Source organism: Capsicum annuum, chromosome 1, assembly GCF_002878395.1.
Source record: "Capsicum annuum cultivar UCD-10X-F1 chromosome 1, UCD10Xv1.1, whole genome shotgun sequence".
NCBI lineage: Eukaryota > Viridiplantae > Streptophyta > Magnoliopsida > Solanales > Solanaceae > Capsicum > Capsicum annuum.
This window is the reverse complement of record NC_061111.1, coordinates 36,859,272-36,931,360: the sequence shown is the minus strand read 5'-3', so window position 1 is coordinate 36,931,360 and position 72,089 is coordinate 36,859,272.

The window sequence follows — 72,089 nt, the reverse complement described above, 5'->3', positions numbered from 1 at the left end:
AGGAAGGTCAATTTTGTAGGCATTATCATTGATTCTTTCAAGTACTTGAAATGGACCATCACCCCTCAGCATCAACTTGGTTTTCCTTTGTGAAGGAAAATGGTCTTTTCTAAGGTGCACCTAAACCCAATCACCCGATTCAAGAATAAGGTTTCTTTTCCCCTTATTTGCTCTCTTAGCAATCTCTTGATTTTTCTTTTCAAGCTTTTTCCACACTTTTTTCATGGCTTCAACCTTCTTGCTTCCGTCTAAGCTAATCATAAGATCACTTGGCAAAGGAGTTAAATCCAAAGGAGTGAGGGGGTTGATTCCGTATACACACTCAAAGGGAGTCATTCCCGTACTTGAGTGCATAACCCGATTGTATGCAAATTCCACCAAAGGTAGGTGGTCCTCCCATGAAGTCATTTTGCCTTTAACCATTGTTCATAACATAGAACCCAAAGTCCTATTAACAACCTTGGTTTGGGCATCGTTTTGTGGGTGGCAAGATGTAGAGAATAGTAATCTAGTACCAAGCCTACCCCACATTGACTTTCAAAGTGACTAAGGAACTTAGAGTCCCTATCACTTACAATGGTCCTCGGAACACCATACAATTTGACAATATTTTCAACAAATAAAGATTCCACACTTGATGCAACTTCACTTTTTGAACAAGGAATGAAGTGTGCCATCTTAGAAAACTGATCACCCACAACAAAAATGCTATTCGTACCTCGTCTAGTCCTCGGTAATCCTAACACAAGATCCATAGATATATCAAGACAAGGAAATAAAGGAGTGGGAAGTGGGGTATAAAACCCATGAGGGAGGAGTCGAGACTTGGCTCCCTTGCAATCTAAACATTGGCTGCAAATCCTAGCTATATCCTTGTGCATTCTAGGCCAATAGAATTTCTCTTCCAATATCTCGAGGGTCTTGTCAATCCCAAAATGACCCATTAGACCGCTATCATATTCTTTCCTCACAAACAACACTTTCCAAGAGCTAGAAAGTACACACAATTGTCTACCTTTAAACAAGTAACCATCAAATTTGGCATAGGGATTTGAACCCCTATCCAAAACCCACTTGTCCCTACCCAATTCTTCACATTCCCTAAAGATAGGAGCAAAGTGAGGGTCCTCAGGATACAATGCCTTTAGGCTCTCGAAACCCATTAACTTTGAGGACAAAGTGGACACAAGTACATGTTTTCTAGACAAGGCATCGACAACTACATTGTCCTTACCCTTCTTGTATTTAATAACATAAGGAAAAGTTTCAAAAAATTCAATCCATTTGGCATGCCGCCAGTTAAGATTGTCTTATGACTATAGATGCTTCAAGGATTCATGATCCGTTCGGATCACGAATTATTTAGGTGATAAATAATGTTGCCAAGTGGCCAAGGCTCTAATCAAGGCATACAACTCTAAATCATACGTAGAGAGTTTAGAGTTGCTCCTTTGAGCTTTTCGCTAAAGTATGCAATAGGCTTTAATTCTTGCATTAAAATCGCGCCTATGCCAACTTTGCTAGCATCACATTTGACCTCAAAAGTCTTATCAAAATTTGGCAATTGTAGCAAAGGGGCTGAGATGAGCATAGCTTTCAAGTCCTCGAAGCCTTTAACTTGTTCATCTCCCCACTTGAAAGGCCGATCTTTTTTAATCACTTCGGTCAAGGGGGCGGCAATGATGCTAAATCCTTTGACAAAACATCTATAAAAACTAGCCAGCTCGTGGAAGCTTCTCACTTCTCCTACAGTTTTGGGAGTTTTTCAATTTTTAATAGCGTCAATCTTAGATTCATCCACTTTGACCCCTTTTGAGCTCACCACAAACCCAAGAAATATAACCTCATGGACACCAAAAGAACACTTTTCTAGATTAACATATAACTTCTTCTTTTGGAGGACATCAAACACACATTGCAAATGTTTTACATGCTCATCTAAGGACTTATTATACCACAACACATCATCAAAGTAAACAACAATGAACTTTCCAATAAATGACTTTATCACATGATTCATTAGCCTAATGAAAGTACTTGGAGCATTTGTTAGGCTGAATGGCATGACCATCCATTCGTAGAGACTAAATTTAGTCTTAAAGGTGGTTTCCCATTCAACATCCAGTTGCATACTGATTTGGTGATAGCCACTCCTCAAATCAATTTTAGAAAACAAACATGAACCACTCAATTCATCAAGTATATCATCTAGCATAGGAATAGGGTGACGATATTTTACCATTATCTTATTGATAGCTCGGCAAATACGCCAAGTCCCTTCTTTCTTGGGAACTAGTAGCACCAGAACCGCACAAGGAATCATGCTCTCCTTGATATACCCTTTGTTGAAAAGTTCCTCAACTTGGAATTGCAATTTCTCAGTATCCGTCAGATTACTTCTATAAGCCGGTTTGTTTGTTGGGCAATTATGAGCCCAGCACAAAATCAATTTGGTGCTCAATGCCACGAAGTAGAGGCAATCTTTTCGGCAATTCCTTTGGGAAAACATACTCATAATCCTACAAAATATAAGAAATAGAAGGAGAAATAGAAACATTAGCGGGGTTAGTTTTAAAACAATGAGCCAAGAGGAGCATCGGAGTGTCCTCATCATAATCCACAAATAGTTCCTTCCCTCCTAGCCATCATCACCATGCTCCCATGCCCCATAGAATTTAGGGACCCCTTGACTTCCCCTACTTTCTCACTCTCGGATTCCCCTCTTTTCCCCTCACTCTTGGCCTTCTTTCCCTTTTTCCTCAATTCTAACATCTTTTGGTGTAATTCATTCACTTGGGAAGGCAATAAGGGATGAAGAGCAACCTTTCGGCTATCCTACTCAAGTGTATACCGATTGGACCTTCCATCATGTTTGGTCGACATATTGTATTGTCAAGGCCTTCCTAACTACAAGTGACAAGCTTGAATAGGTATCACATCACAAAGTACCTCATCATGGTAGTTGGCAACCTTAAAATGTATCACACATTGCCTTTTGACCTTTAACTCACCACATTCATTCAATTATTGCAACTTGTAAGGACTAGTGTGAGGTGTAGTCGGTAATTTCAAGAAGTTCACCATTGGAACACTAACTATATTCGCACAACTTCCATTATCTATCACCATAGTGCACACACTTCCCTTCACAAGACATTTAGTATGGAATAAACTCTCCTATTGGCTAGGATCATCTATCGCCTTACTAATCATGGCACACCTCACTACAAAGTTTAGAGCCATGCACTCCCCTTCTTGTGGATAAGCATCCTCACAATCATCATTATCATCATGTGGCTCTCTCTCAGCTGTCTCTCCATCTTGAGGCTCAGCCTCACTCTCATCACCCTTAATACCCACTTCTTCTCCAAGAAAATACAACCTACCTACCCTTAGGATTACATTGTGTCAGTTAGGGCATTCATTGGCTTTATGACCCCAACCTTGGAACTTGAAGCATTGGAATCCTTTAGGATTAGGATACTTGTGAATTTCTCGCCTTGGAGGGATTTTTTGGGCTGTTTTGGGCTCGGGCAGCCTAGTAGTGGCGGGTTGGTCCTTGTTTTTGGGTCAACCTGAAGAGGATTGAACCATATCCTTGCCCCTCAGCCAACCCAAGGTTGACTGTCCCTTTTCTTTGAACGACAACCTCTCTCTAAGTTTCCTTTCAATCTCAAGAGTCGCTTGGAAAATACCTTCGATAGTATCAAACTTGTGAAGTGTCAAATGAGTAGAGATATCTTTGTTCAACCCACACTTGAACCAAATGATGTCATGACTAATGTGTTCTCCACAATGATCAAGCTTCAATATAAGTTGTTGAAACTCATCATAATATGCCATCACACTTTAATTCCCTTGCTGCAAGTTGTACAATCTAGCAAGAAGCTCATGTCGATAACTCCCGGGAAGGTACCGTTGTCTCATTAGGTACCTCAACCAAAACCAAGGTGGTGGTTGCCCATTAATCAACTCATTGACAAACCTTTTGACATATTCCCACCATGTGTTAGCATAACCTTCAAAGTGAGCTATGGCGTAACAACTCTTCTTCTCCTCTGAGATATCATTCACTTAGAACACTTTATCGTATGCCGATTCCCAAGCAAGATACACCTCAGGGTCACTTTCACCCTTAAATATAGGTAGGCTCAATTTGATGGTATTAATGCCTACGTCTCTCTCTTGGTGTTGGTTTCCCCTTTCTCCATACCCTCGATATCTCCTTGGATCCACACGTCCTCCTCTCATCTCCTCCTCTCTCATGTAAGCATCATCAAAGGCTCCATACCCTTCATAATCCTCTTTACCATATTCCTCAAAGTGGACAGGATAGTTTTGGACGTTTGAAACTTGATTTGGAGGAATTGTATTTTGTGGAGGTGGTGGTCTTTAGTTTAGTGGATCTTGGAAAGGAGGGTTTGGATTTAGTGGAAGTATTGGGCATCCAAGTCCTTCTTGCGAAACTTGAGGATTTTGGGAATGGGTTGTTCTATTGGAGTCTCGGGTTGGGGGTTATGGGTGGTTTGGCTGGTGGCATTTAGTGGAGCTAGGGAAGGATTCGGTAATTGAGGCCATGTTTCAGTAGTAACGGTAGCGGGGCAATTTCTATCAGGTCCACTTGACGAAACATGTCGAGGAGTAGAAGGGAGAGAGTTTATTTGACTCTCTACTTATTCTAACCTCTCACTAGTAGTCGTCACTTCCCCGTTTATGGCTCCTACCTCCGTAATCAACCTTTCTAGAGTTCGGGTCATAGCCTCAAGAGTAACCCTTATATTCTCCATTTCATTAGATTCCATGGTTTGAGACGTGGTTCCCTCCATTGTCAAGGTATCACCTACACAAACAACAAATAATTTAGTTTAAAATCCCTCTCCTCACTCACACTCTTTCGGTTCACTCACACTCGAGTTCCACAAGTGTTGTAGATTTGCTAGTAACCCGTGAATCCTTAAGGTATGAGTATGATTTTGTCCAGAATGGATTCTTGTTGGAAACTCACAGAATTCTCGTCAGACTAGAGCCAAGAGTTACAACGTATTCAAATGACAAAAGCACACAAACAAACGTTGACACGAACACTAAGTTTTAAAGGACTAATTAACAAGCTAGTAGGAATGTACTAGGTCGTCAATTAGTGTTTGAACCAATAAACGAAACTAAGAAACAATAAAATGAAACTAAGAAATCTAAAATCTGTGCTCAAAATGTTGCATGAACAGTAATTTAGTGATGTGGCAGTCCACTATTGGCCTCGATTTTGTCAAAATTTTACTCTCCAATTTCAAGTCTTGACCAATCTACAATTTGGAAATGGTGGAATTGGTTAATGGAGGGGAATTTGATCTTGAAGCTTCTTTTTTTTCAAGGTCAAAACAAGACTTGACCCTTTTGGTACTTTCTCCTTGAAACAATGTCCTTAAATCAAGGAAACTAGGTGAAAAGTGGTTGTCAAGTCGTTTGAGTGATGTGATCAAGTCTTTTATCAACAAATACTACAACTTGGTGTTTCACCTTTTGTGGATCTAATGTTCACTTTTTTTTAAACAAAGACAAAAAGGGTGAAGAACAACAAGAACACAATAACAACACTAAGAACAACCAAAAACAACCAACGGCCAAAACAGTCCACCACAACAACAATGTTCAAAAATGGACAGCTAAGTTCAAGTTCCCAATAATAACATCAATTTTTTTAGAGCTCAAATCTAGATCGACTCAAAGTGTTAGTGAAAAAGAGAGATAACATTAGAAACAACACTTAATACAAGTAAAAATGTTGGCCAGGACACAACAAGAATACAATTTTCGGCCAAGAACACAACAACAGACAGATTTGACTGTTTCTAGAATTTTTCAGTTTTCAGATTTCTTTTTTTGTAGTTTTCAAGTCCCAAGCCCAAGATTGATCTTGTTAGAACAAAATTAAGATGGCACTGATAGCAAATGATTCAATTTCAAACTTACCACAAGGAATCTAGAGAACAAAAAGAACAACATCACTAGAGAATCAAAGGCCTCACTCTGCTTTTCTAGGTTTTCAAGGAAACAACAACAATTTTCAACAAGATAGATAAATAACACAAGATTGCAATAACTATAGTGAATCAAAAGAGCCCCACACGGCTTCACTATATCAAGACACAACAACAAGATTACAAAATGATGGAGAGTAGTTTGACACAAAATATCCGAAAATCTAAGAACCCTAACATGAAGATTAGGACCCTAATACTAAAAGATATTTACACCAAATTCTTACTTGAATCAAGAGGAACTCATGATCCTCAAGACCCCAAGTTCTAGCCAAAGAACAACAAAAGTATTACTACACTTTGTTGTCTAGTTTTGGGTTCACTCTCAAGAACAAGAGAGAGAAGTTCTCAAATATTACAAGACTTGTGCAGTGAAAATATCAGTAATGAACTAAGTCCAAGAAATATCCCTAATATTGTCTATTTATAGTACTCCACAAAATAAAGGGAAAATGACCATTCTAGCCTTTGTCTTGTGTGGCTTTGGAGTGTAATTAAAAAAAGTGTTACTACACTTTTTGGAGTGTAATAAACTTACACTTCAAAGCCCCTCTTCATACTTCAAAACATAAAATCCATTAGATGAATTAATTATACACTCACACCGACCATTTGCATGAACATGACTTGAAGTTTTTGTAACCCCCGAGCTTGGCTACGTGTGAATGATCTTGAGCTAGTTGTATTTGTATCAATTTTCCTTCAACATCCACAAAAATGCATATCATATCTAACAAGAATGCTTAAGTTCTTGCAAAATTTCACTACTTTAAGTATCGAAAGTTCCATGAAACTATGTCACATAAACACTCAACTTAGAACGTTTGCATTTCCTAAGACAAGTAACACACATTAAAAAAACATAATGCTTAAGGAAACCCAAGGTACCTACGACAATTAATTCAGTTTAGTTCCAACTATCCACCCCCTTCCCTGCACAACTTTCAAAATCTTTATGTGTATGCAAGTAGAACAATAACATGACACTAAAGGAATCAAGTGGTGACATCAGATTAACAATAAATAACCACACATGTATGCAATTGTTATTACCCAAACAAATAGGTAGTTAATAATACAACACATTTACCCTTACAGCAAGAAAGTCCCAGCTTTTACAGTATCATAATGAATGTCAATGAAGAGACTACATAAAAACATTCATGCTCACACAGAAGTTCAAATAATGTGTATGAAATCCATAGGCTTGCCCTTATTTTTTATGCCTTAGATTTTTAGATTGTTGGACTGAGATCACTGTAGGATTCTTCTTGATTCGTAATGGTGGATTGGAGGTAGGTATACATATGGAAAATAGTGCCTCACCCTTCTTGACACTACTCTTAAATCTTTGACTCCACTACTTAACCATACTTCTTTTATTCTCCCTTTTTCTCCTTTATTTATTTTCTAATTAGGTATGGTTTTCTTCAGTCATTACATTTATTACTTCTTTTTCTCTTTTTTTACACACTTTTACACTACACCCAACTCTACTTTCTTTTCTTCTATTTAACATCTCCTTCATACACTATTTTTAACTATGCACCCCTATGATATCCACCCTCAACTTAGGCGATTTGCTTGAGTTGAGGTACACAATGTTCAAGGAGGGACTAGATACACAATGTTGAGTTTAGGTAGTGGAGAAATTTCTATCATGTCCACTCAAATTAGGGATCAAGGGATACTTATTCTCATTTGGTTGGCCTATTAGGCTAAGAGTTGACTTATTCAAACCTAGCCTATGATAGTATCCTAACCAAATATCCTAAAATCAAGGCAAGACTAATTGTGCAAGTTCTGGATTAAACACACAAGGAGAACTATTTAACCATGTCACACACACATGACACTTCGTTATATTATAAACTACTACCAATCTGGTTCATGCAATGCAAAGTTGTGGTTATTTTATTCCTAATACTAATGCTATAACAAGATTTGATGATGGTCATAAAATATCTTTTCAACACACAATTTAGAAATTTTTTTAGGAGGAACGTCATTTTTTCAAACACAATAATTTGACTGCACCAAGGTTTCTTATTTTTCTCCTAGTAAAAAACACATAACACATAATGAACGTCATAATAACCTAAAGATGTCAGATCTACTATAATAACACTCTTTGGGTAAAAGAGACATGGCAAAAAAAAACCCTGAGAGGACATATAAACCCACAAAGTAGCCCACCCTCAACTTATGAGAATGCACGATCCCTAATGCATTAGGACAAAATAAAATAAGACATTAGGATCATACCTGTGGAACCCTAGGCGTGCGAGTCTAATGTCAATCATAATATCTATAATAAAAACAAATGAAAAAATAACAAGAAACCTTGTGTTACCTCCTAAGAAATACTAGATTTAATGTCCAACATGATAAGGGGCCCTTGGTTACTCAAACTTCATCAAGGTATCCATAGGGTTAGATTCTAGGGTCGTCAAAACTATTTATAACCAAAACAGCCCTTATGTTAGTTTGCTGCTTTATAGATCTAGAAACATTGAATATGACTTCATCACTATTCAGCCTAAACTTTAGCTCACCCCTTTCCTATCCACCAAGGCTCTATCAGTGGATCAAAATAATCTCCCTAAATTATGGGCATATCAAAATCAATATTACATTCTAAGATAACAAAGTTGGCAGGAAAAATGAAATCATCTACCTTGACCAATGCATCAAGTAATATGCCGACAAGCTTCTTAACTATACGATCTGCCATAAATAACTATATTATCATTGGTTCTGGAGGATTCAAGACCTATTGTTTAAATGCTGCTAGTGTAATCCAGTTAATGGTTTTACCAAAGTCACAAAAATCCCTAACAAGTCAAGATAATCCAATCATGTCAGGAATTATGAAGGCACCTAGGTCACCCTTCTTTTGCATAAGAAATAGCGATGTAATTTCACTATAATCGTGCAAAAACCATCAACATCGTCATAACTGATAGTTCTTTTTATTGTCACCAAATCCTTTATAATTTTTTCATACCCAGACATCTGTTCTAGAGCTTTAAGAAATGGGATGTTCATAGTTAACTCCTACAGCATAGAAATAAACCCTACTTTCTGGCTCAACCCTAAAATATCTGCCTTAATTTCTTTAAGGCAATTCTCATGGATCTCTAAACCTTTCATAAGATTTAAAAAAACGACATGCGTTCTTGAACTTCCAGACTCAACATTATAGTTCCCTACTGGAATATAAAGGCCACTCTTATCTTTGTAATTATCTTTCCCCCTCCAGTCACCATTACGCTCTTTACTTCTATCCTTATATCTTTTTACATTATAGTTCCAAACTTGATTCATTTTCTTAAGTTCCAAGTGTCTTGATTAGACCCTTGGTCCTTGGCTCAAGAACTTTTCATCTCTTTATCTAAATACTTCACTTCTTCTACAAAATCAGATTCTGCTTCTATTGTTGCAAACTACTTCGTATGTAGTTCAATCTTAGTTTACTGCTATTTTATGTCTTGACTACTATCTCATCCAATGATCTCTACTCATTAGAAGCACCGATGGCATAAGTGCTATTTATGTTACTCCCAAGTATGCCACCCTTGGTTGGTTTTAATGATCTAGTCTAAGATTTTGAATCTCAATCCCAGCAAAGACCCATAAACGCTCCACCTATAAAGTATCGGCTACATCCTTAATATTTGCATTCAAGGATCTATAGAATATCTCAATAAACTTTCTCCTTGTGATTTTATTATTTGGAACATTCATCAGCTTCTTCTTGAACCTTAACCATGTCTCATATATTGCCTCTAATTGGTTCAACATACCCTAAATACTCTTCTTTTTCATCATACATTAGAAAGTACTGCTGAATGGTATGTTTACCTCTATTTCTTCTAATTCTATCTATGTCAAGTGTTTCTCAACAATATTCCTCATTCTGTCTAGCCCTTTTATCTATAGCTTCATACTTGACAGCTGCTTGCCTAGAATTTTCCTTGGCTACTAAACGAGCCATGACTTGATCTGTTATTTTGAGAGAACCATATTAAGGTGACCGATTTAATGCTGATGAGTCATCATGAACCCCCTCTTGTAGTTCTCCTTGATCATAAGCTTCTCCTCTCTTTATTTTATGATTCTGTCATAAGGTTCTTTCAAGCTCATGATTAAATAAAATCAGGGGATTGCCTTTACTCAGAGTACTAGGCATACACCAGTATACCCTAGAAATAATAAAAAGCTAGAAATTGACAAATGAAACCAACAACTTCAATATACTCAAGCAATAATTCATAACCATAGTCCCAAACAGTGGCATCAAAATTTGATGTTGCCCAAATTACACCTCAAAAAAAGTAAAAAGCTATCGCTGAATCAAATAAAGAACCAACCAGGTTGGGGTCAATCCCATAAGGAATAGATGGAAAGTTTATTAAGATCTTACTAATTTAATTTGAAATTGTGAAAATAAAAATCGGGGTTTGGTAAAAATCAGAGTAATAGTAAAGATTGTTTGGCAAATAGGGTTGTGATCGATATGAGACAAGCACTAGGATTTTGTTCCCTCTGACTTAATATTCTATAAACTATTTGTGCTTGTCAATCTATCTCAATGCGTTGCATACAAAATCTAACAAGTTATGTAAAACTTAACTATTTCTCTACCTTGGTTTGTGTAACACCTGCATTCTTAAGCTAGAAATCGAACCATCATTTCTATGTGTAAACTTTAATCCCATGCTTTATCTTTGAATAAAGGTGTAATGATCTTTATACTAGTGTGTGAAGTGCTTTTGAGGTGAAATTATGTCATAGGAATCACTTAGAGCAAAGTTGAGCTAAGATCCTTTGATTCGGCTAAATTTTGGTATTTGATTTTACAAGGGCCAACTTTGAACGTGTATAAATTATGATAGATGTGGAATTTTTAGCTCAAGACCTAATAAATTATAGATAAGTGAATGAAGTTTCCATCAATATCAATTAAATGATACCAAAGAAAAAAGTAATGATCATTTTCGTTAGAACAATAAGCTACCACGATAGCACCGCAATGCGGGACTAAGTTACCGTGTCTAACTCCGCAATGTGGGGTAATCTTTTCCAGCATCTATAAATATAAGACCAAAGGGAATCTTAGGAATTTCCCCTTGCCCCTAAACACCCAAGTGACTGATTAAAGCACCAAAAGGGCATTATTTTCCCACTTTTCATCATCAAAACCATATGTAAACCCTTCCCTTCCCAAGAACAAAAATCTAAACCATTTTCTCCAAGAATCAAAGAATTCAAGCTTCCAAGTTCAATAATCTTCAAGAAAACATCAGGAATAGGGTTTCTTTTACAAGTTCACCATTCAAGTCCCAATATTCAAGCTTTCTTCCTAAAGAATTCAAGGGTTCAAGTTGTAATTTTAAGTTTCTTCAAGAATTCACTCAATTAAGGTATGTAGGTGTTCATCCATGGGTACCTTTCACTCATGGAGCCCAAAAACCTTAATTTGACTAAAAATATGAGTTTTCCCCTTTCATAAAGTTGTACATGTTCAAGATGAGTTTAAATCATGCCTTTTCTTAGTAATTTGATTCAATTCATGCCCAAGGATGATTTCATTAAAAGTTAGATTATCTCATGCTTCAAGTTTTGATTTCCCATGTCATATTCATGTGAATTTCATATTAAACCCCTATTTTATGAATTTAGCCAGTAATCATGTTGATTTCTCATGTTTAACAAATTTCCATGTTCAAGTTTATGATTTTCATATGTTTGATGAAGTGTCTATGTTTAGGTCTTTGAACCATCATGCCATACTATAGTTTTAAAGGTTTTTATCATATTTATGGTCATTCAATGCTGGTGGGTTATGAACACCCAATACCTATGTGTTTTAAATGACTTTAGATTTTTAAGTAATGATTCAATTAAACTATGAATGTTACTATTTACCTAGGTGATATAATCAGGATAAGCACTATCAGAAATAATGTTCAATTGAATTTAGTTTAGTTTAGTACCAGTATCAGTTCAGTACCAATGTCAGTTCAGTTGGGAGTAGGATTTAGCATCAAGCGAACCCAGGGATGAAGGCTCACCTTCAAGTAGAGGGTGTGACCCTTAGTAGTTGTTTTTAAGTCCCAGAACTATGTAGCTAGCATAGGTTTGAGATGTCTTCCTGCCAATTGATGGTTGACACATATATCACCAGAGTACCTATTAGTATAGGGTGACTCCTTAGTCCTTCGAGACACCAATTTAGTGGAACCACACAGCCAGTGTTAGTACCCATGGCATGGTACCGATACCCTTCCAACTGGGTCTATAGGTTGGACCCTGATTAGCTTAGATTAGGGCATATCAGTTACAAAATACCTCCCATATTTTCAGTCAGTACTCATTCTATATAAGTCAGGTTTGCTTGACCAAGTAATCAGATTTTTAGTTATCAGATATCAGTTATTTAGTTATTCAAATTATTTTAGTGCATGCTTTACTTGGTCTTGTATTCTTATGTAAAACATGATTAGTATTCATTTATCATTTAATCGGTATACAATTATCAATTAATCAGTATACAAATACTAGCTAATAAGTATCTAGATATCAGTTAATTAGTATTTAGATACCAGTTATTTAATACTCATATATAAGTTACTTAGTATACATACATTAGTCATCCATTCACTTAGATTTCAGTCGTTTATTCACATAGGCATCAGTTATTCAGTTAATCAGACATGTGTAGTACATGCTATGTTGGTTTTGTATAGTTATTAGTTTAGGATTAGTATAGGTGTATATTTATACCCTTGAGTTATGTTAGTTTCCACCATTTAGTTTCAGACCCAGTATTCATACATCATCCTCCGTACAAATTTTATAGCATAGTCAGCCTTAGAAGAGAATTTCTTATAGAATTTATGTTTTTATCGCTTTCTAGCTTTAGATAAACTTATTCTACAAAATTAAAGACTTAAGAAAGTAAGTTTCATGATTCACCAGCTTATCAGATCATGTTTGTTACTCATATTTTAAGATACTTCAACTTTCAGTTTATTTTAGTCTCTTGATGAGTCTACTTGTACTTACATGCATGTTTTAGGATTATGTTCCTAATCAGTTTTACTTATTGCATTCAACCCCACTTCCTAGTTTATTCTAGAAGTACTAATCCACATATATGTCTCTGTGTTACATTATCTCATAATGTAGGTACCAGTTGTAGCCTACATGACATAACCAGTTTCTAGCTTCTAGCATGCAGGTGATGAGTTCTCTGGTTTAGGGGACTCCAATCAGTAGTAGTTCATGTATTTTTCTTTGATTATTTATATGTATTGATTTATGTTAGTTGGAGGCATGTCCCAACTATTTACAGTCAGTATAGTAGAGACTTTATAGATAGTCAGTCATAGTCATGGAATATAATTCACATTCTTTTTTTTTAAAGATTTTATCAGATTGTAAACTTTATCAATTATATACTTGTTCATATTTCCTTATGATCATGTTTCTGCTCATTAAAAAATTTAGTTTTAGACAATTTAATTTAGTTTCTCAAGTAGTAAGCCAAGTTCATGGGTTGGCTTTGGACCACTTGTGGTTCCAAGAATCATGTTAAGACTAGGGAGTAGTCTTGGGTCATGATAGTTTGGGTGAGTTTCACTCATCTCCACGCGATCTCAGAGCATCACATTACTAATCCTTATTTTATGAAATCAAATTAACTATCTCCTCTCAGTCTTAAGTTAACTAAAAAAAGGTTGATAGCTTTAAATTAATGTTGTTATCTTTTTTTCCTAATCTCTACCTCTCTTTCAAGAAAGTATCAAATATAGGTGACGTAACACCCCATATTTTGAGCTAGAAATCAAATTATCCTTCCTATGTTCATAAACTCCAATCCTATGATTTACTTTTGAATACCTATGTCATTATCCTTATCCTAGTGTGTGAAGTGCTTTCTAGGTGAAAAATGTTCATACGAATTACTTAAAACACAGTTGAGCTAAGAGCCTTTGATTCAGCCAAATCTTTGTATTCAATTCTACAAGAGTCTACTTTGAACATGTATAACTTTTGATATACCTGAAAATTTTCAGCTCAATACCCACCAAATGATATATAATTGATTCAGCTTTCCAACGATACCAATTTTGCTTAAGTTCGATACCCGAGCAAAAAGGTATAGCTATTTTTATGAAAGGCAGTGAGGGTGAGTGATAATCCCGCACCGCTCAGGTTATTGTACTGGGATAGTGTGGGTGCCATGGGCTCTACTCCCACGGACTAAATGGGGTGCCACCTTGTCTATTTTCATGATGTTTCCAACTTCTTAATGGTCAAGGGGCACTTTGGTACTTTATACTCAATCTTAAATGTCCAAGGGATGATTTATAGCATCCAAAAGGGCATTATTTTCCCATCTTCCTCAAAATCCCTCACATAAAAATCCTTCCATTTTCCCCCATGAACAAAGTTCAAGGTTTTCTAACAGGAACACAATGAATTCACACTTCAATTTCAATATTCCTTCAATAAATCTAAGAGTTTAAGCTTACAAGTTTAATAATTCTTCAAGAAATATCAAGAATAGAGTTTCTTTCACACGTTAATCATTCAAGTTCCAAGATTCAAGTTTTCTTCACAATTCAAGTCTATTAAAGTAAGTGGGGTTATGAACAAGGGCTTTGTTTCACCCTTGTGCCCAAATTGCATGTTTTAAAGATTTTATTTAAGTGTTATGAAGTAGGGTTCATACCAAAGTATGTATATTCTTAAAGCATGTGAGTTTTATGAGATTTGAATCTTAAGTATATCAAGAAGGGCTTATATTTATATTTTTAACATACATTATTTATATTATGAATGAGATTTCACTATCTTGACTTGTTATTGTTGAAGTATTTCAAGATTGTTTTTAAGCCCTAAGTTTAAGTGTTGAGATTTTAAGAAGATTGTGTTCTTAATTATTCTTTGATAAGCTTATATCAAGATTTTAAGCAAGAATTGATCTTTTGATCCTAATCTAAGATAAGGAATCGACATTATTCATACAATTTATGATTTAAAGCAAAGAAAAGCATAATTGGTTTTTATTATAAGCTCTTATGCTATTTTAAGGTGGATTTCCTAAATAAAGAGCATATAAGTAAGATGGGAGTAGTATTTAGCATCGAGTTGGGTATAAGACCAAGGTCACATGCCCCAGAACTAAGTGCCACCATAGGATTAAGTCCCAATATTGGTTCAACATAGTGATCACTTTAGCTTAGGTTCTATTCCAATGGCAAGGGTAGGATAACCCTACCAATATAGGTGCGAGACGTTGGACTCCATAATAGATCACATGGTTTATATAAGTTAGAAGAACCTCCCAAAATAAAGAGTAACAGTACAACTTTTAAAACTAAGTGTTATGGCTCACAAAGTTTTTATAGTATGTTTTATTATTCAAGATTTATGATTTTCAGCTTTCAGTTATTCAAGCTCAAGGTGAGTCATTTACACTTAGCATGCATTATTTGAAAGTTTATATGAATATTCAACTATTGTTTTATTTATGCATTTTCTAGAAGTACTGAATCATATACATGTCTATGTGCTACATTGTCTCATAATATAGGTACCAGTTGTATCAGACACATCATAATCAAGCACTATGCCATATCCAGTCAGCAGGTGATGAGTCCTTTTTATTTGAGGTCTCAAGTCAATCATAGTTTGAGTAGAATCTTATTTTCTTTCTTCAGTCTTATTGATTTGAGATAGCTGGAGGTCATGTCCAGGATACCTATAGTCAATACTCGTAGAGGCTTCATAGATTGTTAGTAGAGTTGATGTATTTGATTTTCGTTTTGTTTTGTATAGCTAGAGTTGTAATCAATTTTAATAGTTTTGTTTTGAATATTTTTACCTAAAGACTTTTCTTCTGCTTATTTCTTTAAGATTTATGTACTTTATTCAATTGCTTATGAGTTGTGATAGTACAAGGGTTAGCTTGGGATCACATGGTTCTAAGCATCATGTGATATCCAGGGGTAGTCTCGGGGTGTTACAAACTTGGTATAAGAGCATAGATTTTAGGTGTCCTAGGGTGTCTTTAAAGCCGTGTCTAGTAGAGTTTTGAAGAATAGTACAAAGATGTTGGTATTTTCTTCAAGAGGCTCCAGGGCATTTAAGAAATGTCTCCTTTCTTTCATATCTAGATCATGTAGTAAAGTTGTTCTCTCAGAAACTTTTGCTGATTCATGTGTGATTCCATACTTCTCCATCTATGACTTTCTGAGATAACATGAGTACTAGATTCCAATTCCTTAAAGATGATGATCTCAAATTTACTATTAGTAACTTTAGAAGTCACACAAGGGTCTTGAGAGAAGCTCGATAGTGTGTTATATGTTCTTTAAGTCAAAAACTTATGTACTAATCCATATGAGTTGTATGGATATGATAGCATATGGTGTGTATTTAGATTCATTATTAACCCCTTTAATCCAGGTGGTGCTCATGAGAGGAGATAGTATAAACCTAGATTGTTAAATAGAGTTTGCATTCTAGAGATATTGCAACCTAGAGTGTTCTGATTTATATGTAGTAGAAGCATCTTATAGTTGGAAGTTTGGGTTTAGAAATGTAGTGACAAGAAAGGTGGTAATGACAATTTATCGGTTGTATATAGATAAACTTTTTCATATGACCGAGTTAGTAGTGAGGTGATATATCCTCATGGGTTAGTTTAGTGAAAGGTAGAGAAGGAGTTATTGATGGTAGTTATTGTGTTAAAAAAGTATAGGTTATTGATGAAATATTTGGTGAACGAGTATTGTGAATTTAGGCTTCTCTTGAGGTTGCAAGAAGTTTAGTTGAAACTTATAGAGCTATGAAAGAAATTTAAGTGTATAGATGGGTGAATAGTAGTGATTTGTAGATGGAGGATTTGCTAATGGATCAAAATAAGATAGGCCACGTGATCATGATCAATTATTATTATTATGAGGTTCTAGTGGACTAGTGTTTCTTGATGCTCTATTATATAGCTTCCAAGTGAGAATAGTATGTGAGGTTGGATTGTAAATCATGTTTAGCAATAGACGTTAAGTTTGAACAGTGGATGATCATTAAGGTGTACATAATGATTGCTTGGTTAGTGATACTAGTTATATGGAAGTGATCTAGTAGGCTTGAATAGTGTATGCAAGAGTTTAAATTGATTTATTCATAATTAAGTATGATTTTTTAGGTATGATATAAAGGTGTTCCTCAGGTAATATGGGGTTTAAATTATTTTCTAAGATTATTAAGTGTCATGTGTGGTTAGATAATGCCTATGAGTTTCTAAGTTTGAATTTGGGTAGTCATATAGTATATGGTATTCTTAATGGCTATGTTAAGGAGATAGGGATAGAAGATTCTGAGCCTTTTGGTGTGATTTGAGTTAGTGAGATAGATTATGTGTTTAGTAAGGCAGGTATGTTTGTCGAGTTAATATAGTGAAAGTCTATGATGATGACTATTGAAGCTAAATAAAGTTAAGGGTGGTACGTACTAAGAGAGTGACCAAAAATAAAGTTAGTATTGTTTGTATATATTTTACACAAGTGAGTGAACATTCATGTGTAGATCGTTAAGGCAAGGAAATTATGGTTCAGTTTTGAGGATATAGAGTAGACCCATAAGCTTTGATCCAAGGGGGAGATGGTAGAGTGAAGGAACCAAATCAATTTTTATGAATTAGATTGTGATATATGTCAATAAGAGTTATGATAAGATAGTCATCCCTTCTTACTCTAGAGTGTTCCTTGGATTTCAGTCATTATCACCCCAAATTCAGGTCTTGCATGATAGATCTATGCCAAAGGCCAATGCTTACACTCTTCGTGCATATTCAAGTTTATTCTTAGCTTTTAGAAAGTAAGTAACAGCTTAACTTGGTGATTTGAGTCATCCCTCATAAATCTATCAACTCCAGTCTTATGTTGAATAGCTTATTATAAGAATGAACTCATGTTTCAGAGTATGATCAGTTCTCAGAACTCATGATTCTAGTAAAATCTGTATGATTAGTTCTCAGAACTCATGATACTAGTGAAATATGCATTATATCATGTATGTCCTCAGATTTGATCTCTTTAATGAATCCATGCCTTTGACATTCTATCCTTAAGCCTCAGTTAAGTGTCAAAGTTATGTATAGTATTCTTTCATGCTTCAGGTCCTTGTGCGTTAGCCCATCAGTGACCTTTTCCTATGTTAAGATACTGGTGATGATAATGGATAAGCAATGGTTTAGATTAGAGGGAGTTGATGACCCTTATTAAGAAAGATTATTTTTGCTTTTCTATCTAAGACTAAAGAACGAAGAAATATTGAGGTAAATCTATGGTATATGTCATAGCTATTTGAGAATTTTCGGTATGTCTTCTTAAGAATAGTGCAATAAAGTTGTTACTAATAGAGGTTTAGAGAATGTGAGAAGTATGCCTTTATGGGAGTTTTCCTTGAAGTTCATATGTGGTTATAATGATAGGCTTGAATGTTATGTTGGGATGTAAGTGGATGAATTCAATATGCGCTACTGAAGCCATAGTAAGAGTTCTAAGTTAGACATTGAAGTGGTAAGGAATGTTATGCTTAGGGTGTGAGCTCTAAAAGAGACATAGAAGATTCAATCATGTGGTTTAGACTAATATTATAGCGTGGTGTGTTGTAACTTGTGATTTTGAGTTAGGTTTGATCATGGTGAGAAAATTTAGTTCAGTTTAGACTTTAGTAGATGGATATATCAATGCCCATGTGAGAATGATAAGTTGAATCAAATGAATATTGTATTTAAGGGGAATAGTATAGTTGAAGGAGTATTTGAGGAGTGTTGTTAAGCTTGAAAGTAAGAAGTTGTATTGCCTAAGTCTTAGTAATTGTATCCTAGATTATGATTTATATGTCTATGCTCCATGCCATAGAGACGTATCAATGTTGTGATTCCATATTCAGCTATCTCACTCAGATAATTCCCATGATCCCTTGCTCCCTAATGTTAATTAACTTCTTAGAAATAGTGTTGAAGAAATACTCCAATTGAGTATAAGATTTTAATTTGATTCAGTCAGTATAGCCTGCGATGCAGTTTAGCAATCAAGCAGATAAGCTCCTATAGATTCAAAATTCCCATTTAGTCTTACTAACTAAAGTTTCACTAGTAAGGCAATTCCATAAGGTAAAATATTTGCATTCATCTAAATTATGAATTCAGCTAAGTTTATGCATCATGCATCACGTTTCAGATTTAGATATTAATCATGATTCAGCTCGTGAGTATTTCAAACTTCTTCTTAGCCTTTCCATATTATTTTGTCCAAGTCATTACCATTCGGGGATGAATGATTCCAAGGGGGAGATAATGTAACACCCCGTATTTTGAGCAAGAAATCAAACCATCTTTCCTAGATTTGTAAACTCCAATCCCATGATTTACTTTTGAATTCCTATGTCATTATCCTTATCTTAGTGTGTCAAGTGCTTTATAGGTGAAAAATTTTCATAGGAATGACTTAGAACAAAGTTGAGTTAAGAACCTTTGATTCGGCCAAATCTTTGTATTTGATTCTACAAGAATCTACTTTGAACATGTATAACTTTTGATATACGTGGACATTTTCATCTCAAGACCCACCAAAAGATAGATTAATGAGTCAGATTTCCAATGATACCAATTACGCCTTAATACAATACCCAAGCAAAAAGTTAAAGCCATTTTCGTGAGAGGAAGTGAGGGCGCGTGATAAGCCAGAGCCGCTCGGATTATTGCACTGGATAGAGGTGGCGCCGTGGGCTATACTCCCACAGTCTAAAGGGGCACTGCCTTGTCCATTCCCACGTTGTTTTAAACTTCTTAGGGGTCAAGGGGCACTTTTGGTACTTCCCCTTAACCCCAAACGTCCAACGGATGATTTATAGCATCTAAAAGGGCATTATTTGCCCATCTTCCTCAAAATTCCTCATGTAAAAACCCTCCACTTTTCCCCATGAACAAAGCTCAAGGTTTTCTCTCAAGAACACAATGAATTCAAGATTCAATTTCAAGATTCCTTTAATAAATCTAAGAGTTCAAACTTCCAAGTTCAATAATTCTTCAAGAAATATAGAGAATAGAGTTTCTTTCACAAGTTCAGCATTCAAGTTCCAAGATTCAAGTTTTCTTCACAATTCAAGCCTATTAAGGTATGTGGGGTTATGGGCAAGCTAAGGTCTTTCTTCCACCATTATGCCCAAATTGCATGATTTTAAGTTTTATTTAATTGTTTTGAAGTAGGGTTCATACCCAAGTATGTATATTCTTGAAGTATGTGATTTTCATGACATTTAAAGCTTAATTATATCAAGAAGTGCTTATGTTCATGTTTTTAACTTACATGATTTATATTGTGAATGAGATTGAACTCTCTTGACTTGTTATTGTTGAAGTATTTAAAGATTTTTATTGAGCATGAAGTTTTATTATGAATTGACATAAGTTTAAGCATGAATTTTAAGCCCAAGTTTAAGTGTTGAGATTTCAAGAAGATTATGCTTTTAAGTATTCTTTGATAAGCTTATATCAAGATTTTAATCAAGAATTGATCTTTTGATCCTAGGCTAAAATTAGTAATCCACATTATTCATACAGTTTATGATTTAAAGCAAAGAGAAGCATAAGCGGTTTTCATTATAAACCCTTATGTTATTTTAAGGTGGATTTCCTAAAGAGAGAGCATATAAGTAATACGGGAGTAGTATTTAACACCGAGTTAGGTGTGAGACCAAGGTCACATGACCTAGAACTACGTGCCATCGTACGATTAAGTACCAATATGGGTACAACATAGTGATCACTCTAGCTTAGGTTCTATTCCGATGGCAAGGGTAGGACAACCCTACAAACGTAGGTGCGAGACATTGGACTCCATGATAGCTCACATGGTTTATGTCAGTTAGAAGAATCTTCCAAAATAAAGAGTAGTAGTACAACTTTTAGAAGTAAGTGTTATGGATCACAAAGTTTAACAGTATGTTTTATTATTCATGATTTATGATTTTCTGCTTTCAATTATTCAAGTTCAAGGTGAGTCCTTTACACTTAGCATCGATCATTTGAAATTTTATATGATAATTCAGCTATTGTTTTACTTATGCATTCACCCCCACATACTCAGTACATTCCAAAATTACCAATCCACATATATGTCTATGTGCTACATTGTCTCATAATGTAGGTACCAGTTGTATCCCACACATCATAATCAGGTAGTGTATAGCTTCCAGTCAGTAGGTGATAAGTCTTTTTGATTTCAGAGATCGAGTCAATCATAGTTTGAGTAGCATCTTATTTTCTTTATTCAGTTTTATTTATTAGGATAGCTGGGGGTCATGTCTCGGAAACCTATAGTCAATACTAGTGGAGGCTTCATAGACAGTTAGTAGAGTTGATATATTTGATTTCAGTTTTATTTTGTATAACCTGTTTTGTATAAACAGAGTTGTAATCAATTTCAATAGATTTGTTTGGAAGATGTTCAACTAAAGACTTTTCTTACGCCCATTTCTTTAAGATTTATGTATCTTATTTAGTTGCTCATGAGTTATGCCAATACAAGGGTTACCTTGGGATCACTTATAGTCCTAAGCACCGTGTGACGTCCAGGGGGTAGTCTCGGAGAATTACAAGTGAACTCTTAATGTGTGCACCCATAATGAAAGAAATTAAAATAAAAGAAATCCCAATCTATGCAAGAAGACAGATCTCGAATGACTTTGCACTTAACCTGATTTGTTAGTTTATCAAGCTTCCACAAACCTAGTTATATGATTTAGTTACTCATAGTTTCAAGATCAAATAATGATTACTTAGATGAAAGCATAATGTTAAACTTGCAAAGAATAAGAATGAAAACCCAAAATCTCAAATCAATTATAAACCCTAAAACCAAGAACAAGAATTCTAAGATCAATAATGTATCTTTGAACTCAAAACAATGTAAAAAGATTATAGAGTGCATAAACGAACAATCAAACATAGCGTGATTATTTACAAATATAAAATAAAACCTATCCTAAATAATGTAGGAAATCAAAGGTCGGCATCAACTCATGTTTCGAGGGTTAAGTCATAGGTACAACCCACAAATCATGCCTTTAAGTAGTGGAAATCACAACAGACTTCAATCTTTCAGAATCTCAACTGACTAATACAACTCACGATTTGGAGGTTACACTTACAAGTTATAATTGGACTAGTAGAAGTCAGATTCAGCATACCACCTTTATAACTCAACTCATTGTTCTACACATGATTAGTAGGTTCTACCCATGATTAGTAGGTTCTACCTATAATTAGTAGGCTCTCCCCACAATTAGTAGGTTCTACCCACGATTAGTAGGTCAACTTATGGGCTACTATTTCAACAACTATTCATCCCTTTTTCTTAGTCTTTGCTCCGACCTTAGTTTTCTAGTAAAATCAACACAAACACACATCATATCTAATAAGAATACCTAAGTTCCTACATAATTTCCTTGTTTTAGGCATCAAAAGTTCTACAAAACCATGGAACATCATAATGTAAACAACTAGAGTTCATTAGTGTATTTAACTAAAATTATTGACTGATACAATGCATTTAAATAAGTACATACATAGGTATTTATATATGAATTTATCTATGACTTTAATGAATCTAATTCATCTTTAACCAAGGGTTCAATGTGAGGTCTGTTGCCAGATTCATTAACCACTTCCGCATTCATATCAGGCTCTGGAGGATGTGGTGATGTTCGTTAACCATGAAAATGTTAAAGTGATGCATATTTTGCAGCATTAATAAAGGGATTAATCAAAGTTTTTGATATCCTCAAGACTTATTTTTTTTGCAATATGTATCTCGGATTCTCCTTCCCTGGCTATATTTTTTTCGACCAAAACAATTTTCCTTTTCTTTGCTAGTGGTGCAGACACTCTGTCTTATACATGATTTGTCTTCTTCATCATTTTCTCGAGAGGTTTAGTTCTAAAATTTTCAAATCCATCATGATCCATACCGACTATGCTTCATTAAATTAAAGATCTATTATTGCTGGAATATAACAAAAGATGTATAAGGACTCAGATGTGATGCATGATCATATGATGCAATACTCAATGAATAAAAATAAAGTTTATCCAACTCCTCCATAGTAGGAACAAGGTTGGAATACGAATACTATGAAAAAATAAGAAATAATTAAAAATAGTTGTAATTTCAGTTAAATATTTCACTGTCAACAATACATTCATTGAAGTATCCGTAACAAATTCAAAATTAATAAAATAACTTAAATCACTATAATTAATATACGTTGCTAAACATTTTTGCTATAAACTAATTATATTGTGTTGTGACTGGGTTGACATGGCAGTTTAAAATCCTTGAGATTTTGTTACCGTTATGAAGAGATATGCCTTTTTCAACTTCTGAACAATTTTTGAACATCCATACATTAAGTACAAGTGCCATGCTATATAAATGACATGACCTCATTTTGATAAAATACTCCTGTCTTAATGCACTCATCAACTTGGAGAATGCAACTTTTCCCAAAGGAAAATCTTTATGCTTTCTATCCTCTGCCATCTTGAAATCCGCCAATGTAGTACTCGAGAAAATCTAAGAATTGTCTAAAACTTTGCTTAACTAAAAGTTTTAACAGTATGAGAAGGAATTTGTACATGTACCAAGGCCACAAGAACCTTCTATCCTTTAACTAAGCCAAAACCTCCTTTACTGATTGATTCCTCAAGAAATGATTAGCTTCAAATGAGTATACTTGTAGACTCTGATGCATATTTGTGTTCTAGACCCACCAAATGATACATATTTGAATTATCTTACCAAAGCATTTAGTGTGGAGTTAATCTAACATCGGGGTAAAATGTTATGGCCTTTATAGTGAAGCATGACTCTGTAGTTAGATACCATAAGCCAAATCATAAGTGTGGTTACATTATATGACCGTACACTAGTCTCATCTGATTGAGACAACCCCAATATCTAAAAGTTGATAAAGAGTACCTTCATTCCACTATAGGAAACCACGATCATACTTTGAAACCAATATCCTAGGCACAATCGTGAGTCCCACAGATACCCCTGATTGGACCCTCAAACCTATCAACCAAGGTACAATCTTAAGTAGATCCTACAATCATACCAATACTTGGGTAATCATGTTCAAAGATCTCTCATACATCTCTAGACTATGGTAGAACCCATGATCGTAGGTTGGTCCCATGATCGTGGGAAGGTACCGTACGTCCCTTTCATTATTTTAAGTTATGAATTTTAAAAGGGCATAATAGTTTTTTCCACTCTTGTAACATCAAAACTATATTTTTGGGGGTATTTTAAGGATGTCTATTAGGGTTGGTATTATCCCATGCCCTCATTACTCAGTAAAACATCTGTCACTTAGTTCCAAGAGTGAAAAGAGGCAATTTTTTCTCAAAGATAGAGCTAAGGTTCATCTTCTTCTAGCTACCAGTTCCAAAGAATTCTTCAGGGTTCCATCTATAGGTATGTGGGATTTCATAAATGGGTCTCCTTTCAACCATCAAATCCCAAATTTAACCACTCTCTAGTTTAGTTCCTTTTTCATAATTTAGGGTTTATGGATATTTGAAATTTCATTAATATCTTAGTCCCTAGTTGTCATTGAGTTACAATTCCCATTTTAACGAGAATTTTAGTACTATAAGATAACCATGATCACAACTATAGTTATATTGTGAAATAAATAAGTGTTGGACTTCATTCATTAATTTACTTAAATTTATTTAGTTTACTGAATTAGCATAATAGTTGCATTCTTTAGAGATGATGGATTTTGGCCATCCGTTATCTAGGATTTTATGCATATACTTTTGGGTACTATATCCCCACTTTATATGTTTTAAATTCTTTTAGATAATGTATTTATTTTTAGTCTTCATATTAATATTAGCATTAGGCTTGTTTCAGTTACTAGTGTCCTTTAGTTGGGAGCAATACTTAGCACCAACTAGACGTAGGGATGTAGGCTCATCAGCTTGTTAAACTGAGACCTATAGTAGAAGGCCTTAAGTACAAGAATTTGACTATAGGTTCAAAAGGGTCACTCATCAGGCTAGTCTTGGCATCTTAAACCTTTTGGACATCAGTTTAGCTGATCCACGTCAGTCAGTATTTGTACCCTTGGCAAGATATTGAACACCTTTCTAGCTAGGATTACATGTTGGGCCTCAATTACCTCAGATTGAAGTTGTAGTTATTAGTAGCTTCCGCAGTCTATTTCAAAGTTTACAGTTTAGATTTAGGTTCATTATCCAACACATGTTCATTACTTGGTCCTACATTAGTTTATCATGTTACATGTACCATGTCCAATTTATATCAATTATTTCATAGCTCACATACTTAATACATTCAAAGTACTAAGCGTATACTTTTTTTCTCTATATTTTCTCATAATATTTGTCCTGATGCCTAGCATCCGGATCACGTCTAGTACAATTTATTACCGTACCAACAACAATATTTTAGTGAGTCTTCATTATGCGAGGGACAATATCAATATTTTATTTCATTTTGTCTTTATCATTCCTAGTTTTCAGGTAGTTAGAGTTAGACGGGGGCTTTTCCCAACAACTTATCTTAGTAGAATCTTTTTAGACTTATAATTAGATATTTAGTTTATGATTTATAATATAGTTATTGTCGATTGGTTTTCTTTGGAATACATATTTCATCATTCAGTTAAAATTCTGCCTCAGTGTTTCTATTAATTATTATTTTATATTCTTTGTATGTTGCTAGGACATTGGTTAGCTTGGGGTCCTTGTGACTTTAAGTACCTTATTACGACTAAGAAGGTTGTCTTCGATCATAATAAACATAGTATCAAAGCAACAGGTTCAAAGTTTCCTAAGGTGTGTAAATATCGCATAGAATAAAGTCTTATTCATGGGTGTAAGGAACTCCACACTTATGTGTGAGAAGCTATGAGTCATTTTAAGAAAATTTTCACTTCTTCTATGTCCATATTATGCGATAGAGTGTGATCTCTATTAAAACCTTCTTCTAACTCATTTTCTATGCATTTATAGAATATGCCTTCAAAGAAAAATAACTAACCATGGACTAAAAATAATAGTGGGGTTGAGAATCAGAAAGGACCACCACTAACTCTAGAAAACCCTATGAATGAATAAGTCACCCATGCCAAATTAAGGGATGCTTTTATGGACTTAGGCTGGTTATGATAACAAAAAATAATAGACTGGTTGTGGCACCAGCCAAATCGATAATTAATGCGATAGTGTTCTTTAGGTCAAAGTTTGACGATGATCCATAGAAGTTTATGGAGATTATTTAGAAAGTTATAGAGATTATAGGTATTGCCCAAATAAAACTGTTGACATGGATCTCTTTCTGCTGTTAGGAGTAGCTCACACTTAGTATAACCAATGGAAGAAGGATACTGGTACAGATGTGGAAATGGTAGACTGGGATGAGTTTCTGGTTGTAATTTTGAATAGGTTCTTCCATATTAAGCTAAAGGAGGCCAAGGTATAGGAATTCACAAATCTAAAGTAGGTTATCATGAATGTGCTTGCAGGGTATGCTCCGACTATGGTTGCTGATTCCAAGGCCTGCATAACCAAGTTTGTGTTTGGTGTTTCTAAGGAAATAGTTAAAGAATGTAGTACTTCTATGTTGGTAAAGTATATGGACATCTTTGGGATGATGGTTCATGCTCAGCAGATATAGGAAGGGAAAGTTAAGGAGAGTGAAAAGGAGAATAAGAGGGCCAAAATAAGTAGCTTCAAGTTTTCTCAGTAGAGGTCATATGGTGAAAATCATTCTCATTTCCATAATAAATATTTAGCTCTATCCCCATCTTCTTCTAGTTCCCTACCGCCCGAGTTTTTGCAAGACAATCAAGATAAGGCACCAGGATCTAAGTCTTAGAGCAGTGTGACCAGTATCTGTAGTAACTCGGTTTGCATGAAATGTGGTAGTGAACACAAGGGTGAGTGTATGGTCAGTAGTGATGGTTTCTTTATGTGTGGCAAGCTAGGTCACAAATTGTGAGAATGCCTAGTGGCTTCCTAGAGAGGTAGAGATGACTGTTAGCAAAATCAGTCTAATTATTTAGCAGCACTAGTAGGTCTCTTTGCTCAAGAAGGTGCCTCATCTAGTGCAGTTGGCGTACTACACCAAAAGAGGTTCTACACCCTTCAAAGTTGATAGGATTAGATGGGCTCTCCTGATGTAGTGATGAGTACGTTACAAGTTATTCATATTTATGTTTATGCATTGTTAGATCTTGGAGCTACACTTTCTTTTGTAACTCCATATATAGCAGTAGACTGTATGTAAGTACAAATATCCTTTCAGAGACTTTCACATTCTCTACTCCAGTTGGTGACTTAATCATACTTAAATGGGTATACAAAAATATCCTAGTTAGAGTTTCCCTGAAAGCCATATCAGTTGATCTCGTAGAGTTAAGACATGGTAGATTTTGATGTAATTCTTTGTATGTATTGGCTACACTCTTGCTATGCTGATAACACTAAACTTAAACTTAAAATTCAATGCAACGAGGATGTTGTCAATATATTACCCAACTTTGAGTCGGGGTAGAATTCACAAGGAGTACAAACTTAGAATTCACAATTTGTAAGTTTTGATGTAACACCCAGGAAGTACATCGTAGACATCACACGATGCTCAAGACTACAAGTAGTCGGAAGCTAACCCTTTAAGCCTTCTAACAACTTTGGAACTCATAAAAAAGATAAACCTGACATAAGAAATCTTAACATGACTTAGTTATTTTCTTAGCTAAAACTAAATTAATATCTCACTAAAAGTCTTAAACCTTGAAAACAAACACTGTTGTAATCTAAAATAGTAAACAGTCGGACAAGCCTCTACTTCTAACTAGAGGGCCACAAGGACATGCCCCAGCTGACCCAAACTAAATTGAAACCAGATGTCTAAAACACATTATCAATAACAATGTCTAATAAAAATAGGTCCTCAAACTATGAGGCTTAACAAAGTTAGGATGTAAGTGGTGATGCTTGAAATCAATCATGCTGTTGGAACTGAGAATTAGGACCTATATTATAAGACAATGTAGTACATAAACATATATGTGGATCACTACTTATAGAATGTACTGAGTATGTAGGGGTGGATGCATAAGTAAAACAACAATTCAATGTTCATAAAAACTTGTAAAGAGTGCATACTAAGTGTAAATGACTAACCTTGGGCTTGAATAAAACAAATAGCTTTAAAATCATAAACATAGGTAATAAAGCACAAGAGTAAACTTTGTGAGCCATGACACTTAGTTTCTAAAAGCCTTACTTCTATTTTTGTTTAGGGAGGCTCTTCTAACCAACTTATACTATGTGAGCTATCATGGAGCCTAGCGTCTTACCCACATATGAGAGAGCTCACGCTAGGGAAAGATATCCTACCCTTGCCATCAGAATAGGATATTAACTTAAATGATCACTATATTTAAACCATATTGGGACTTTAAACCTACAATGGCTCATAGTTATGGGGCATGCAACCTTAGAATCATACCTAACTCGGTGCTAAATACTACACCCTTACTTATATGCTCACTCTTTAAGCAATCCACCTTAAAATAGTATATGGATTTATAATGAAATCCAGTTATGCTTTTATTTGCTTTAAATCCTAACTATATGAATAATGAGGATTCCTCATCTTAGTTTAGGATCAAAAGATCAATTCTCGCTTAAAATCTTGATATAAGCTTACCAAAGAATACTTAAAAGCATAATCTTCTTGAAATCTCAACACTTAAACTTAAGACTTAAAACCCATGCTTAAACTCATGGCAATTCATAATAAAACTTCATGCTCAATAACAATCTTGAAATACTTCAATCAATAACAAGTCAAGATAGTGCAATCTCATTCATAATATAAATCTTATAATTAAAAACATAAATATAAGAACTTCTTGATACAAATAAAGCTTTAAATATCTTGAAAATCACATTCTTCAAGAATATACATACTTGGGTATGAACCCTACTTCAAAATAATTAAATAAAATCTTAAAATCATGCAATTTGGGCACAAGGGTGAAAAAAAATCTGTTGTTCATAACTCCATATACCTCAGTTGATGAATTAGCTCTTGGTTGTTTTCTTCAAATTTGAGCTTGAATTTTGAGGAAGCTAGGGTTTGTTCTTGAGACAGGATTAATTTATTGGAGAAAAATTATGAGTTATGGGGCAAATAATGCTCCTTGGGGGCTTTAATTTTGTGTTATGGATGAATTTGTGTGGCAAATGACCCAATTGCCCTTACAAAATGGGATAAAAATCTAGAAAAACATGGGGCACGATAGAGCGGGTGTCAAGGGCTCCCCAGTACCAGATCGAGCAAGCAACGCGGGCTCTATCATGGGCACCCCAGCACTGGACTGGAGTAGGCGCCGTGCGCTAATCTCCTGTAGTTGCTATTTTGGAAGTCCAAACATGCCCTTGCGCTCGTTTGAAATTTCCGAAACTCACTCGAGATGTACCCTTGACATCCCCGATCATGAATCAACTTTAAAATCAACATTCTAAGTCCAGGAAGGTTAGAAATAAAATCATCAAACTTTGAGGGGCTTTTAAAATGACTAAGTCTTAACACTTAGTGAAAATTTTCTAAGTCTTGGACCCCTTTGACATGGAATAGTGAGCTAAATTGAGATAGGATTTTATGGGGTCTTACAATATCACTCCCTTGGGAACATTCGTCCGTGAATGAGACTAATTAAACTTAGAATATTAAGGGATTGAGACTTTGTACTAAATATGCATAACTACAAGCATGATTACATGACTTAACTGGTTAATGAATGTATGTCATGACATGAAAATGATTATATGGCTGAAACTGATAATGGACAAGAGATAATATAAGGAAAACTTCTTACCTTAAGTTGAGTCCGAATTTGGAAAGAAGAGATGAGGGTGCTTGGTTCGCATATCTGCTTCTACTTCCCAAGTTTCACTCTTAACGGACTAATTCTGCGAAAGAACTTTGACCAAGGGAACTTCTTTGTTCTTAGCCTACGAACTTGGTGATCAAGAATCTCAACTGTGGTTCTTGATAAGAAAGGCTATCCTAAATTCCAATGCTTTCTAAAGGAACTACAACAGCTGGATCACTAATACAGTTTTTCAATAAGGGGACATGGAACACTGGATGAACGAATGAAAAATTTGTAGGCAACTCAAGCTCACTTGCTACCTTCCCAATATGACACAATAATTTGTAAGGGCCAACATATCAGGGACTAAGCTTCTATTTTTTCCAATTCTCTTCACCCCCTTCATGGGAGAAATATCCAAATAGACTAAGTCACCAACCTCAAACTCAAGATCCATTCTCCTCACATTTGCATAAGATTTTTGATGACTCTGAGTTGTATTAAATCTCTATCTAATCAACTGAACTTTTTCCATAGCTTCAAACACTACATCTGGTCCTATCAATGTAGCCTCACTTACCTCAAACTAAATAATAGGTGATCTACACCTTCTCCAATAGAGAGCCTCAAACAGAGCCATCTGAATACTGGAATGATAACTGTTGTTGTAGGCGAACTCGATCAATGACAAGTGATCATCCTAACTTCTCTTGAAGTCAATAACACATGCTCTCAACATGTCCTTGAGGATCTGATTGGTCCTTTCTGTCGGACCATCGGTCTGAGGATAAAAATCAGTACTAAGATGAACTTGGGTACCAAGAACCTTCTAAAAGGCATTCCAAAATTAAGAGGTAAACTAAGTACCCCTATTTGAAATGATGAACAAAGATATTCAATGATATCTGACCAACTCTATAATATAAAGCTTAGCATAATCTTTGACTGAATAGGAAGAATGAACTGGCAAGAAATGGGTTGATTTGGTCATTCTGTCTAGAATAACCCAAATCAAATTATGCTAACGATGAGAATGAGGTAACCTTGTCACAAAGTCCATAAACGCTGCTAGGGCATTCGTTAGCCTAAAAGACATGACTAGAAATTTAAAGTGACCATAACAAGTTTTGAAGACTATCTTTGGATTATCATACTCCCTTACTTTAAGTTGATGATAGTTGGATCTGAGGTCTATCTTAGAGAAATACCTTACACCCTAAAGTTGGACAAATAATGCATCAATCCTAGGAAGGGGGTATTTGTTCTTGATTGTGACTTTATTCAAATGGCGATAGTCAATACACATTCAAAGAGATCCATCTTTCTTATGAATGAATAGTAATGGAGCGCCCTATGGAGAAACATTGGGCCTTATGAAACCTTTATCTAAGAGGCCTTTAGGCTGCATTTTTAACTCTTCAAGATTGTTTGGATCCATATGATATGGAGGGATATAGATGGGTAGAGTATCAAGAAAAAGATCAACGCCTTCTATTTCTCTACCAGGAGGTACCCTTGGCAGATCTTTGGGAAAGACCTCAGAAAACTCATTGAATACACAGACTGACTAAACTATTGGATCTTCAAACTTAGTGTCTTTGACTTGAATTAAATGATAAATTCACCTTTTTGATATCAACTTACTATCCTTAAGATAAGATATAAAATGACTCTTGGGAGATTCGGAACTACCTTACCACTCAGAAACCGTTTCATCAGGAAATTGAAATCTTACCACACGGTTTTACTATCTATTGATGCATAGCATGAATGTAGCCAATCCACTCCTGGAATAATATCAAAATCTAAAATTTCTAACTCTATTAGGTATGCTAGTATGATCTTATTCAGGACAGTGATAGGACACTTCTTATAGACTCGTCTGGCAATGATTGACTCACTCACTGGGATGGAAACTAGGAAGGTCTTAGAGATCTTTTCTGTATCTATCCCAAATTTTACTGCAATCCAAGGAGTCACATTAGAGAGATGTGATCCGGGTTATAACAACACATAAACATCAAAATGGAAGACACAAAGCATACCGGTAACAACATCTAGTGAACTTTTCTACTCCTGTCGGGATGGTAAAGCAAAGAACCGATTCTGGTGCTTGCCGCTACCAGTAGTGGATGATGCGCCCTGAGGAGGGACTGGGTGTCATGACCCAAACTGAGGCCCTGGCCGCGATGGGCATCCGAACTATGAAGGCCCGAGAGCCCTTCTAACTGGATATCGTATGCATAATTCATATACTATAAATATGCGGAAATAAAAAATAGAATCATGGTTATTTGATTTCAACAAAATCATACACTTATAATTTCAACAAGACCTAAATCCATCTAACACCAATCTGCAAAATCTCTACTAACTTAAAGAAATCAATATCAGTTGAAAGACCAGGACAAGGCCCCCGATTAAACAATAAACTAAAAACAATGAAATCATAAGATAAGACCTTCTAAAAAAAGAGATGCTCACCAACTCTAATCATCTAAAAATGGTCTACAGTTTAGCGGGACCCCGGGACTGATCCTCAGATTTTGAAATATAGGGGGTCAATACAAATGTACTGGTATGTAGAGCAATCCAAAATAATATACTTTTATACAATATAAGTGAGAGCATTTCATAAAACATTATGCATGAAATAATTTAAAATACATAGGCAATTTCAAAGGATCTCAAAACAATTCGGTAGATGCAATTTCTTTCTTTATTTTACTTCTAAGCTAGGTGGTACCCTACATATCTGAAAGTATCCCAATGGCTATACGGGTTCCGAACTTAACTCCGCGGCCAAGCCCCCAACCCAAGTTTTCCACAAGGGTTGGAGTATCTGAATCTGTTATGCCATAGGGTACTAGGCCAGCGTATAATCCCTCTTTGGGGACATAATAAACCCGTATCAGCAAAATATGATTTTAGGCAATGAATCATATGAGTCATGCCGACTTTGGGAAATCACCTCTCTTAGTGCCCATTTTTAACCTATTCTAAACATGCATCTTTCTGAATTCAAAATCTAAAATCTAAAATGAAATTTGTATTCTGTTCTGAGTTTATTATGACCTTATCTGGTTTGGTATCGTCATACCAAGACTTACAAGTCATATCTAAGCCATTCAATATCATATTACAGTATTCTCTCTTACAATATTATGTTTAGACCACCAAACTATTCAAACAGTATAAGAGTATGCACATAGTGAAATTTATGAAAACTTAGGCAAAGATCCTCAATTTTAATTCATAACATATGGTGGTCAATTACTTTGTAGAAAACTATGCAATTCCTTCAATAATCATCTTTAACATTTACAAACCATAAAAACACTTGTAAAATACAAAATCACCCTTTCTTCAATTCACAGCCAAGATCAAGTTCATAAACAACATTTAAAAATCTTATCTCATGCTTCAATAATGCAATTTCACAACCCACAACATGTAAAGTCAAGAAGTATCATAGAAAGAGAGGGAAAAATTCGTGATCCATGCTCTGAATTCATAATTTGCAACTAAAAACATATATATACATATACAGGAGTAAAATCAAGATTTAGGAAAAGGCCTCAAGACCAAAAGATTTTAGCAATGAAAGAGTTCACCATGCATATTCTTTAAATTATTCTAAAAATCCCTCATGAATATATAATTTCTAAACCTTAAAAGCTTATTAAAACAATTTCACCATGCCCATGTAGTTTAGGAAAACCCCGCGTACCTTAATTGATAAAGAATTCATGAAAAGATCGAGCCTTTAAGCTTGAAAGATAAAACCTTAAGTTGATTACCTCCTCTTGTGTTTTAGAAATATGAACTAGGGATTTAAGAGAGTTAAAACATTAATAATGACTCTAATTTCATCTATAAATGTTTAGGGATGGTTATGGTATGTGAAAAGACCGTATTTTAAATAGCACTAAAAAGGAGCTCTAACGCTATTTTTCCCAAGGTGGGAGATGCACAACACATGGAATAGCCTTAAGTGGGTGTCGCATGCCCCATCACATAGTCTGGATAGTGTCTCATTCAAACACTCACAAATTTTGACTTTGAAATTGAATTTACGAACGATTGGTAGTGTTGGAAAGAAGAATCTAAGACCATAAATTTGATATATTTTAGGCCCTCTAACTCGTCATACTATAGGAGTAATAGTCGATGAAAGTTGACCCAACTTGGCATGTCCACTAAAACTTAATCAATAGAAATGTTTTCAACTCTTCTTAGAGTTAGGGGATTTTCGTGACATCAATTCATATTCAAAGTTATTCCCACACTATAGGATTGATCACTACATATATTTTAGTAAAGAATTATTTAGTTAGGGTCTATTCTCATAAGAACGACACTTTAAATTTTAGCTCGAAGGTGAGGGGTGTTACACTAGGCGACCTGGAGGAGCTGGTGCACTAGTAGCCTGAGTCTGGGGGACGAACATCCCTATTTCCTTACTTAGCATACAAACGTTCTTTGATTCCATGACCCAACTTTCCACATCCATAAAAATCCCTCTTTCCCATCAAACACTCTCCAGGATGGTTTCTACAATACTTTGCATATGTCTAATAACTGGGCCTTCCACCCACACAACTCTGAGACCTAGAAACAAAAGTCCTGCCATACTACTTTTACTGGGTTCTGGGTACAGAAGAACTAGATGAAGATTGTGTTGGCATAGATGAGTAACCCTAAAACTACAAATAATTTCCCCTTCCACACCTTGGTTTGCCATACTCAAACTATTCGATTCTATCCTTCAACTTCTCTGCCTCAATTTTTTGAGCATAAGTTATTATCCTAGCAAGATCCATATCCTTAATAAGCATGGAAGTCCTACACTCCCTGACTTCCAAACCATACACTCCAGTAACAAACTTACTCATACTAGATCTAGGGTCAGCTACCAACTTAGGAGCATACTTAGACAATTGGGTGAACTTAAGGTAGTACTTCTTCACTGTCATCGAGCCCTACCTCAGGTTCATGAATTCCTCAAACTTAGGTTCTCTCATCTCACGCAGAAAGAACCTAGCCAGAAACACATCCTGAAATACCTGCCAACTCATAGGAGCTACATTCTTTCCTCTACTATCTTTCTACATAACAACCCAATCATAAGCAACATCATTCAACCTATAGAATGCTAATTATATGCTCTCCTCCTTATTACCCTACATAACTTGGGAGATCTTTCTCACCTCATCAATATAGAGCTGTAGGTCATCACCAACTTTGGACTTAAAGTACTCAGGAGGATTCATTCTCATGAAGTCACAAATTCTAGCCGCAGCTAAATAACTATTCTACTGAAGTGGGACTATAGCCTGATGGTTGCCTTGAACATTGGTAGTCACAGCCTAGGCAAATACCTAAAATGCAACCCAAAATTCAGCATGAGACACGTTATCATTTAGAGGGTCAGCTTGCATTTGTGGTTGGACACCATTTCTGCATACAATGGCTCGATGAGGAGGCATATTATGTCACGTAAAGGCATGAGTTAAAGAAAATAAATACAACTATAAGCACGATGGATGATGAAAGAAATGATGATTTCCTAAATTGTTCTATAGCCTCTTGCTCATAAATGTGATGTGCTTCACACCCATGATCAAGACTTTACATAACGCATCTTGTCTGACTTCCTAGGACTCTTTAAACCTTTGACTCTAATACCAAGTTTTTTACGCCCCAGAAGTACATCCTAAATGTCACACGGTGCTCAAAACATAAGTAGTCCCAAGCTAACCCTTTAAGCCTTCTAACAACTTTGGAACTCATAATAAATATAAACTTGACATACGAAATCTTGAAATGAGTAAATTATTATCTTTGCTGAAACTAAATTTAATATCTTACTGAAAGTCTAAAACCTTGTAAACAAACACTATTGTAATTTAAAATAGTAAACAGTTGGACAAGCCTCTACTTCTAACTAGAGAGACACTGGGACAAACCCCAATTGACTCGAACTAAACTATAACCAGATGGCTAAAACACGTTATCAATAACAAAGTCTAATAAAAATAGGACCTCAAACTATGAGGACTCACCAAAGTTGGGATATAGAAGGAGATGCTTGAAATCAATCTTGTTGCTACAATTAAGTACCATGACGTATATTATAAGACAATATAACACATAGACATATATGTGGATCAGTACTTCTGGACTGTACTGAGTATGTATGAGTGGATGAATAAGTAAAACAACAATTCAATGTTCATATAAACTTGTAAAGAGTGCATGCTAAGTGTAAATGACTCACTTTGATCCTGAATTAAACCAATAACTATAAAGTCATAAACAAGAGTAATAAAGCATGAGAGTAAACTTTGTAAACCATGAAACTTAGTTTCTAATATCTTTACTTTTATTTTTCCTTAAGGAGGTTCTTCTAACCGACATACACCATGTGAGCTATCATGGAGTCTAGTGTCTTACCCACTGATGGGAGAGCTTATGATAGGGAAAGCTGTCTTACCTTTGCTATTAGAATAGGACCTTAACTTAAGTGATCACTATACTTAACCCATATTGGTACTTTAAACCTACAGTGGCTCATTTTTCTAGTGCATTCTACCTTGGACTCATACCCAACTTAGTGCTAAATACTACTCTCATACTTATATGCTCAAACTTTGAGAAATCCACCTTAAAATAGCATAAGGTTTTATAATGAAAATCAGTTATTCTTCTCTTTGTTTTAAATCATAATTATATGAATAATGTGGATTCCTTATCTTAGTTTAGGATCAAAAGATCAATCCTTTATTAAAATATTGATATAAGCTTATCAAAGAATACTTAAAGGCATAATCTTCTTGAAATCTCAACACTTAAATTAGGGATTAAAACCCATGCTTAAAGTCATGTCAATTCATAATAAAACTTCATGGTCAATTACAATCTTGAAATACTTCAATCAATAACAAGTCAAGATAGTGCAATCTCATTCATAATATAAATCTTGTAATTAAAAACATAAACATAAGCACTTATTGATATACATATAGCTTTAAATATTGTGAAATTGACATGCTTCAACAATATACACACTTGGGTATGAACCCTACTTCAAAACAATTACATAAAATCTTAAAATCACGTAATTTGGGAACATGGGTGAAAGAAATCCCTTGTTCATAACCCCACATACCTTAGTTGATAAATTAGCGTAAGTTCTTGGTTGTTTTCTTAAAATTTGAGCTTGAATTTTGAGAAAGCTAGGGTTTGTTCTTAAGAGAGGATTAGTTTTTTGAGAGAAATTATAAGTTATGGGGAAAATAATGCTCCTTGGGGGCTTTAATTTTGTGTTATAGATGAATTTGGGTAGAGAAAGACCCAATTTCCCTTACAAAAATAAGATTAAAGCTGGAAAAACATAAGGCGTGACAGAGAGGGCACCGCGAGCTCTATCGTTGGCTTTGTAATGCCCCGAAAGTACACCCTGGGCATCACACAGTGCTTACAATCCTGAGGGACCATAAGCTAACCCATAAGCTGGTACCTGCTATGAGCACTGAATATAACTGATAACAAAAGATCATATGCATAATTTAACTAAGGGACACCATAAGGTTTTAAATCATAGTTCTGGGAAAGTCTGTAAAACAATACTGATAATATCGATAAAACATCTGACAATGACAACTGAATACTGTAGACTAACTAAGTGTCTGTACTACTCTGAAAAGCCTCTACTGACTAAATAAGAGTTGATAAGACAGGCCCCAACTAACTCAAACTAACTACTGAACTGAAAAACATTAAAGTAAATATAGTCTGTCCTCAAAATATGAGGGCTCACCACTACTATGACTAATAATTTAGATAGTCTATGCACAATCTAGGAACTGAGCGTCCGAACCTATGATATGATACATCATAGCGTAAGAAAAGAGAATGCGATTAGTACTTTGAATGTACTGGTATACTAAATAAGGTAGGCTAATATGCATAGTTTTATGTTCATTACTAATAAATGACTGACTAAATAACATGAAATACTGAATAAAACACATGAAATCTATAATAACTAAAATAGTGTTAAATTTGTAAATACTGACAATTCATGAAATCTGTAAACATTGAGGATGCTTGACCAAGAATAAAACATGTTCTGAATATAATCAATAAACTGAGATACTGAAATATGATAACTGAATTACTGATATCTGTATTCTATGGTCAAACAATTAAAACTAGTTTACTGAGTTGATTACTGGACTGAGACTGTGGGAGCTATCATCTAACCGATATTCCCCAATATTAGAAAATTAAGGTCCAAACTATGACCCAGAGTTGGAAGGGTGTCAGTATCATGCCACGGGCACTAACACTGGCTATGTGGATCCATTAAAGTGTTAACCCAAAGGACTAAGGGTTACCCTCAACTAGCAAGTACCCGTATGATATTAACCCTCAACTGGTAGGTTAACAACTCAACCTATGCTGGCTATTTAGTTCTAGAATACGAGGACTGCTACTAAAGGTCACACCCTTAATTGGAAGGTGAGCTCCCATCCCTGGTTTCGCTCTATGCTAAATCCTATTCCCAACTTAATGGACTCAAAATACTGAACTGTGCTAAGATTAATGGATTTTGATAACTTACTAAACTGATAATACTCACAACATATTTTGAAACTATTCTGAATATACATCAGCTAAGTAAACAACTATGGCTTCGGGTATTCATAACCCCTAGGAATCGATAGCATTAATAGTAAAATAAGACTAAAATTTTAAGGACATAGCATGAAAACATTTATATTAAAAGTCCATTCTTGCAGGCATTTCATCAAACACTTGATGTTCATAGTTCAAGCTACGCATGGGAAAAGTTTAAAGCTGGCAGTAATAGCATGATTTCAACATCACCATCATTATTATGAATTAAATCAGTGAATAGCAACATTAAAATATGTGGAGTTTGATAAACAACAACAATTTCATGTAAACATGGTATAGAATAACAATTCTTGGGAATTTATGGTTAAAATCACCATTAAAAATCACAATTACTTGTAAAGATCATAACTTTGAATTTAAAATTGGATACTTGGGTTCCATGGGTGAAAGAAACCCATAGATGCACACTTAACATACCTAGATTAATGAATTCGTGAGAATTGACGGTGAATTATTAAGATTTTATATTAAATTTTGAAGGCTAGAGTTTTTTGTTCTTGAAAGGAGATTAGTTGCTCGAAGAGGATTTGTGAGTAATGGGGCATATAATGCCCCTTTAGAGTTTTAAATTTCGTGTTTTGGACGTATTTAGGGCTTTAGGAAAAGACCAAATAGTCCCTGGAATTTATGTCGTGAAACTGACAATCCTGATTTTGGCCTTTGGCGTGATACGGTGCAATCACGTCGGGCCACTGGAAAGCTGACAACTGGGAACTATAACTTTGGTACAACACGGTGCCACTGCGGTGAAACACACAAAATGACAAATATAAAAATACCCCTTAGCGCGATGCGGTGGCAATCACGGTGACACACTAGAAAAGGACAATTACGAAATGACCCCTTGGCGTGATGCGGTGCTAGTCGTATTGAGCTACTACTTTCACTAAAAGTGCCATAACTTCTCATCTGATATTGAATTTCGGCGAAATTGGTATCATTGGAAAGCTAAGTGAATTTCCCACAACTTGGTGAGTCTTGAGCTGGAAAATTCTGAGTAGAGCAAAAGATATGCTCGTTTGAATTTGACTAAAGCAACATTCCTATAAAAAATTCAATCGGTATGGAATATTTTGATTTATCTAATAGCTGAGAGTTATTCTCCAAGCTTTAAGTTCAGTCAACAAAATCAAAATCTCTCTTAGGAACACACCACAAATTATTTATAACTCACAAAATTGTTCTCAAACTCTAAAAACTAGAAAATTAGATGCTCAAAACATGAAGGGTCGAGCCTTTATATTTTTGGAATAAGTAGTATGAAATGATAAGTCTACCCTAGAAGCTTTTTGACTGATCATGATCACGACCCTAAGATTACAATAACAATATCTGAGGGTCATCTCTTGGAGCTTATTTTCAGCTTTTGTAAATATTTTGTTCATTTCCCTTTCGTTCCAACTTTGCATCAACTCTTTTTCATTAGATTTACCTCTAAGATCATATACAATGGAGATTAGTGCATTTTATATAGAATTAGTCTCATATATTCAATCATTTCACGATAGTGTGCAAGAATTTAGACGTAGATGAGAGGAAAATTCGCCAGTCATAAACACCCTAACTTAAGATCTTGCTTGTCCGCAAGCAATACTATTTTACACTTAATGAGACTATTCAACTTTGTAGCCCACACATTTTAAAAAAATGATCACCATGATTTCAAACATGATCAGCACTCACAATTAGCAAAAAATAATGACAAGTGTTATCTGAACAAATCGCCTCAAAATAAATCACATTTTCGAGAATGAAAAGGACTTTGATGAATGATCAAGTAACAACAACTAACTCTCAAAAGGTGAATCTCCAACAATAGTGACTCAAATACACTTCTTTGCCACATTTTTGGAACATGATAATATCATAAAATTATATTAGTTTGCATTCCTCCTCACAAAAGGAAGTGCTAATACGCCATAGTTTCAATCATTCAACAAGGGACTAATGAGCAAGAATTCACACTCATAAATAATTTATCAATGAAAACAAGTATCATGTCATATGCTTGCCCTTATTTTCAATCACTACTAACTCAAAGACACTTGATTGGAGATCTCGAAGTGCTTTCTCACGCTTGTAATGTAGGCTCAGGGAAGGGTAGGATAAACATTTAGGATGAAAGTGACTGCACCGTCCTTGAAATTCACATAACACACTAACTTAGATCAAACTTTGGATCATTGACCACTTAATTTATTTCTTAATTACATATATGCCTATCTTTACCACATTAGTTCAATCACCTTTTGAAAGAACTATATTTTCATATCTTTCCTTATTGTAAGCTCATGCTTTTATTTCTTTTGTTGCTCTGTTTCTTTTTCTCTTTTAATTTTCATTAATGATTTACTCCTGGGCATTCTCTTATAATACAATGGACCATGATCACCTTCTTCTAAGATCCATCACCCCTAACTTAGTCTTTTAGCCTCAGGTTGGTACTTTTAATTTAAAGGAAGGTAGGGTTTAAAAGAGGGGTGAATTTCACACAATTCAAATTCAAGGAATGTAATGTTGTTTCCAAAGAAAGGTTGATAAGCTCAAGAGGAGTGACTAGGGATACCATTGTAATGCCTCGAGACTATCCCCTTGACGTCACACAGTGCTTAGTACAACAATGGATCCCAAGCTAACCCTTATACTGGCATAACTCATGAGCAACTAAATAAGAAACTTTAATCTAAAAGATATAAGTGAAAGAGATGTCTTTGTTGAATATGTTCAAAACCAAAACAATCAAAAAGGATTACAACTCTGGTCATACCAAACAAAACTAAAATTAAATTTATTTACTATACTGGCTATGTATGAAGCCTCTACTAATATTGACTATAAATAGCCGGTATATGACCCCCAACTATCCTTAATCAATACGACTGAATAAAGAAAACAAGATACTACTTGAACTATGATTGACTCAAGCCCTTAAATCAAAATGACTCATCACCTGCTGACTGGAAGCTGCACACTATTTGATTATGATGTGTGGGCTATAACTGGTACCTACATTATGAAACGGTGTAGCACATAAACATATATGAGGATCAATACTTTTGAAATGTACTGAGTATGTGGGGGTGAATGCATTAATAAATCAATAACTGAATGTACACATAGACTTTAAAATAATGCATGCTAAGTGTAGATGACCCACCTTGAGCTTGAATAAAACAAAAGCTGTAAAATCATAAACATGAGCAATGAAGAATAAGGATAAACTTTGTGAGCCATAACACTTAGTTCTATAAGCTTTACTTTTTACTCTTTCTTTTGGGAGGTTCTTCTAACCGACACAAACCATATGAGCTAACATGGAGTTCAACGTCTTACCCACATTGGGAGAGAGGTTCTACCCTTGCCATCGAAATAGAACATTAACTTAAGTGATCACTATCTTTAACTTCATCCACATTGGGAATAAGCTTAACCTACGTTGGTACGTAGTTTTAGGGCATACATCCTTAGACTCATACCTAACTTGGTGCTAAATACTACTCCCTCATTACTTATATGCTCATACTTTAGGAAATCCACCTTAAAATAGCATAAGAGTTTATAGAATGAAAACTAGTTATGATTTTCTTGGCTTTAATTCAAACTCAGAATGAACAAATGTGGATTCCATATCTTAGCATAGGATCAAAGGATCAATTCTTTCTTTAAATCTTGGTATAAACTTATCAAAGAAGAAATTAAGAATATAATTCTCTTGAAATTTCAACACTTCAACTTAGGGCTTCAAATTCATGCTTAAAAATCATGGTGATTCATAACAACACTTTATGCTCAATAACAATCTTTAAATACTTCAACAATATCAAATCAAGATAATGGAATCCCATTCATAATATAAATCTTATAAGTTAAAACATAAACACAAGCAATTCTTGATATAGTCAAAGCTTTAAATCTAATGATAATCACGTTCTTCAAGAATATACAAACTTGGGTATGAATCCTAATTCAAAATAAGTCAATTAAATATTAAAATAATTCAACTTGGGCATAAGGGTAAAAGGATACCCTTGTTCATAACCCACATACCTTGATTGAAGAATCCTTGGAGAGAATTTTGAATTTGGAACTTTACTTCTTGATTCTTGAGAGAAAACACTTGGATTTTTGTTCTTGGAAATGGTGGATGTTGTTTGATTTGTTTACTGATTTTCTAGTGTTAAGAGAATGAAGTTAATATGTTTAATACATCATAAAAATGTTTTGAAGTAATTAGGGACGGTTTAGGGGTGTAAAATGACTTCAATACCCTTGATTAAAGTTAAAATGGAGTGATTTTGGCACTGGGCAATGACCTAGGCGATGCCCAAACAATCGCCCAAGCCAAGGTGGGTGATGCCTTTCCAATCTCCTAGCCCTAGGATAGTCGATGCATGGCTAATCCCTTAGACCTTGGTTGGGCGACGCCTAGCCAACAACATACCTATTCCAGTAGCCTTAGGCGATTGTTAGGTGATGCACACCCCTTTGCATGGCCACAACTATTTCTCAGGTATCAAAATTAGGTAAAATTTATATCATTGCAAAGATAATTCGATTATCTACAATTTGGTGAGTCTTAAGATGAAAAATTCCATATATATCAAAATTTACACTTATTCAAATCTGAACCTTGTGGAATCAAACACAAAAATTTGACCGAATCAAAGGCTCTTAGCTCACTTTGCTCTACGTGACTCTTATGAACATCTTTCCCACCTCATAAAATCTCTTCACACGAGGTTAATGATCATGAAACATGGATTCAAGTATGAATCACGGGATTAGAGTTTACACACGTAGGAAAAAAGGTCTAATTTCTATGTTAGAAATATATGGGGTGTTACAACATCTCCCCTTTAGGAACATTCATCCTCGAATGATGGATTGGAACTTATTGAGACTTTAGAAGTATGAAATAATATTGACATGAAATGTCTGCTTATGAATGATATAGCAAGGTGAAACACTAAAACTTCTATCATGAAATTGATTTCTAAGCTGACTTGACTCTATTAATAGGGGCTGATTCATGCTGAGAGATTAGAACTCACTTAAAATGTTCATGATATGATCTTACATTTAGAATTTTAAAGTGATAACTATTGTTATAATATTCCAAGAGTTATTAAGGATGGAATAAAGTACCTAACTTCTCATTAGGAATTGTTCTTCAACAAAACATGTATATGAAATCAAAATAAGAGGGATTCATTATATCTCCAAGTACATTCTGTAAGCATGAATAATCAGACAAAGAGACTAAGATTGTACAATTGGTATTACACTGTCTGAGGTGGAATACTTAGAAAACTAAGATCATTCACTAGACACTCGTTAACTGAATCATCACTAAATATCTGAATTTTAAATATGATGCATGGACTGAACTGAATTACCTTATGAAATAGACATACTTAAGATACTTTAGATAGTGAGACTAGATAGAAAGTTTGAAAACCATCGGAACTTATCTGTCTGTCTGCTAAACTAAATTACTGGATATACAGGCTGAATCATACTGAGAGATCATACTTAATTAGAGTATTTCTTCAACACTCTTTGAAAAAAGTTCTAATAATATTTAGGGAGCAAAAAATCTTGGGCATGATCTAAATATGATATCTAAATAAAGAATCGAAACATGGCTACAACTTTATGACATGGAATATAGGCATACAGAGAATCAGCTAGGATAAAATTACTAAGCCTTATACAATGCAATTTCTAACTACACTAGCCAAAGTCTGAGTCGAGCAACATACTCTCTCCACATTCAAGTTTAACCCAAAATGACAAGGTACTGCACATGACACCATAATGCTAGTTTGAACTCTGAATTCAATACCCCAAGCATTTTCACAACTTCTCATCTCTAGGATAACTCTTCTTATGTCTTCAACAATTAAATTCAACCGCTTGCTACAAACTCGTTAGCGCACAACACACCCATCCACTTATATACCAACCTAACATTCAAGCCTATCATTATAAGCATATACGAACTTCTAGGAAAACACCCATAAAAGCATCTTTCTCATATCCTCCAAACCTCTATCACTAACAATTTCCATGCACTACCTTAAGAAAACACACATATAATTCTTAACTAACCATGACATACACCAAAATCTTAACCTTAATATTCCTTCAAACTTATAGACTTACATAAAGCAAGCATACACTAATCTTTCCCAATATGAAAGATTTACTCTCTCCCATCTAAACAATTATTCATAATCACTATCTTGACCTAAGGAGAGGTCACGAAAGGTTAGAACATGAGAACCTAAACCATGAAAGAATAACTTTGACACATAACTGATGCCTAAGGAATAAAGTATCAACACTATGGATTTATCAAAAAGATCTAAATTTAGGACATATATGACATAAACTGAATTTCGTTAATCATTAAGAGTGTAGCATGAGTGCTAGAAATGAACATACTATAAAGCATGAGTACATGAGTCATAAGTTGTATAACTTGAGTTTGGAGTTCATAAATTCATGGAATAAGATTCATACAACTGAGCAAACTGGAACTTCTTATACTAGGAACTGGAAGCGCACATGATCCTTTATGATGTGCATGAACATAAACTATGATCATGGAGCTGACATGTAAGGCATGAGTAGATATCATGATAACTGAAGGACAAATACTAAAATAAGAATGGGTCAGGCATCTTCCTCCCTAGTGTTGTTCTACAACACACTTCATCACTAATAGAATCTGAGAGCCTGACTTAGGTTCTCGTTTAATCATCTCCCCCTTATCTTAAAGCCATTATTCTAAGTCTGTGGATCTCTTTAATAAACTCTTAACCTAACAACAACCACTTTACTTTAGATTCTAGTGTAATAAATATAATTGATAAACTCACCCTTTAAAGACTACACTTGAGAGTGTAAAACCCATTGCTAATAATTCCTTCTGGGATCAACTCTATCTTTCTATATCCCCAATAGTCATCATAATATAACTTAAACACTTACTAACTTAGAATCTTCATGAGTATTATCATACTCGAAGTTCACACCATCTAGAGCTTCAATTCTTACTTCTATTATCTCAATCTCCAAAGATTCTAACTTAGATTCTAATACTTAACATGGATACCCCCAATCCTTTAATGAACCATACTACTTCCGTCATAGCCTACTAATATCACATCTCTAAACTTATATTTTTTCCTAAACCTAGAGAATTAAAATTATTCCAAAAAGACTCAAAATCATCTATCCATTACTCCTTTAACTTAGCTATTAAGAACACCATATACTACATAACTAGCCTTCTTTCCATTTAGCAACTCAAGGGTACTACTAACCATGCACAACCTTTAATAATCTTTGAAAATAATGCAACCCCATAGCACTTTGGGCACACCTCTACATCATACCTACAACATCATACTTAATTTCTAATCAATAAATCTAAATTCTTCTATGCACTATTTTAAGCCTACTGGTTTACCTCGATATAACTTGAATCACTAACCAAGCAATCATTAGTTCCACCTTAATGATCATCCACTATTCAAACTTAAAACCTAGTGCTAAACATGATTTACAACAAAACCTTACATACTATTCTCGCTTGAAAGCTATAAAATAAAACACCAAGAAACACTACTCCACTAGAGCCTCATAATAACAATAATTGATCACAATCATATGGCCTATCTAATTATAATCTAGCATCATATACTACTTCTACACATCACTACTATTCATCCATTTTTATACCTTAATTATATTCATAGATCTTAAAGCATCAACCAATCTTCTTTTTTACTGCCATGTGGGGAAGCCTATATTAACAATACTCAACCACCAAATACTTCATTAATATCCTTTACTTTTCTAACACAATAAATAACATTAATAACTCCTTGCCTACTTCAAGCAAACAACAATTCAACTTAACTAATAACTCCTTCTCTACCTTCCACCAAGGAACCTGTACCACATTTATTACCCCAAGCTAAACAGAAGGACATATCACCTCACTACTAACTCGAACATATTCAAAAGTTTATTTATATACATTCAGTCAATCGGCATCAACACCTTTCTTTTTATTACACTTCTATACCCATACCTCCAAATATAAGAAGGTTCTACTACTTATGAATCATAATACTCCAAGTCATAATATCCCTTCAATGCAAACTCTATTTAACAATCTGGGTTCATACATTTTCCTTTTGTGAGCACTATCCAGATAAAAGGGGCTAATGAGGAATCTAAATACACATCTTGTTCTATCTTAACTGAACAACTCATATAGATGAGGAAATAAGCTTTCAACTTAAGAGACTTATAACACACTAGAGAGATCCTTTCAATCCCCTGGTGTGACTTCTGAAGTTATTGATAGTAAATTTGAGACATCATCTTTGGAGAAATTGGAATCTAGAACTCAGTTATCTTGAAACGTTACATATGTAGAATTATGAATTTACACCCGAACCGACAAAATTTTATGAGAGAACAACTTTATTGCACAATATAATTGCCATGTCTTCTCTCAAAGAAAAGTACAGACATCTCCATACCGTTTGACTCTACTAGACATGACTTCTTATACACCCTAGGACACTTGAACTCTGTGCTCTGATACCAAGTTTGTAATGCCTTGAGATAACCCCTTAGACATCACATGGTTCTTATGACCACTTGTGATCCTAAGCGAATTCTTATACTGGCATAACTCATGGCCAACTAAATAAGATACATTAATCTGAAAGAAATAAGTGGAAGAGATGTCTTTTCAGAATATGTTCAAAACCAATACTGTCAAAAAAGATTATAACTCTGGTCATACAAAACAAAATTGAAATTAAATACATCAACTATACTTACAGTCTATGAAGCCTTAACTAATATTGACTATAAGTATCCGGGACATGACCCCCAGCTATTCTTAATTAATACAACTGAATAAAGAAAATAAGATGCTACTCAAACGATGATTCACTCAAGCTCTTGCATTAAAAGGACCCATAGCATACTTACTAGAAGTTGCACACTGTCTGATTATGATATGTGGGCTACAACTAGTAGCTACATTATGAAATAATGTAGCACATAGACATGTATATGGATTTATACTTCTGGAATATGCTGAGTATGTAGGGGTGAATGCATAAGTAAAACAATAACTAAATGTATACATAGACTTTAAAATATGCAAGCTGAGTGTAGATGACTCACCTTGAACTTGAATAAAACAAAAGCTGTAAAATCATAAACATGAGTAATGAATCACAACGATAAACTTTGTGAGCCATAACATGTAGTTCTAAAAGCTTTACTTTTTACTCTTTCTTTAGGGAGGTTCTTCTAACTGACATAAACCATGTGAGCTTACATGGATTCCAACATCTTACCCACGTTGGGGAGAGCTATTCTACCCTTGCCATCAAATAGAACCTTAACTTAAGTGATCACTATCTTTAACTTCATCTATATTGGGAAGAAGTCTTAACCATTGTCGGCTCATAGTTATGGGGAATGCTACATTGGACTAATACCCAAATCAGTGCTAAATACTACTCCCTTATTACTGATATGCTCATACTTTAAGAAATCCACCTTAAAATAACATAAGAGTTTGTAGAATGAAAACCAATTATGCTTCTCTTTGCTTTAATTCAAACTCAAAATAAACAAATTGGATTCCACTTAGCTTTGGATAAAAACATCACATCTTTATTTAAATCTTGGTATAAACTTATCAAAGAAAAACTTAAGAATATAATTCTCATGAAATCTCAACACTTAAACTTAGGTCTTGAAATTCATGCTTAAAAATTATGGTGATTCATAACAACACTTCATGCTCAATAACAATCTTTAAATACTTCAATAATATAAAACCAAGATAGTGTAATATCATTTATAATATAAATCTTATAAGTTAAAACATAAACATAAGCAATTATTTATATCTAAAAGCTTTAAATCAAATAATAATCACGTGCTTTAAGAATATAAAAACTTGGGTATGAATCCTAATTCAAAACAAGTAAATTAAAACATAAAATCATGAAACTTGGGCACAAGTGTGAAAGGATACCCTTGTCCATAATCCCACATACCTTGATCATACAATCCTTAGAGAGAACTTTGAATTTGGAACATAACTTTTTGATTCTTGTGAGATGACTCTTGGATTATTTTTATTGGGAATGGAGAAGGGTTTTTGATTTCTTAGGCTTAAGAGAATGAAGTTAATGTCTTTAATACATCATAAAAATATTTTAAAATCATTAGGGATGGTTTAGGGGTGTGAAATGACTTCAATACCCTTGATTAAATAAAAATAAAGTGATTTTGGCACTGGGCAATGACCTAGGCGATGCCCAGTCAATCACCCAAGCCAAGGTGGATGATGCCTTTCCCATCGCCTAGGCTTAGGCTTGGAGATGCATGGATAATCACCTAGCCCTTGATTGGGCGATGCTTAGCCAATCGTACACCCATTCCAGTAGCCTTAGGTGAATGTTAGCCGATGCACACCTCTTTGCATCGCCAAAACTTTTTGCTTGGGTATTGGATTAAGGCAAAAGAGGTATCGTTGGAAATATAATTCAATTATCTATAATTTGGTGGGTCTTAAGCTTAAAAATTCCATATATATGAAAAGTTATACTGGTTAAAAGCTGACCCTTGTGGAATCGAACACCAAACTTTAACCGAATCAAAGACACTTAGCTCACTTTGATCTAAGTGACTCTTATGAACATCTTTCCCATCTCATAAACACTCTTAAAACTAGGTTAATGATCATGAAACACTGATTCAAGTATGAATCACAGGACTAGAGTTTACATATGTAGAAATGAAGGTCTAATTTCTAGCCTAGAAACATATGGGGCATTATAACCACTCACACATGTGTAGGATTTTTAGGTTAAAGTGGTTTTCAATAATTACAAAGAAGTCCTAAGATCAGTTAACCAACCACGTGTAACCAAAATTAGTTTTGAAAGACTAGCGGGGCAAGTTCTAGGTAAAATAAGTAGGAAAACAATCAATAACCTTATGCTAACCACATCTGGCATGCAAAGTTTTCTAGAAGGATCAATTTCATTTCTTACTTAAGAGCAAAAGTAGTTATTTATCACACACTACCAACTAAACACTTTGGAGTCACAAAAAGAGGTAAAGCATTGTTGCAAAATCATTCAATTTTATGCCTTTGGTTGAAAATAATTTTTTTTAAATAGAGTGAGATGCTTGTTTTGAATTTTACCACACAAGATTAGCTATCATTAGCACCAAATCAAGAAATCATCTCACATTTCGGCTCTCACAAAGGCAAACTATATGCCTATTCATACTTCACCATAGGAATAGAAACAATCCCAATTTATAATGATAGGGGTACTCAGACTTTTCTTGCGTCTATGACTTCAAACACCCAGCACACAATGATTTTCCCTTAAGCATTTCATCATTCAATCTATCACAGGGATAAGCTCATCCAACATCAATATCAAATAGAATGATAAAAATCTAGAAATGAAAAATAAATAATGACAAAAATACAAAAATAGGAACCATCAGGTTACCCAATATTACAACCCAATATCATCAAATTATCCATACAAATAAAAATCAAATCATCCAAATAGAACATAGAATATCCAAACAACCATCCAAATAATATAGACCAAATAAGAAATATAAAATATATAGACATGGGCAAACCTAACTAAGAAGTTGTAATGTCCTCACTGCGTGTCATGAAAGCATAGAAAAGTAAAAGGGGCTCCCTAAAACTGCATCAAACATTGCCATCACTCTCCATCTTCTAATAAGAATCATCAGTCTTATCATCATTTGGCTCCTAGTCATAGGACCATATGGCTGAGAACTCATTATTAGTACTTGATCTCTGGGAGAGAGGTCTCTTTCATAGATTTAGGAACTTTCACAAGGCCTTTACCCCTTTCCATATGTGGGTGAAAAACTTGTCTTTCTTCTTTTCACTTTTTCTTATCTTTCCATGAGAGTCTTATAGATCTTGATGTGATCATGCTAAGGATGTGTAGACCTACTTCAGGCATGATATGGTGTCTCTCTAATCCTCTGATCCTCTAGGAACTTCTCATACTCACCTTGGGAAACATATAAAGCATGACCTATGGAAGACTCACTCGACCCCTGAGGTAATTTGGACACCAACTTCCTTACTATCTATATCTCTCTAGAGCTCCTTAAATGGACCTATTAATGATAGCCTACAATAATCACTATCATCATCTATTGACTTACCCAATCGATCTTCCTCTTTTGGCTCTTTGAAGCTGTTTACTCACCGCACATCTTTAGTGGATAAATAGGTATCTTTGGGGATATCAAGTTATCCTCTAAATATTTCTCAACCTCAGCTCTCTTGTATAACTTAGTGATCAAAGGGGAGAGCATGAGTATAGGGCCACCTCAATTCTTGTAGTGTTTGAGCTCTATAATTACAAATCATCCAACATTTAAAGAAATGTTATCTATTAAACAAGCTACTATCTGGGCTCACATAACTAGGTTGTTAGTCATGTTGGTGGTTGGAGAGACATGACTACAAATAATGGTCAACTAAATCTGAACTTCGAAAGTGAACTCATTTAAGGTGATCCCTGCTTTTGTGGTGACTTATGGAACCTCTTTTCCTAGACATAGATATGAGACTAGCCAGCTCCTTGGGGTATAATATTTTTCCTTGAACTCTCTAGGTTCGGCATCCAGTAGTCCATATAGCCCATTGATTTCCTTAGACCCAAGTTTTACCACCTTAACCCTAATACTTATGACTTGGATGGAGAGATTTGCAGCCTTGAGGTGGCATACAACTCCTGCAACCATTGTTCATTTACTTTGTAGGGGTTTAGGACAAAACATCTCCAACCTGTTGGTTGTAGTCTCTAATAGAAGACTGGGTGTTTTTTAGTCATTTGTTCCAATAAGATTCCCCACTCAGTGAGTAGTTTCTTTCAAGATAGGTCCTTAAGAGTTCATAGTTTGACAGTCAGAGGTGATGAAGAGAGTCTAGTCAAACTCTGCCATGTCTAGCCTTTTAAAACTAGAAGATAACTCACATACATTAACCATCATGATTAGCATGTGAAAACTATGTTATGTGACTGATAAAAACTAAATAAATGGCTTAGGGATCATGTTTGGGCTTACAATGAAAATTCAGGATTTTGAACAGGCCCGTTAGATGGGCCTCAGATATTGCGATCACACTTTGCTGAGTCATGATCATGATACTTGAAAGGCTTTTCATATAAAACTCAAACCTTTCAATCGTACTCAGCTGAGTTACGATCGCGATACCAAAAAGTACTGTCAGATAGGACTTATATCTCGCGATCGCACTTTGGTGAGTCACAACTGTGACACTTGATACGTTATTGTCCCCGGCTTGATTAAGATCAAAATTTCAATTAATCTTCTAATTTGTGTTCATAAATGATAAATCATACTAAGAACATGAAACAAACATCATTAACACTCAAACATAACCTCTAAATCATGGAAAAACTATTAAAGAACTAGTTTGGGCGTTTTATTAAACACTTGGTATGTATCCAAAGTTTATAATTATTTTGAACTAATTTGAATCATAATTTGGTACTCAAGACTTCCCCAATGATGCATACCAATAAACAACATCAAAGCACAAAAAATATCAATTTAAACACTAATTAAGCATAAAGACAATAAATTCGAGCCATGACCCTAAACATGCTTCTAAGGTTCAAATTCAAGCATTAGAAAGGAATATTGAAGGGCATACCTATTTGTAGATGAAAATGTAAGTGCCTGGCACTTTCACAACTATTTTTAAGTGATAAAATTTGATAGATTTTGAGTTTTAAAGAAGGACTATGCAGGGCAACCATTTTGGAGATGGTTCCTTTTTTATAACTGCAAAGTTGATGATGGTGATCAACCCTGGCAATTGCAATCAGTTGGGGGTCGCGATCGTTGTCAGCCTTCACAATTGCGATACCTGAGGCTAATCTAGGTGGACTTGAGCCTCTGGATTATGATCGTTCTTTGAGTGTTGTGATCGCAATACTTGAGATAATTTTCAATTCCCTATAATCACTTATTTCACCTCTATCTTAATTTCACTCCTCTTATTATCTCCTAATTTCTCAAATAAACCTTTAGAATACTAAAATTGTATGTATTAATTGAAAATAAAGACAAAAACTACTCTAACAATCACAATTAAAAGGATACAGGCCAAATTAATGGCATTGATGGGTTGCCTCTGCTATGTGTAGATTTGATGATAAGCAGATGACTACAAGAGACCAGGTCCCTAGATGGTCAACGTAACAACACAACTGGTACGTATCTCAATTACTTTGTCTATTTGTGTAACAAATTGGTAGGTGCTGCTTGTACTATTCAGGATACCTGGATCAATGATATTTTATCCCTAACATCGCTACTCTATATAAGGAAAAAGATGTTTCTTCATCACACGGATTTTTGTAAATACAAAAAAAAGGTGCTAAAGAGAGAGAAAGGCAAAAAATCCATATTTGATATTGCTCAAGCTCTTTTGCAATATGTGTGTGGTAATTTAGAAAGTGTCTTGAGTGAGTCCTGATTTATAATTGAACTACTCATAATATAATATTAGTGCTTTCTTTTGTTGAGAGAAGTACTTAGGTATAGTTGCCTAAGTGTGATATTGATTAGAGTTAATTAGTCTAGAGAGTTGCTTGGCATAGTTGCCAAGATGAGCTTATAGTAGAGTTATTACAAATAACAGGATCCTAGAGTTAGGCTGAAATCGAGTTTGTAATCAAGAAGTTTATTATAGTTGATTTTGTTGGTTCTTGTGAGGGCAAGTCACGGTTTTTCCTTCCTTGAGAAAGGGGGTTTCCATTATAAAATCTTGTGTTTTTACTCCTCCTATACTATCTTTTGATTCCTAGTTATTTTACTGTGATAGACTTTAAAGGACCTAGTCCTTCACTATGTGATGCAATATCCAAGGGTTCCAAAAGTTTGTATAAGAGCCATAACACTCTAAAATGTTAATATGTAGAGTGATTTGGTTACCATGTCTACTCAACCTAACCTTGAAGAAGGGCAATCTATCACTAGACCACATAGATTTAATAGATAATACTTTGGGTTGTGGAAAAACAAGATGTGTGGCTTTATTATGGCTAAAGATAGTGAACTTATGGAAATAATTCTTGATGGCCCTCATTTTCTAGTTAAAAAGTCAAAGAAGGAGAAACAACAAGAATGGTAGTAAAAAGCAGGAGAGAATATGATGATTAAGATAGAAAGAAAATTAAAAAAAATACAAGGACAAAAAACTATTAGTTTATGGAAAAGGTCCTGATGAATATAATAAGATCTCAGCCTTTGAAAATTCCAAGAAGATCTTGGATTGCTTGAGATCTACACATGAAAGTACTACTGATGTGAATGATTATAAAGTAGCCATGCTGACTACTCATTATAAAACCTTCACCGTGAAAGAAGGAGAAACAATCCAAGAAATGCATAACCAATTTACTTCTACCACTAATGAGCTTTACTGCATAGGAGAAGTGATTCCATTGTATAAAAAAGTGAGGAAAATTCTTGGTATTCTTCCTGAGCCAGAAACCTGAAGACCTCACCATGGATGAACTAATTAGAAATTTAAAAACCCATGAGCTCAAAAAGTAGCAAGGGATAGAGAATAATAATGCAAAAAGGGAAAATCCCTAGCTTAAAAACTTTCAAACTTGATTTAGCAGAAGAGGACCTAATGTTGCCTATCTAGCAAAAAGAATTGTCAAAGCCAATAAGAAGAGTGGTCAGTTCTAAAGAAAAGGAAGTAGTAGTATAAAGGGAAACAATGTTGAGGTGTATCACAAATATTGAAGTCTTGAGCACTTTGTCAAAGATTGTCAAATGCACAAATTTGATTATCAGGAGTATATCAAGAGTATAGGTGACAAGGAAAAGAATAGGGACCAGGTCCTGATATGTGAGCAGATGCTAACACATTTGAGGATTTTAACTGAGAATAATTGCAAAGTATTAAGCAACTTTTGTCATTTTTGATTTCTTTCTCTTTGATAACTCAGGAAAGTCAAGATGGAAAAAAACTAAAGACAATAAAAGTAAAAGAGGTGAATTTGGAACAAGTGGCCATGAAAGTGTAGTTGATAATTTGTTTGATAAGTTGTCAAATTTGTGATAAGTTATTAGAGTCATCATCAGCTATAGACAGCATGAGAAAGTTGGAGCAGAAGTGTGATGATATCTCTTATAATTTATCACAATTCTGATAAGCCATCAAAAATGTCATCAGCCTAAGGTAGTAAATGAGATTTGAAGTAAAGAAGTGACGACATTATCTGATATGTCGTCAACGTCTTGATAAGTCATCAAAGTTATCATCAGCCATATGTCGTGTATAAAATTCGGCTGGAAGAAGTGACGACAACCTGTGATAGGCTATCAGAGTTGTGATAAGCCATCAGGCTCATCATCGCGCTTAGGCAGTACTTGAGAACTTGAAGTGAAGAAGCGACAATAATTCTGATAAGTCATCACATGTCTGATAAGCCATCAGGCTTCATCGTCAGATAAAGACAGAACTTATTCAAATGCGAAGAGGAGTTGACAACATTCTTGATAAGGCATCAGAGTCCTGATAAGCCATCACACACGTGGTCGTCTGTCCGAGAAAATACTGTGATCTGTGATTTTGTTTCCATAATTATGATGAAGTATTTAAAGAATAGGTTAGGGTTTTCTAAGTTGAACATCTGGAACTTATTCCAAAGGAGTTTACTTTTTGTTTTGGCTCTCTTAACTAAAAATTCAATATTTAACTCTTTGATTGAGTTTTGAGATTTTGTTCTTGAACTTGGAAGAGAATCAACTTCAAATTTCATCTTTTGTAAGTTTAATTACTTTGAATGATTAATATAATTGTTGCTATCTCTTTCTTTCTTATGTGGAACTAAAACCCACAACTATTGTATACTTTGTAACTATGTGATGTGCATCTATACACGACTATTGTGAATATTTTTATGGCATTTGTTTTAGTGACTTGATAATCATTGCTAAACAATTGCATGACCTGAATAAGTAGTAACTAGTGATATACTTAAGTGCCATGTGGGTTTGAGATCTTAGTTTCCTTTGTATGTTGAATCCAAAACTTGTCCGGTTAGTCTTACCTAGGATGAAGGATAGGGGTTAGGAAAGGCATGAATTAAGATATGGCATCGATTCAGCAACAACACTCATGCATGTACCACAATTACACTATCCAAACAAGTTAGGAACTAGTAACGTAACTAGTGTGCCCTCACTACAACGAAGTCCCACTCCAATTATATCATACATCACATATATAACCATGGGGACAGTAAAAAGACACTCACTTTTAGAATGAAGTTCCAATCAATGTATGCCAAATACCATAGGCTTGACCTTATTTTCATTACCAAGATTTTCAGATAGGTCAGCTAGGATCACTATAGATCTTCTCTTTGGCTTGTAATGTAGGCTAGGGGCTGGTATGATACTTGGAGATATTTAAAGTGACTAAGCCTCCTTGAAACTACACTAGATTCTATGGTCTCACTTATTAACCTTTTTCTACTCTTCTCTTTTCATGATCGCACATATTCAGGATGGGTGCGGTCTTTTCTACAATCACTTCTTTTTCACAACTTTTCTCTTCATGTTCATTTCAACCGCACAAAGTTTTTTATTCCTTTCTTTTATTCTACCTTTCTTCATACTTTGTAATACCCACATATTTCTAAACTAAGTAGTCAATAAGTATTCCTACCTATGAAATCTCCTATCCTGTGATTCATACTTGAGTACATGACTTACAATGAATATCCTAGTGATAAGATAGAATATGATGCATTAAGCATGTTCATATCAGTCAGTTAAGGTAATACAAACTAAGAGTTTTTGAATCCATCAAGTTTTAGTGTTCGATTTTTCAAGGGTCATCTTTGAATGAGTATAACTCGATGTTAATGTGGTATTTTGGCTGATTTAAACACACCAAATTGTAGAGAATTGTATTAGATTTCGAACGATAAGAATTTCGCCTTAATCCAATACCCGAGCGAAAAAAATTTTATGCCCATTTTCGTGAGAGACAGTAAGGATAGGCGCCGCCAAATCAAACATAGGCGATTGGTTAGGCGCCGCCCAACCTAGCTTAGGTAATCACTTGGGTGCCGCCTAAGTCAGTTCCATGTACCAAAAACACGCCGTTTTGAGTTATTTTAAGGGTAATTAAGTCTTTTAACACTCCTTACACGTCCCTAAACTTAACCCTACGAAATATATAGCTTCTAAATATATTACAACCGTATTATTATCTCAAAGCTCATCATCCCAGAGCACTAAAAGAGAAAAACAACTAGGGTTGCATAACTAAGCTTGAAGATTCGATTTCAAGAAAATTCCTCTGTCAATCATCAAGAATCTTTCTTTTAAGAATGCGTGAGTTGATTCATGGACTCCTTATGTCCATGAAGCTCAAGAACCATCTTCTAAATTTTGTATTATGATGTTTATGTTGTTGGTGGTTGATGTTCATGTTGTTGGATTTTTATGATGCCTAAGATGGGATCTTTGTATGTTTATTGTGAGGATATGGTGGTATTTAACGTATAAATATGTTAAATTGGTGGTTGAATATTTGTAATCTTGATGAATCCACCTATGCCTAAGATGTGCATGTAAGGTGTTTGTGAAAATACCTAAGGGAATAGAAATCACGCTTTTATGACATAATAAGTCCTAAATGACTATTCCATGTTCTAAGTTTATGTTCAACGTGATCCCCGTGCTATTGTCTTGAATTGTAGAGGTTGTATGAGATGCTCATGATATTGTTGCCATATGGAATGACCATGTTATTGAAGCCATGCAAGTATATACATGTTGTGTGCATTCCCAAGCATGTGATAGTTTGTTGGGAATCATTCTTATTATGAAAGCCTTACTTATGATATTATGAATTGTGGACTCAAATCTTGTGATCAAGTCATGTCATGTGTGTCAGTTTCCTTCTATTGAGTCATAGGGGTACTTGGACCCGAAAACTATAGTTGTGTACCTAGAGCCATGTCATGTTTCACGATATCTGAACTAAAGCTATGATTCCATAGACTTTAGTCAGTCATGTGACTCAGGAAAACCTCATGATCTTAGTGAGTTATCAGATATCAGTAACATTCCACCAGTCAATGGAATTCAGTAAGATTAAGTCATGCACAGTCAGTTATTCATGTCCAGTCCCTCCATATGGGAGTAGAGGTTAGCACCGAGTGAACCCAGGGATGGGAACTCACCTGCCAGTTCAAGGTGTGATTCTTAGTATTCATCCTTGTGTTCCCGAACTACATAGCTAGCGTAGGTTGAGACATATTAACCCGTCAGATTAGCATTGATGATGTGTCTTAACCCATCAGTTTAGGGTTACCACCATTCTCATTGAGTACCCACCAGATAAGGGTCACTCACAGGCTGTCCTTACCCGTGGCACGGTATTGACACCCCTCCAGTCAGGGTAGAGATTGGATCCTAACTTAGCCATAACAGCATACATGGGGCATGTCGGTTAAACACTACTTCCCACAGTTTTAGTATCAGTTATGAAAGTTATCAGTAAACCATGTATTAGCTTACAGGTCATGCTATCACGTATTCACGGTCGCAGTTTCTATATATATGTGTTTGCACTCCCATGTTCATATTAGTCAGTCAGTGTTGTTTATGCATGAAACCCTTTATGTTCAGCCTACCTTCCTCGTATACTCAGTACTTCAGTTGTACTGACACATTTGCGCTATGGTGCTTTCTTTTCATATTACACCATAGGTTCTGAGACATAAGCTCCAGCCTAGCAGTAGCGTTAGCATTCCAATTGCAGAGACACAGTGAGTCCTCATTGATTCGAGGACAATAAGATTTGATACATTTATTTATTTCTTCAATTCAGTTTTACGGATTTAGTTGGAGAAATATTCCTTCAACTCCTTATTCAGATAGTTTAGAGGCTTGTAGATTTAAGTTCAGATTTACGTTCAGACTTAGCTTTCAGATTGAGTTGTTTTGGGTATTTTCACCCACATGATTTTATTGAATTGAACCTTATGGTCTTACAGTTCTATGTATTCCACATTATTATATCATGATTTGCAGTATACAGATACAAATATCTATCATAGGTTAGCATGTGGTCCCTCGGGATCATGAGCATCGTGTAGCATTCTGGTTCAGCAAATTGGGGTGTTACAAACTTGGTATCAGAGCCTAAGGTTCAATAGAGTCCTAGGAAGTCTGAAAGCCGCATCTAGTAGAGTCTTGTACATGGGTGTGTTGCGCACCACATTTATGTGCGGGAGGCTATAAGATGTTTTAGGAACAATCCCCTTTCTTCATTATTCATGTCATGCTAGTGAGCATAATCACTAGTTAAACTCTCAGTCTAATCCATTCTTCTCTTATTCTAGACCATGGCCCCAAAGAGAAAAAACTAGCCAGCTTCTCAGCCCAAAGATTCTTTGGGCGAATATGTTTCCCATGTGGAGTTTAGTGTCGTATTTACCATACTTGCTCAGTCCATGGCTGTATCGAATGAATGACCACCAGTCATTCCGGCCAATCCTAAAGAAGCTAGGATTCGTGACTTTACTCGGATGAACCCTCTATCTTTCCATGGGTCTAAGTCTGATTAGGACCCTCAGGAGTTCATTGACCAAGTCTAGAAGGTCATTGAAATCATGGGTGTTACTTTTATTGAGAGTGCTAAGTTAGCCGCCTACCAGTTATAGGATGTTTCTCAGGATTGGTACAAATAGTAGAAGTCTGAGAGGTTAGATAATTTAGGCCCTATCAAGTGGGAGGAATTTGTCACAGCCTTCTTAGACAGATTCTTTCCCCAAGAGCTGAGGGAAGCCAAAGTTCTTGAGTTCATCAACCTCAGGTAGGGGAATATGACAGTTAGGGAGTATTCTCTCAAATTTACTCAGCTAGCCAGGTATGCTCCTCATGTGGTTGCAGAAAATAGAGCTAAGATTAGCAAGTTCGTGTTAGGGGTCAATGATAGCATGGTAAATGAGTGTAGGTCTGTGATGCTGATCGGTGATATGACCATAGCCAGACTCATGAACCATACCCAACAAGTAGAAGAGCAGAAGTTTAAGACAAGAGAGAGGCAGAACAAGAGAGCAAGGTCAGGTAACTTCAACTTTGCTCACCCCAGGTCAGATGGAGGATACTGTTCATAGTTTTTCTCTAAGTCAGCCATTCCAGCTCCTTCCTCTACCAGCGCTCCAGTGCCTAAGTTCAGAGATGGCAATAGAGACAAAGTGCCAAGCTCTAAATCTCAGGGGTAGTGTTAGCAGTGCCCGAATAAATCCCCTTTGTAAGACTTGTGGTAAGAACCACAAGGGCATTTGTAGAGCCGGTAGTGATGTCTATTTTAGTTGTGGCAAGCCAGACAATAGGATTAGGGAGTGTCTGCACTCAAGTCTTCAGGGTCAGCAAAATTATTCTACAGCTCAGTCTAGTCATTCGAACCAGCAGAGTGCCATTTCCAGTGCTACCAATGGGCAACGCGCAAATAGACTCTATGCTCTTCAGTCCCGACAGGATCAGGAAAATTCTCCTGATGTCATTACTGGTACATTAAAGATTTTCCATGTTCATGTTTATGCTTTGCTAGACCTAGGTGTGTCTTTGTCTTTTGTTACTCCATACATAGTAGGCAATTTTGAAATCAGTCTCGGAGTCCTAGCAGAGCCCTTCTCAGTCTCTACCCCAGTGGGTAAGACCATCATAGCCCAGTTGGTATACAGGAACTGCCTGGTTGTGATATCTCAGGAATCTATGTAAGCAGATTTAGTGGAGTTAGAGATGACTGATTTTGATGTCATTCTCGACATTGATTGGATTTATTCCTACTATGCCACAGTCAATTGCAGAAATAGGATAGTTCAGTTTCAGTTCCCGAACGAGCCCTTTCTAGAGTGGAAGGGTAGCATTTCAGCGTTTAGGGTTCAACTTGTTTCCTACCTTCAGGCAAGGAAAATAATTTATAAGGGGTGTGTGTATCATCTCGTGCATGTTAAAGATTCCATTTCTGAATCTCCCAGCCTCGAAACAGTCCCTATTGTTAATGAATACTCAGATGTCTTTCTCAAAGATCTTCCAGGCATTCATCCCGAAAGGGAAATAGACTTTGGCATAAACCTTCTTTCGGATACTCAACCTATTTCTATTCTGCCATATAGAATAGCACCAGCAGAACTCAAAGAACTGAAAGATCAGTTGAAGAATCTCTTAGATAAAGGATTCATCAGACCCAGGGTTTCCCCATGGGGTACGCCAGTATTATTCGTGTGCAGGAAAGATGGTTCTCTAAGGATGTCTATTGCTTACCGTCAACTTAACAAAGTCACGGTCAAGAACAAATATCTTCTTCCCAGGATTGATGATCTATTTGACCAACTTTAGTGTGCTAGTTATTTCTCCAAGATAGACCTCAAATCAGGCTATCATCAGCTCAGAGTTAAAGAATGTGACATTTCGAAGACAGCTTTCCGTACTCGGTATGGTCACTTCGAATTTTTAGTCATGTCATTTGGTCTTACCAATGCTCCTACAGCTTTTATGGATTTGATGAATCGTGTGTTCAAGCAGTACTTGGACATGTTTGTCATAGTCTTTATAGATGATATTTTGGTCTATTCTCGCACAGAGTGTGATCATGCAAACCATCTCAGGATTGTTCTTCAGACTCTCAGGGATCACCAGTTATTCACTAAGTTCAGCAGGTGTGAATTTTTGCTAAGATCAGTAGCATTCCTTGGCCATATTATTTCTGTAATGGCATTAGAGTAGATCCTCAGAAAACCAAGGCTATAAAAAACTGGCCCAAACCTGTATCTCCATCAAATATTAGGAGTTTCTTAGGTTTGGCTGGCTATTACAGATGATTTGTTTAGGGATTTTCTTTTATTGCATCTCCCATGTCCAGATTGACTCAGAAAAAGATTATGTTTCAGTGGTCAGATTCATGCGAGAAGAGCTTTCAAGAGTTCAAGACTCGACTCACCTCAGCTCCAGTTCTAGCTATTCCAAATGGTTCAAATGATTTTTTAGTCGATTGTGATGCATCCAGAGTGGGTTTAGGTTATGTCCTCATGCAGCATGGTAAGTTCATAGCCTACGCCTCCAAACAATTAAAGCCACATGAGAAGAATTATCCTACTCATGATCTTGAGTTAGTAGTGGTAGATTTTGCCTTGAAAATTTAGAGGCATTATCTCTATAGACTTCATGTAGATGTCTTCACAGACCATAAAAAGCCTCCAGTATGTCTTTTCCCAGAAAGATCTCAATCTTCACCAGAGAAGGTGGTTAGAGCTCTTGAAGGGTTACGACATGAGTGTTCTTTATCATCCAGGAAAGGCCAATGTTGTGGCTGACACTCTCAGTTGACTCTCCATGGGTAGTATTTCTCACGTTGAGGATAGTAAGAAAAACATGGCTCATGAGATCCATCAGCTTACCAGACTAGGTGTTCTCTTAGTTGATTCTTGAAAGGGAGGTGTATGTATTCATAGTAGTTCAGAGTCATCTCTAGTTTCTGAGGTGAAAGAGAAACAAGACAGGAATCCTAACCTTGTCAAGCTCAAACAGTCAGTTCAGAATAAGAAAGTTGAGGTTTTCTCCCAAGGGGGAGATGGTGTTCTTCGTTGTCAGGGAAATTATGTGTTACAGGTATAGATGAATTGAGGTAGCGAATTCTTGCAGAAGCACATGGTGCATGATACTCTATTCATCCAGGGGATACTGAGATATACCGTGACATGCAGGAGATCTATTGGTGGAGTGTGATGAAAAGAGATGTTGCAGAGTTTTTGGCTAAGTGCTCTATATGTCAGCAGGTTAAGATAGAGCATCAGAAACCTAGTGGTTCCATACAAGAGTTCTCTATTCCTACTTGGAAATGGGAAGAATTTAACATGGACTTCGTGATGGGTTTGCCTAGAACTCGTCATTAGCATGCTTCAGTATGGGTCATTATAGATCGAATGACCAAGTTAGCTCATTTCCTTCCTGTTCGTACTTCTTATTCCGTTGACAATTATGCCAAACTCTATATCAGGTAGTTATTTAGGTTACACTGTGTTCCACTATCTATCATCTCAGACAAAGGTACCCAATTCACTTCTCACTTTTGGAAAGTATTCCAAAAGGGTCTCGATACCCAAGTCCATCTCAGCATAGCATTTCATCCTCAGACAGATAGTCAAGTAGAGAGGACCATTCATACTCTTGAAGATATGCTAAGGGCATGTGGAATTGACTTCAAGGGAAGTTGGACCACTTGCCTTTGGTTGAGTTTGCATACAACAATAGCTATCATTCTAGTATTCAGATGGCTCTATTTGAAGCTCTCTATGGTAGGAGATTTAGATCTCTGATTGGTTGGTTTGAAGTTAGTAAGGCCTCAATCATAGGTCTGGACTTAGTATTCGATGCCTTAGAGAAAGTTTAGTTGATCAGAGAGAGACTCCGGGCTGCTCAGAGCTGATAGAAGTCCTATGCAGATGTTCATAGAAAGGATCTCGAGTTCGAGGTCAATGACTGTGTCTATCTTAAGATCTCTCCCATGAAGGGAGTGAAGAGGTTCAGTAAGAAAGAAAAACTCAGTCCCTGGTATGTCAGTCCCTTCAGAATTCTTTGTCGCTTTGGCAAGGTAGCTTATGAGGTTGAGTTGCCTTCAGATCTAGCCTCAGTCCATCTAGTCTTCTATGTATCTTTGCTAAAGAAGTGTATAGGTGACCCAGCAGTTGTTGTCCCTATTCAGAGCATCGACATTCAGAATAGCCTCTCTTATGAAGAGATTCCAGTCGAAATCTTAGAATATCAGACTAATAGATTAAGCAACAAAGAAGGCCCTCTAGTCAAGGTTCTTTGGAGAAATCAGTCTCATGAGGGAGCTACTTGGGAAGCAAAAGCAGATATGCGTACCTAGTATCCTCACCTCTTCCCCACAAATTCAGATGAAGCTCAAGGTAATAGTTTTCCTTAAACTTATTCAGTTTTACGTTCACGTTTCCAGTATAAACTTGGTACCTATTAATCGTTTCATTCTCAGTCATGCATTCATGTGTCAATTGTCCATGCATCAGATATGCACGAGTTCAGTATGTTTAGCATGGTAGTCATGAGATCAAGTTTCAGTTCTTCATGTTCAGTTCAGTTTCTATTGTCTTATATCCCTTCTTAGTAAATTCTCATTTGAGGGCGAATGTTCTAAATGGGAGCTATTGTAATACCCCGCATGTTTCTAAGCTAGAAAGTGAATAAGTATTCCTACGTCTGAAATCTCCTATCCTGTGATTCATACTTTAGTACATGACTTACAATGAATATCCTAGTGATAGGATAGCTTATGATGCATTAAGCATGTTCATATGAGTCACTTAAGGTAATACAAGCTAAGAGTTTTTGAATCCATCAAGTTTTAGTGTTTGATTTTGTGAAGGTCATATTTGAATGAGTATAAAGCGATGTTAATGTGGTATTTTGGATGATTTATACCCACCTAATTGTACAGAATTGAATTATCTTTCCAACGATACCAATTTCGCCTTAATCCAATATCCGAGCAAAAAGTTATGCCCATTTTCGTGAGACACAGTAAGGATAGGCGATTTGTTAGGCGCCGCCTAACCAAACATAGGCGATTGGTTGGGAGCCGCCCAACCTAGCTTAGGCAATCACTTAGGTGCCACCTAAGTCAGTTCCAGGTGCAAAAAACACTCCGTTTTGAGTTATTTTAAGGGTAATTAAGTCTTTTAACACTCCTTACACGTCCCTAAACTTAACCCTATGAAATATATAGCTTCTAAACATATTACAACCCTATTATCATCTCAAAGCTCATCATCCAAGAGCACTAAAAGAGAAAAAAACTAGGGTTCCATAACTAAGCTTGAAGATCCAATTTCAAGGAATTCCTCTGTCAATCATCAAGAATCTTCCATCTAAGGTATGTGTGAGTTGATTCATGGACTCCTTTCATCCATGAAGCTCAAGAACCATCTTCTAAATTTTGTATTATGATGTTTAAGTTGTTGGTGGTTGATGTTCATGTGATTGGAGTTTGATGATGCCCAAGATGGGATCTTTGCATGTTTATTGTGAGGATATGGTGGTATTTAACGTATAAATATGTGAAATTGGTGGTTGAATATTTGTAATCTTGATGAATCCACCTATGCCTAAGATGTGCATGTAAGGTGTTTGTGAAAATACCTAAGGGAATAGAAATCATGGTTTTATGACATAATAAGTCCTAAATGACTATTGCATGTTCTAAGTTTATGTTCAACGTGATCCCCGTTCTATTGTCTTGAATTGAAGAAGTTGTATGAGATGCTCATCATATTGTTGCAATATGGAATGACCATGTTATTGAAGCCATGCAAGTATATACATGTTGTGTGCATTCCCGATCTTGTGATAGTTTGTTGGGAATCATTCTTATTATGAAAGACTTACTTATGATATTGTGAATTGTGGACTCAAATCTTGTGATCAGTCATGTCATGTGTGTCAGTTTCCTCCTATCGATTCCTAGGGGTACTTGTACCCAAAAATTATAGTTGTGTGCATAGAGCCATGTCATGTTTCACGATATCCGAACTCAAGCTATGATTCCATAGACTTTAGTCAGTCATGTTACTCAGGAAAACCTCATGATCTTAGTCAGTTGTCAAATATCAGTAATATTTTGCCAGTCAACAGAATTCAGTAAGATTAAGTCATGCACAGTCAGTTATTCATGTCCAGTCCCTCCAGATGGGAGTAGAGGTTAGCAATGAATGAACCCAAGGATGGGAACTCACCCGCCAGTTCAGGGTCTGATTCTTAGTAGTCATCCTTGTGTTCCAGAACTACGTAGCTAGCGTAGGTTGAGACATATTAACCCGTCAGATTAGGGTTGATGATGTGGCTTAACCCATCAATTTATGGTTCCCACCATTCTCATTGAGTATCCGCCAGATAAAGGTAACTTACAGGCTGTCCTTACCCGTGGCACGGTATTGACACCCCTCAAATCTGAGCAGAGATTGGACCCCAGCTTAGCCATAACGGCATACATGGGCCATGTCGTTTAAACACTACTTCCAACATTTTCAGTATCAGTCATGACAGCTATCAGTAAACCATGTATTAGCTTACAGGTCACGTATTGATGGTCCCAGTTTCTATATATGTGTGTTTGCACTCCCACGTTCATATTAGTCAGTTAGTGTTATTCATGCATGAAACCCTTTATGTTCAGCCTACCTTCCTCGTATACTCAGTACTCCAGTTGTACAGACGCATTTGCACTATGGTGCTTTCTTTTCATATTACACCATGGGTTCCGAGACACGAGCTCCAGCCTAGCAGTAGCGGTAGCATTCCAATCGCAGCGACACAGTGAGTCCTTATTAATTCGAGGAAAATATGATTTGATATATTTATTTATTTCTTCAGTTTAGTTTTATAGAGTTAGTTGGAGATATATCCCTTCAACTCCTTATTCAGATAGTTTAGAGGCGTTCAGATTTATGTTCAGATTTACGTTCAGACTTAGCTTTCAAATTGAGTTGTTTTGGGTATTTTCACCTATATGATTTTATTCAGTTGAACCTTAGGGACTTATAGTTCTATGTATTCCACATTATTATATCATGATTTGCAGTATACAGGTACAAATATCAGTCATGGGTTAGCTTGTGGTCCCTCGGGGTCATGAGCACCGTGTAGCATTCCGGTTCAGCGAATCGGGGTATTACATACTTGTTTTACGTCATGCACCCCTATGATAGCCACCCTCAACTTAGGCCATTTACCTAAGTCAGGGTGCACAGTGTCCAAGGAGGACTAGGGCCAAAACAGGTTCATTATGATATAAATGAGATAGTGATAGGTATCATTACAAAAAGATATAAATGATTTATTTGAGGCTTTTAACTGAGAATAATTGTAAAGTATTATGCAATTTTTGTCGTTTTTGATTGCTTCCTCTTTGATAATGCAAGAAAGTCAAGATACAAGAAAACCAAAGACAATAAGAGCAAAAGAAGTGAATTTGGAACAAGTGGCCACGAAAGTGTAGTAGATAATTTGTCTGATAAGTTGTCAAATTTGTGATAAGTTATCAGAGTCATTGTCAGTTGTAGACAGTGGGAGAAAGTTAGAGCAGAAGTGTGATGACATCTCTGATATGTCGTCATAATTCTAATAAGCCATCAAGAATGTCATCAGCCGAAGGCAGTACATGAGATTTGAAGTGAAGAAGTGACAACATTGTCAGATATGTTGTCAAAGTCCTAATAAGTCACCAAAGTTATCGATAGCCTTAGGCAGTGTGTGAGATTCAGCTGGAAGATGTGATAACAACCTGTGATAGGCCGTCAGAGTTGTGATAAGCTATCACGCATAGGCAGTGCTTGAGAACTTAAAGTGAAGAAGTGAAGACAATTCTGATAAGTTGTCACATGTATGATAAGTCGTCAGGCTTCATCGTCAAATAAAGACAGAACTTGTTCAAATAAGAAGTGGAGCGGACAACATTCTTGATAAAGCATCAGACTCCTGATAAGCCGTCACATACGTTGTCGTCTATCCAAAAAAATACTGTGATCTGTGATTTTGTTTCCATTATTAGGATGAAGTATTTAAAGCATATGTTAGGGTTTTCTAATTAAAAAAAAAGGGGCTAAACATCTGGAACTTATTCCAAGGGAGTTTACTTTTCTTTTTGGCTCTCTTATCTTAGAATTCAATATTCAACTCTTTGATTGGGTTTTGAGATTTTTCTCTGTAACTTGGAAGAGAATCAACTTCAGACTTCATCTTTTGTAAGTTTAATTACTTTGAATGATGAATATAATTTTTTCTATCTCTTTCTTTCTCATGTGGAACTAAAACCCACAACTAAGGTTGTGGGATCTATGATTATTCCTCTATGGATTTAATAGTTGGCTAGGGTTTGAGTGATTGTGGAGACATCTTGATAATTCCTTTGTTATGATTGTTATTTATTGGTTGCAAACAATAGATCCTGCCTTATGTTGATTTTCTTGAATTGAGAAATAAACTAAAGGTAGTGAATTATCAATGAAGATTTGGGAAGGTTAAGTTCCCATCTAATGATTAATGTTGTAACAAGATTGATCAATTTGAGATAAAATCAGTATGAATAGAATACTTTCCTAAGTTTGAGAGAATTAGGGAGTTCCAGATCTAGCTAGGTTGAGAAACACTTAGATTGACTATCGAAACTAATAATTTGGTGTTTTCCATAAGTCACGAGAATACAATACTACAACTTTTATTCAATGGAGGATTACTAATCATAGTGATCACAACTCTAGTTTCTTTATATCATTGATTTGAAATATTACAGTTTAAGCTTTGAGTTTTAAGGAGAATTGAAGTGTTAATAAGTTTTGTTCAATCATTAAAAAAACCCTATTTTATCTTTTCATATCATTTGTTTGAATTTAAATTGTAGCTATAGTTTCAAATTACTTTAATCACCACACACATTATTCCTCGTGAATTCGACCCCAACTCCAAAGTTGGGTAAATATATTGATGACAACCGCCTTGCACTAAATTGACGTGTAAGTTGAGCGTTATCAGGTCCCTAAAAATTCAAGAAGGAAAGCAGTAGCTGAGTATGCTGTAAAACAAGCTCTGGCAGCCAGGGGAGACTCTTCTAGTGATTCAAGTGAAGATGAGTAGACCGGAGATATTTCAATGATAGTACTAGAAGACAATCTATTTATTTATGATTCCATATTTGCATTCATGGCAAACACATAATATGAAAAAAAAGGTGGTAACTTTTTCTGTTATTAAGGAGAATCTAGATAATTACACTGCTTGAAATATAAAAAGGCCTGATAGTGTCTTGATTGACTCTGTATGTTCACTGGCTGCTGAGAAAAATGCTTTAGAGAAGAAAGTAGAAAATTAAGAGCATGAATTGATTGCCTTAACTCTTCAGATATCTGAAACTAAAGGAATGGTCACTAAATTACATTTTAAAAATATGAATTGTATGAGTCACCTACAGAAAGTAAATGATATAGATGGTAAAGGGAGAAGGGAGCCTCCAGGCTTTAGATTGATCTCAAGGTGAAATTAAAGGCTTCACAAAAATACCTTATGTTAGCACTGCACAAGAATAGAGAGTTAGAAAGGGACCCAATACATTTGAAAGAACTTAATAAATCCTTACAATGGACTACATCCTTTCAGATCCTTTTTAACTTAACTAGTCAAGGTGCCAATAATATAAAGGATCTTGGTCATAAAAAAGAAACCAAGTTCATGGGTATCAAGGGAAGGTTTCTCACGATGCTAAGATCAAGTCCCATAAGCGTCTATGTAAACATTGTAGAGATAGAATGAATGGTTTCAAATATGTTCAATAGAAGAATACACTACCAAATGGGTTTAAGAATTTTAATAAGACGAAAAAGAACTCTCTACCTAGATGGGCCAAAAGGTATTTGATAACACCATTGTCCTCCTACTTGTAATTCAAACAAAAGTGGGTTACCAAATTTAACTTGTGATCCTGGTTCTAGGAATGAGAAAAAGGGATTGCAATTAGAAATGGTTCATTGATAAGAGCTAAAAGTTTAATTCTTGAAGGTTTGACTGTTCTCTCTCTCTCTTTCTCTCCCTCTCTCAGGACACTTTAAGTAGAGATGTCTTACTTTGAAATAATTGATTTCATAGGACCTGGTCCTTGGTAAAATAAAACTGAAGTTATCAAGGTAAAAAGTGCGTAGATCTCTTGATCAGTCAGAAATGCTATTGATCCCTAGTGGCATTGAAGTCTAAAAAATTAAAGAATTCATTTATGATGGTGAGGTGAAAGGATGAAAGATGAAAATGAAAATGATGTTAATTCAAAATGCCAGTCTCTGATCCCAACATAAGCAGAAGACCAACAAGAAATGGCCATGTCTGAATTCTCAAGGACCTGGTCCCAAAGGAATTCATCTCAAAAGAAGAATCTTGAGGTAGTATGAATGAAGCAAAGACTTGCACAACTCTTAGAACTGATTGTTGATCTTAATAATTCAAAAAAAGAAGTGTGTTGAGAATAAAAAGTTGAAGCAAGCAATGATTTAATTAAATTGACCTAACATGTGAAACAGTGTATCTCCTACAAATTTGGCTATGTTTAAGAGGCAAGTATCCTTAGTAAATTAGGTACTTGTTGGTCTAAATCAGTATCAAAACTTTGTAGGTATACACCCATGGGAGAAACTTTAGGGGTGGACAAATGTGACAAGCACAAAGTTTAAGATTCACACAAACTAGAGAGGGACCTAGTCCCATCTCTCAAGTTAGTCTGTTGTATGTGCAAATTTTTCCTATTCTATCAAGAAAAATTTGCGTCCTCCCTTTCATTGTGTAAGAAAAAGGTTATCCTATTCTAAAAGGAAAAGAAAGTCACCTAAAATCTGAAATTGGCATTTTCTATTCCCATAAAAGAACCCTTCCTAGTGCTCATTATTCCTCAAATCATGTTGTACCCAATCCTTCTCGTATCTAAAAGGAAAATGTAAATTCCAAATAGCCTTTCTAAGAAAAAGACCTTCCTGATGGCTATAACTCTTCAATTTTTATGTCCTTCAAAGGAATCTAAGCTTAGTGTTGTTAAAACCTTCCTGAAAACCATCCTTCTTCCCTTACTTTTCAAAAGTCTAACCCTTCATCACTAAACCTATTAATGAAGAATAATTTTTGAATCGTCAAAATTTTATGATGAAGTAGTAATGGATAAAATTTGGGTAACTAAAAATATCATTTTGTTGTCAAATAGCCCAGGAAAGAGCATAGTTAATTACAAAAAAAACACAATCAATAAAACTTCAAGAATATATGAAAAATGCTCGGGACATTTTACTGAGAAGCAACTAACACTAGAGGGGCCTAGTCCCAAGAAGAGGAAAGTTACTGAAAAAGAATTTGTGATCACTTATACTAGAAGAAAGAATGGGGAGAACAATAAGGTGGTATCCAAGGAAGTTAGAAGCAGGATCTTAAAAAAATGAAAGGTCTTAACTGGAAGGATTTTTTATTCAAATGTGGTAACAGAACCTGGTATGATGAAACTAGTTGAGTTGATGAAACATCAAGGCTGGATGCATCTCATGGAAGGACCTATTCTCACTATTTTTGGTGAGATACTTAGGGAATTATATTTCACTTTGGAATTCTCAAAATATGGGTTGAATCTGACTACGTAGGTCTAAGGAAAGAAAATAAAGCTGAATAGAGTAACACTAAGAAAAATTCTAGAAGTCCCTATTATGGTGTAAGAACTATCCAAAGCTACTGCCTTCAGTAGAATTATTAGATAATTCATCCAAAGTCAAATTAAAATCTGAAATCACTCAAGAGTGAGTTTTAATTGGTCTTTAAGTTCGTGAACAAGGTGATTCTGCCTATATCACAAAAGTAAAAATATTGCCTCAGCCACTAATTTGTATGTGATGGAATGTCTTAGTTTTTTTGAATTCATTAATCTACTTGCTTTAACGGTGGAACACATTTACAAAGTAGTTCTTAGGAAAAAAAGAAAAACATGGCATGCCTTATAGATATTGGTTGAACAAGGTATTTGACCAATTTGGTATTGTCTATTAAAATGGAACCCAAGGGACAGTGCTACAAATGCTTAACATGAAGACATTGGTCAAAACTGAATGTATTAAATCGGGTATCATTTCACAGAAGGATTTCAACAAGGAAATAGAGGGACTGAAGTTCAACCTTGCTGCTAAGGATGAAGAAATTAGTAAGCTCTAGTTGACAATTAAACATCTCTCTATACGAATCCCATGTGTCTCTGAAATGTTCATAACTAAGAATGTTAAACTTAAGAAGAGCGTGTCAATCTTAACTGATGAGGTCCTTAGCTTGAATGTAGAGATAAGGCATCTCAACAACAACCTAACCCTACTCCTTCAAAATATTTTTCCCATTCCTTCACTTGTTAATCTTTCTTAATTCTTTGGCTTTGTCCCTAGAATAGTTAAAGTATGCACTAAAATGATACTTATCCTCTACTTATGAATGAATCTTTTCTTTTTGTGTTATATTTGTTCCCTTTAAATTGCAACGTTATTCTTCATGTTAGTGTTATCCCAGTAACTATGAGTTATCTAATTTGTGCTTATTTTACTCTTGCTTTATTATACT